The sequence below is a fragment of the Manis javanica genome, chromosome 4 (genome assembly GCF_040802235.1).
Source record: "Manis javanica isolate MJ-LG chromosome 4, MJ_LKY, whole genome shotgun sequence".
In the NCBI taxonomy this organism is placed as follows: Eukaryota; Metazoa; Chordata; class Mammalia; order Pholidota; family Manidae; genus Manis; species Manis javanica.
In genome coordinates, this window is record NC_133159.1 from 70057525 (window position 1) to 70129613 (window position 72089).

General features: G+C 37.8%; 1 long non-coding RNA gene across 1 annotated transcript; it reads left to right on the plus strand.

Annotated features, from left to right (window-relative positions):
- Positions 1-24677: 24677 nt before the first annotated feature.
- LOC140848702 (uncharacterized) lies at positions 24678-48465 on the plus strand. Its single transcript, XR_012129809.1, has 3 exons — positions 24678-24756; positions 46506-46603; positions 48133-48465. It is a non-coding gene; the product is annotated as an uncharacterized lncRNA (long non-coding RNA).
- The last annotated feature ends 23624 nt before the right edge of the window (positions 48466-72089 follow it).

Consider the following 72089-nt stretch of genomic DNA (forward strand, 5'->3'; position numbering starts at 1 on the left):
GAATATTATTCAGCAGTAAGAAGGAATGAAGTGCTGGTATATATTACTACATATGAGTCTTGAAAACACTATGCTAAGAGAAAGAAGCCAGTCACTAAAAACCACATACTACATTATTTAATTTATATAAAATGCCCAGAATAGGCAAGTCTAGAGGTTGCCTAAAACTGCAGTAGCTTGGGGAATAACTGCTAATGAGTTCAGTGATTTCTTGTGGGGTAATAATAATGTAAAACTAGACTGTGGTTATGTTTACTCAATTCTGTGAATATGCTAAAACCCATTTAACTCTAAACTTTAAATGAGTAGTTTTTATGGTATGTGAACTATATCTCAACAAAGCTGTTTAAAAAAACATATAAATGAAGCTGACTAAGACATGGAGCTGGAAAGATGGTGGGGTGAGAAGTGAGACAGAGGCCTCCCCTAAAACCACATATAATATGAAAATATAATTTATACAACTAATCCTGAGAGAGCAACAGGAAAGAGGACTGTGCCAGACTGCATACACCTGGAGAAGAAAGCAGACTTCATAGAATAGGGTAACGTAACAAAGCCATGATCCAGTGGGACCCAAGCCCTTCCCCCCACCCAGCTCACCTGCCGGAGGAAGAGAAACAGAGCAAGCAGGGAAGGAGTGGAGGCCTGGGACTGCTAAACACCTAGCTATGGAGATCTGCTCGGGGAGCACAAACCTACATTGCATAGTGCTCTAGTGATTATGTGGGTTAGAAAGTTGACAAGTAGAATACCTGGAGAGACTGAGATTCCAGTTACTCATGGAAAACAGGGTTCCATATCCAGCTGCTCTGGAACAAAAGAAAGGTGGGCAGTCTGAGAGACTTCCTAACAATGAGAGGGCTGCTAAAGGGGCAAGGATTGCACAGAGCTTACTGCTCAGGAGAAAGGACAGGTAGACAAAATTTTCTAGATGCACTCCACCTAGCAGGTGGGGAAATGTTATGATCTTCAGGTGCTCCATCCCCCTGGCTAGGTATGCAGCTCCAAGGCCCCCATCAGTGATATGCACCCTGCTGTGCCTTCCTCCCGGCCAGCCTATACCTGGCTCACAAACCAGCAAACCCTGCTCTGGCATCAGGCCAGCCAGAGGGAAGCCCTGCCTACAGCAGCTACAAACACCAAGCATAGAGGCTGATACTTGTGTGCTCGGCCCACTGGTTCTGGGAGAGGAGACAGGCATAGCAGCCCGGAAGGAGGAAGCAGCTCTTTCCTCTCTCCAGGCAGAACACCCCCTCCCCCTGTGATCTCCAACATTGCTCCAGGGGCTGAATAGCTCCAGAAAGTAGAGCTTCTGGGTACTAGAGGGAGCCACATACAAGTATGAAACATAAAAGGAATCTGGTTTAAAGCAAAATCATACATGTACCAGAGAAAGAGTCAAATGAAAATGATCTCATGAATCTTCCTGAAAGAGATTTCAAAATAAAAATCATAAATATGCTCATGGAGGTACAGAAAAATATACAATCAGATATACAATCATTACAGAACACAGTATCAGAATTGAAACATATAATGGAAGGTTTTAAAGCAGATTAGATATGGTAGAGGAGACTATACATGAAATAGAAATTAGAGAAAAGGACTACAAAGAAGCTGAGGCACAGAGAGAAAAAAGGATCTCTAAGAATGAAAGAATATTGAGAGAACTGTGTGACCAATCCAAATGGAACAATATTTGCATTGTACGGGTACCAGAAGAGGAAGAGAGAGAAAAAGGGATAGAAAGTGTCCTTGAGGACGTAATTGCTGAAAAATTCCCCAATCTGCAGGAGATAGTCTCTCAGGCCATGGAGTGCACAGATCTCCCAACACAAGGGACTCATGGAAGAAAACACCAAGACATAAAATAATTAAAATGGCAAAGATTAAGGATAAGGACAGACTATTAAAAGCAGCCAGAGAGAGAAATAAGATCACATACAAAGGAAAGCCCATCAGGCTATCATCAGACTTCTCAGCAGAAACCTTACAGGGAGTGGCATGATGTATTTAATGCAATGAAGCAAAAAGGCCTCAAACCAAAAATACTTTATCCAGCAAGATTATCATTTAAATCTGAAGGAGGGATTAAACAATTTCCAGATAAGCAAAAGCTGAGAGAATTTACCTCCCACAAACCATCTTTACAGTATATTTTGGAGGGACTGCTACAGATGGAAGAATTCTTAAGGTTTAATAGCTGTCACCAGAGGTAAAAAAAAAAAAACCATAGTAAATAAAGAACAGTTAATTACTAAGCAAATGCAAAATTAAATCAACTGTCCCTGAAGTCAGTCAAGGGATAGACAAAGATTACAGAATATGATACCTAATATATAAAGAATGGAGGAGGAAGAAAAAGGAGGAGAAAAAAAGATCCTTTAGATTTGTTTGTAATAGCATACTAAGTGAGTTAAGTTAAACTCTTAGACAGTAAGGAAGTTAACACTGAACCTTTGGTAACCACGAATTTAAAGCCTGCAATGTCAATAAGTACATACCTATCAAAAATCACCCTAAATGAAAATTGTCTGAATGCACCAATCAAAAAACATACAGTCACTGAATGGATAAAAAAATAAGACCCATCTATATGCTGCCTACAAGAGACTCACTTTAAACCCAAAGATACACAGACTAAAAGTGAAGGGATGGAAAAAGATATTTCATACAACTAATAGGGAGAAAAAAGCATGAGTTGCAGTACTTGTATCAGACAAAATAGACTTCTAAACAAAGAAAGTCACAAGAGACAAAGAAGGATATTACATAATGTTAAAGGTGTCAATCCAGCAAGAACATATAACCATTATAAATATCTATGCACCCAACACAGGAGAACCTACATATGTGAAACAAATACTAACAGAACTAAAGGAGGAAATAGAATGCAATTCATTCATTCTAGGAGAGTTCAACACACCACTCACTCCAAAGGACAGATAAACCACACAGAAAATAAGTAAAGAGACAGAGGCACTGAACAACACATTAGAACAGATGAACCTAACAGACATCTACAGAACTCTACACCCAAAAGCAGCAGAATATACATTCTTCTCAAGTGCACATGGAACATTTTCAAGAATATATCATATAGTAGGCCACAAAAAGAGCCTCAGTAAATTCAAAAAGATTGAAATTGTACCAACTATTTTCTCAGACCACTAAGGTATGAAACTAGAAATAAGTTATGCAAAGAAAATTAAAAACCCTATGAACACATGGAGGCTACACATCATGCTCCTAGATAACCAATGGATCAATGACCAAATAAACACAGAGATAAAGCAATATATGGAGACAAATAACAACAATAATTCGACACCACAAAATCTGTGGGATGCAGCAAAGGCCGTGCTAAGAGGAAAGTCTATTGCAATATAGGCCTACCTCAGGAAAGAAGAACAATCCCATATGAGCAGTTTAAACTCACAATTGACAAAACTAGAAAAAGAAGAACAAATGAGGCCCATAGACAGTAGAAAGAGGGACATAATAAAGATTAGAGCATAAATAAATAAAATCGAGAAGAATAAAACAAAAAAATCAATGAAAGCAATAGCTGGTTCTTCGAGAAAATAAACAAAATAGATAAACCCCTAGCCAGACTTATCAAGAAAAAAAGAGAGTCTACACACATAAACAGAATTAGAAATGAGAATGGGAAAATTACTACAGACACCACAGAAATACAAAGAATTATTAGAGAATACTACAAAAATTTATATGCTAACAAACTGGATAACCTAGAAGAAATGGACAACTTTCTAGAAAAATACAAACTTCCAAAGCTGACCCAGAAAGACACAGAAAATCTGAACAGACCAATTACCAGCAATGAAATTGAATTGGTAATCAAAAACTACCTAAGAACAAAACCCAAGGACCAGATGGCTTCACTGCTGAACTTTTTCAAACATTTAGTGAAGACCTAATACCCATCCTACTTAAAGTTTTCCAAAAAATAGAAGAAGGAATACTTTCAAACTCATTCTATGAGGCCAGCATCATTCTAATACCAAAACCAGGCAATGGCACCACAAAAAAGAAAATTACAAACCAATATCCCTAATGAACAAAGATGCAAAAATACTCAGCAAAGTATTAGGAAACCAATTTCAAAAATATATAAAAAATATCACCCACCATGATCAAGTAGGATTTATTCCAGGGATGCAAGGATTGTACAATATTAGAAAATCCAACAACATCATCCATCACATCAACAAAAAGGAGGACAAAAACACATAGATGCCAAAAAAGCATTAGACAAAATTCAACATCAAGAATATCACATAATGTTAAAGGTGTCACTCCAGCAAGAACGTTCATGATAAAAACGTTCAACAAAATGTGTAGAGAGGGCAAATACCTCAACATAATAAAGGCCATATATGACAAACCCACAGCCAAAATGATACTTAACATTGAGAAACTGAAAGCCTTTCCTTTAAGATCGGGAACAAGACAAGGATGCCCACTCTCCCTGCTTTGATTCAACATAGTTCTGGAGGTCCTTGCCACAGCAATTAGACAACACAAAGAAATAAAGGACATTCAGATTGGTAAGGAAGAATTTAACTGTCACTGTTTGCAGATGACATGATATTGTACATAAAAAACCCTAAAGAATCCACTCCAAAACTACTAGATCTAATATCTGAATTCAGCAAGGTTGCAAGATACAAAATAAATACACAGAAATCTGTTGCATTCCTATACACTAATGATCAACTAGCAGAAAGAGAAATCAGAAAAACAACCCCATTCACCATTGCATCAAAAAGAATAAAATATCTAGGAAAAAACCTAACCAAGGAAGTGAAAGACCTATACTTTGAAAACCATAAGACATTCATGAGAGAAATTAAAGAAAATACCAATAAATGGAAACACATACTATACTCATGGCTAGGAAAAATTAATATTGTTAAAATGGCCATCCTCCCTGAAGCAATCTACAGATTTAGTGCAATTCCTATAAAAATACCAACAGCATTCTTCAATGAACTAGAGAAAATTGTCCTAAAATTCATTGGAATCACAAAAGACCCGGAATAGCCAAAGCAATCCTGAGAAGGAAGAATAAAACTGGGGAGATTATGCTCCCCAACTGCAAGCTCTACTACAAAGCAACAGTAATCAAGACCATTTGGTACTGGCACAAGAACAGAACCATTGACCACTGGAACAGACTAGAGAGCACAGATATAAACCCAACCATATATGGTCAATTAATATATGGTAAAGGAGCTATGAACATACAATGGGGAAAAGATAGCCTCTTCAACAACTGGTGTTCGCAAAACTGGACAGCTACATGCAAGAGAATGACTCTCGATTATTGTTTAACTGCATACACAAAAGTAAACTTGAAATGGATCAAAGACCTGAATCTAAGTCATGAAACCATAAAACTCTTAGAAGATAACAGGCAAAAATCTCCTGAATATAAACATGAGAACTTCTTCCTGAACGCATCTCCTCAAGCAAGGGAAACAAAAGCACAAATGAACACATGGGACTACATCAAACTAAAAAGCTTCTGTATGGTGAAAGACACCATCAACACAACAAAAAAGCATCGTGCAGTATGGGAAAATATATTTGTAAACAACATACCTGACAATGGGTTAACATCCAAAATATATAAAGAACTCACATGCCTCAACATCCAAAAAGCAAATAGCCCGATAAAAAATGGGTGAAGGATATTAACAGACAATTCTCCAAAGAAGAAATTCAGATGGCCAACAGACACATAAAAAGATGCCCCACATCAATAATCATCAGGGAAATGAAAATTAAAATCACAATGAGGTATCACCTCACACCAGTAAGGATGACCAGCATTGAAACGACTAAGAACAACAAATGCTGGCGAGGATGTAGAGAAAGGGGAACCCTCCTACACTGCTGGTAGGAATGTAAGCTAGTTCAGACATTGTGGAAAGCAATATGGAGGTTCCTCAAAAAACTAAAAATAGAAATAACATTTTACCTGGGAATCCCACTCCTTGGAATATACCCAAAGAATACAACTTCTCAGATTCAAAAAGACATATGCACCCCTATGTTTATCACTCTCAGATTTAAAAAGACATATGCACCCCTATGTTTATAGCAGCACTATTTACAATAGCCAAGATATGGAAGCAACCTAAGTGTCCATCAGTAGATGAATGGATGAAGAAGACGTCATACATATACACAATGGAATACTATTCAGCCATAAGAAATAAACAAATCCTACCATTTGCAACAACATGGATGGAGCTGGAGGATATTATGCTCAGTGAAATCAGCCAGACAGAGAATACAAGTGCCAAATGATTTCCCTCATTTGTGGAGTATAACAACGAAGCGAAACTGAAGGAACAAAATAGCAGCAGACTCACAGCCTCCAAGATGGCACTGGGGGTTACCAAAGGGGAGGGGTGTGAAAGGGTGGGTGGGGAGGGAGGGAGAAGGGGATTGAGGGATATTATGTTTAGTACACGTGGTGTGAGGGGTCACGCGGAAGACAGAGTAGCACAGAGAAGGCAAATAGTGAATCTGTGGCATCTTACCACACTGATGGACAGTGACTGCAATGGAGTATGATTGGGGATATGATAATATGGGTGATATGGGTGATAATATGGATATGATAATATGATAATATGGGGATAATAGTAACCACATTGTTTTTTCATGTGAAACTTCATAAGAGTATATATCAATAATACCTTAATAAAAAAAAACATAAATTTTTATCCTATCTCTTGCCAAAGCATGGCTTGGTCTTTATCTTAGCCTCTTTTTCTAACACTCTCAAATCCCAGAACCTTGGTTCGTTCTTTATTTATATCATAGAAATGTGGTATTGATCAGAAGCGCTTTATAGCCAAGATAAAACACAATCTGTAGTATCGTTTCTTCAGAACCAGATGCTGATTGACTACATTTGGCACATTTAAAAAATGAAATAATGGAGAATTTGTGACATTCAGTACTAGATACTGATTTTCAGAGCTCTCCAGCTCTTCCTGTCCTTTTATACTGTTTTCTGAAACACTCACTCACGATCTGCTTGCTCTTATACTGATCTGTAAAAGAAAAGGACACCACTTGTCATTTCTTGGGGTTTGTACATGGAGGACAACTTCAGTGTGTAAACTGCGGTCAAGTCAGACACGCTCAGAGAGGCTCCTAACTTGATGTTCTCTGCCTCTCTTCAAGCAGCAGGTTTGTGGTTTGACTTGCTTGCTCTTGAAGCTGAGTAAATGCACAGTTTACAACATGGTCACTTGTCCTGCTCCCTGTGTCACTCCTGCCCACCTGGGAGCCTGTCACACTGCCCCTGTGCCACACCTCCATTCAGGCCCTCTTTATTTTTGTCTCAATTACCAATTTTTCCAGGATGGTTCACTTGCCTCTGGTTTTTCACTCCTCCGACTCACTCTCCTCAGTGTCCCCAGAGTGATGGTGTGATGGCGATATCCTGACCGTTTCACACCTTTACACAAAAAATTTCATTGGCTTCCTTTGGCGCCAGATAAAAGTCAGATTTTCTCAATGTAATTTGTAGGGCCTTTTGATATTCAATAGTCACATGAACTCTTGCCAGCCCTCCCTTCTGACGTAGTAAACTATGTGCTGTTCTCTCTCTTGCCTTTCAGTAAATGCTTCCTTGTTTTTGTGGGTACTGCATGGGGAGAAACTCAAATTGGAAACTGGAAAAAGATAAATACACTGGGGAACAGGTGGAAGGAGGAGTTGCTCTTCAATGGGTGTAAATTTTCAGTCATGCAAGATGAAAGTTCTAGAGATCTGTGATGCAGCGTTGTGCTTATGGTTAACTGTACTTCAACATTTGTTAAAGGGGTCGATCTCATGTTATGCACCTTTTACCACAATATAGAATAGACAAATACATCAATGGGTATATAGACAAAGATGATGCTTCTTTAGGTCACATAATGAGCCCCATTCACCCTCCTTTCCTGCTCCTGCTGCCTCTGCTGGGTGGCTTCTCCCAAACCTATTTGGGCTAAGTGCCCCCTCTGTGTTGCTAGCAGTCCTCTGTGCACATACTACACAGCATAGTACTTTCTAGGGTTCTCCCCCAAAACCCAAACTCAATTCACAGCAAAATACTATGAGACTTACGTAATGTCTTTCTTTTGTCACCATCATTCATTCATTTGTTCCCTTATCTTCATTTCTTCCTGCCACTTCCTCCCCCCCATAGGCATCTGCTGTAATGTGTTCTTTGGATCCATAAGTATGGATCCTTGATTCTCGATTCTTGATTTGGATAAGTCTTTATGAAAGACGTGTGTTGTCTTGGTTGTGTGTATTTTTCACTCAGCTGCCTGTTCCACCAGTCTGTCTCTGCCACTGGAACATAAGCTATTTGAAGGTAGGAAAACAGCCTCTTTCTAACCTCAACATCTTGCACAGTATCTGGTACACAGTAAGAACTCAATAGCATTTATTAAATCCATTCATAAGATAGTAAATTAATGAATTTCAAAAGGTCTAGATTTTAGTTGACCTTCCAGTGACCTTTGTTAGACTTCTCAAGTTTCATATCTCTAGATATGAACCTCAGAAATCCAACCATGAGAACTTGCAGTAAGAGCTAAAATCTTAAAGTATGAAACTACTGACTCAGCCTCTGTTACTATCCATTTCTTCATTCTCCAAGGTGTTGCTCAAGCACCCTCTTCCCACTGATGTTAATAGATATTCTAGACCATCTTGTGGACAGTGGCTAAAATTTTTAGCAGATTTCTACCTCTTTCTAGAATGATTGCTGATTAATAACTAATGTGATCAACCCCAGAGGTAACATGATGTTTCCAACCAACCCCAAGCCAGTTTCTCCATTCCTACTACCTACTAGAGGACTACAAAGATTCTTCCTTTGACTTTGAACCATCACTTGGTTTTATAGTCTGCTTGCCTGTGGTTTAGAAACCGCTCATGTCAGCACTACTTTTTACCGCCTCAGTGTAGCAGCAAATGTGTTTTGTTCTCTCCTTTCAAAAGTGAAGATTGTATTTTAAAATCACTCTCTCCCCTAGGGAACCACTCACTCCTAACTCTCTGACAGGCCATGAGGACCTCAAAATTAAGAAAGATGTCAAGAAATGTGAGTTTGTACAGAAAGGACCAGAAAACCACCCAGACACGTAATGACTCAGTTACGTGCCTGGCTTTTGTCAGGAGAAATGTGTGTCTGAATTTTCAGGCTCATAATAGACATGTGCAGCTAACTGACTTTTATCTTGCCTCTGTCATATTGATCTATCAGTGAATCTATAATAGAAGATGGGAGCCTGGAACAGTAAAAAGTAATAACCATTGAGATGGATAGCCTGAGCGTAAATGTAGTTTCATGGGGACACTTAGTGCCAAGAACTGTAGATTCATGTCAAGGGGGCACAAGTATCCCCTTCAAAGCCAACTGTTAAAAACACCTCATGCACAGATGACCTGCCTTCAGAATATGATATGTTTCTGTATTGATTTTCAGAGTTTCAAAACAACAGGAAATAGCCAAGTGAAAGTTTCTTTGCAGAGCACTAAAAGTAATTTACCTTCTTCCTTTGATTTCAGCTTCAGATTTTGTTTTATGGTTCAAAGTACAAGTGCTTATTTTAAAAAATTCATTTCTAACTTACGGTAGGAAGCAGCACTGGAGAGACCAAGGCAGTGTGGAGCAAGAAATGAGCCACGAAATGAAACAAAACAAAGCCCCCAAATTGCATTAATAGAGTGAGTGATAAGTCATTACACTGGGAAACTTGGCTTTAAGCATAGGCCCATTGATGGGAAGGCAGGATTTTGTTCTTATCAGAGTGTTCTAGAAAAGAGATAGAAGAGCCTCTGTAATGACCAATACTATGGCTTTGAGGTCATCTGGAGTTGGCTTCCGCTATTGCATCTTTTGTAAATCTCTCTGCATGAAAATAGTGCGCATTAAAAAAATAATAAAACTAGCCTTCCAGGACAGAAGAAAAATGGCTTAGTTTTTCAGGGCAAATTGGAGCAACTTGCATGTTGTTAATGTACAGCAAATGCTAGACATGGTATCATACCAATAATTTAAAATTCCTAACTAGACCTTTTTTTTTTCAGAGATTGTATACTTCATATTCATATATATTTGCTGTCTGTGATTTAGTGAAATGCAGGGGAAAAAATAAGTTGATTCAATGCCCAAATTTGTTATTTATTCTCACTGTTTTCATCACTTTTGGCTCTAGGAAATTGTATCAGACAGAGTTCTGGCAAGAAACAGATGGCACGTTCAAGAGAAATGATTAAAGAGAACTCTAATGAAGACACAAAGGGTGGGCCGGGCAAGGGAAACCAGCCGAGGAGGGTGAGGTAGGCATTCCTGAGCCTCCCAACCACCCCCAGGGCTGACACAACAAGAGGAAGGGATGCTTGGAGTGGGATGAGGCCTGTGCGTGAAAGGAGGGAGGTCTGGCTAGTAGAGGAGGGATTTGACACTTCCAGCCCCCCGGCCAGTGGGGGGGAGCCCAGGGAACGCGTCCAGCTTGCCTTTCCTGTGTCCTCCAGTTTCCCACCAGGCACTGCTGTTGGCTGAGCCCCGCAGAAAGCCAGGGGTAAAGAAACTGACTGTCACAGTCCCTTCAGATAAGCCTCCTGGGACACAGAACAAGAAGAGAAACCTGAAGAATGATATGGAGGAATAAGTGGAAAAAAGCCCACTACAGGGATACAGAAAATCATATTTTACTTTAGATATATGCTGTGGGCTTATAGAATTGGTAATGTAATTGTAGCTCTTCAGCTGTGGCAGAAATGGAAAATGCAACCCTTTTACTGCACATTGGACATACCCTGACCAAGTCAGGAAGGATATTTGGCTTTGGGAGTTATGAGTATGAAATAAGAATATATATAAACATGGGAGAAACTGTTAAGATCTTGAGGAATAGAAGTTAACAAAATTAAACAAAGGAAGTACAAAGGAGATGGGAATCTGTTCACCTCTGCCTTCGACTTTTTAGCAAATACTGTATTACAAGTACAAATACTGTGAAAATGTTCCCAGGAGCCATGGGAATGACTAACCTCCTCCTCACCTCACCCCCAACCCCCTATAAAAAAAGAAAAAAAAACCTTGTAATTCAGATTATGGAAATATTCCCCTAGTTTGTAAGAAAAACAATAGGAAGATGAAATTGACTTTAAAGGCATTCAATTGTAGACTATATTTTAAAATAATGTTTTGTACCCTTAAAGGGAGAAATATCAAGGTCATATGTTTGTCTGAACAAGGATAAAATGTATATGAACTCTAGTCTATTTTTTCTAAATCACACTCTTGTAAGGAGCCCATTTACTGTAAATATTTGAATCTGTTAGGTATTAGATATGAGCGAGGTTATTTTTGTTTTGTGTATTTATTTACTTTTTCATTCTTAGATGTTTTCATTGTGCCTTCTGCCATCAAATGGCCTCAGTTGGAAGATTGGAATAACACAGGATCTCACTTAAAACACACAAATTTATCTACGTTCATTATCAAACTGACATTCTGGGCCAAAAAATTTACATTCTATACGGACTCCAGGTCTTCTGCTACACATATTGAAAGACAAGTATAGCAGTTACTTCCCTATACAGATAAGTTATCTATCTACCCATTATCCATGTATCTGTGAATCTAAATTTATACTAATTCAAATGTAAAATGTAGCCTACTTGTAGAATTCTCTCTACAACTCTCCAGTCACTGAAGAAATATTTACTGTTCTTAGTCCATTAGAATGGCTGGTCCTCACTTAGGATAAAATGGTAACTGTCTGCTGCTGAAATTCACTTTGTTTTTTTTTTGGCTTGTACTTTATCTCATCAAAGACAATTTGTAAAGCTTCAATATTTTACAGACAGCCTCTAATGGTTTGAATTGTTCTGTCTTCTAGGGACAGATAACAAAGTGAAAATATAGCTAAGCCTTTTCTCATAGTTGACAGTTCTAGTCCTTTAGAACAGGAACATAATGTGTATCCACATGTGAGTTGTAAAAAAAAAAGTACCATCTCTTGAGTGGTAAAAACACGAAGTACTCATTGCATCATGTGACTATACACACACTCTGGGCTGGGAGAGGACTGTGTGATAAAAAAAAGATTTGGAATCAGAAAATCTGTATAATCAGATCCTGACTCCACCCTTCCTAATTTTGATCCAAAACTCTCCAACCCCTTTCTCCACCAACTACTTCTCTAGTCACTCCTCAAACCCTGTGTTCTCATCCCCAGCTTATGTATTTATAATCTCCTGAATTCTTTCTGGCCATTTGCCATCATTCATGTGCTTCCTGAGCATCGTTACCCTTACTGCACCTGTCATTCAGTTTGGTAACAGGTCCCTTCTTTCAGGAATATAATGTGTATCCACATGTGAGTTGTACAAAGACTCAGCTTCATTCTCACTTTCTCTGGGATCCCATCCTGAATTCCTACAAACTGAGTTGGGTGACCCCCACCTCTGTCCTCCTTTAGCCACTATACACACACCACAGTGCATGTCCCACTGTCTTGTGATTTTCTGTTCCCTTGACTGTCTTCCCCATGGGAGCAAATCTCCTTGGAGGACATGGATAGCATCTTGTTTATCTTTGTACTTCTAATGTCTTAAAGTATGTGGCACACAGCAGAATTTCAAGGAGAGTTTGGCAAATGAATGGATCTTGAGCTCATTCAGTTTAACTCTTGACTCTGAGTCTCACCAAACCACAAAGGCTGGTTATTCCCTAAACAAATGAGGGAAAATAAAGCTTCAACTGTCTCAGTAATGTGCCAAAGTAAATGAGAGGAAGGGTAAAGCAGAAATTGAACACCATGCTGACTCCACAGACCATCCCTTTCGTACTGAGTCCTGTTCCCTCTCCAGGGAACTTTCCACACCTATTCCTCAGAGAAATGGGGCAAAGAAAACTGTGCATTCCATAAGGTTGATAAAAGGAACAAAAGAAATCATGTCAGCTAATAATATGAAACAGAGTAACAGAAAAGTCTAGTGCCTATACCTTCAGGGAGAAAAATATCTCCAAATAGCACAGAGAATAAGTGAATTCCAAGGGATTACCTGCTCTTGCCACCTTTTTCCACCCCACACTGAAGATTTTCTTAAGAACCAGACAAGCTCTATCCAGTTACCTTGAATTAGTCTCCTTTTGCATGTGTAATAAGCACAGTTACACTCCTAGAGTTTCTATATAACAACACTGACAAGAAAATGTGGAGTAGCTGCAGCATAATGAAAAGAGTATGCAGCCCAGGAAGGCCGCTCATTCCATTAGCCTGCAAAATGCCATCAGCCTACAGTTAAAGAGAGAAAGACACAGGGAGAGTAAAGTTCAATTGCCCTCTAATTAGCCCTAATTAGCAGACAGAAAGCTGTTTGTATATAACAAAAGATACCTATTTTTGTGGTTCAGCAGTTGAAATGAATAGTCCAAGTGGATAGTAGCTACTGGACCAGAAAGCAATTTGGGGACAAGTATGCACAGTTTCAGCCCTGTTTTATGGGACAAATAATGAGTTTAGAAAACTTTTTACCAACTGAATAATAAGAAGAATTCAACAAATGGATTACTCACAGCTACTGAAAAGTAATAAAATCCAAGACCTATAGAAATTAGCACAACCAGCAGTTTTGCAAAAATCAATTTATGAATCAATTGTATTTTCCAGAGCCCTGTTGAAAGAAGGCATTTTAGGAACCCAAAATGCAGTATTTCACAGGAGTAATGTCACATGTAGTTATAGTCGGCTCTGACTGGAGTCTAAACACGATTTTCTAACAAGAATACCTGGGGGGCTTGCAGTCATCCTAAACTGGGGTATGTCAGAAGCAAGTTTCCCTGCATGCTGAAGCAGAATATCCTCTTCCCTCCTCCTTCCCCACGCCTCTCGTCTGTAACTTAGAGGGACAAAATGGAATTTTCAGGGATGGGCTGCTTGGACTCAAGGCAGGGACTTGAGATAGGGGTCTGAAATGAGGAGAAATAGAAAGCAAGTTGGAGGGTGAACAAAGAGGGTCAGGAGCTGTGTGCTTCCTTGAACATTATATAGCCATCAGTAGTTTTCACCTGATACTCAGTCATTTTCTATCTCATAACTAAAGCCAATTCACAACTGACTGGCCTTGAATATCACTTTCTCTACTAAATTCTTTCTTTCCTAACCAACATTTTGTGGTTGAACAGATGAATCCCAGATGTGAGAATAGTTCGCATTCACAGTGAATGAAGTCCTGGCTCATTAAAGGAAAGATACTATTCCTTCCTGGCTCAGAATGCCATGATAGCATTTCCTTGAGCTGGAAAGGAATTGGCAAGTTTAACAAAAGCCATAAGGAAAACTTCCCGGGTCACCAGCAAAGTTATGACAAGAGATACCATTTACTAGGCTGCCTGGTTCCAAGTGCTTCCTTTAGGGCTTTGCCCTCCTTGCCGTCTCCCACATCCCCCATTTTGAGACTCTTGGTCAGACCTGGTGTTGGCACCCATGTACCTCTTTATGTAGTTCCAAAAGGCCAGCACAGAAAAAGCAGTACGAGAACCTCTGCCTCATCAGTGAGTGTTGGCTGAGAGGGAATGAGGCTTTAGAGGAAGAAGTGGGTGCCCAGCTAAACCTTCACTCAGGACATGGTTAAGGTACTCAAAGGGGAGAAGATGAACCCTGGTCACTTGAGGAAGAAACTGTTGCCATGTGCTGCAGCCATTATCAACTTTGTAAAGGCTAAGAATGCTCTGAGGGTGTTCCTCCAATTACAAACAATGGATTCACAGCTCAGGAAATCTCAGGAGCTTGCTGGCTGCTCTGTTGCCACTTACAGCCAGTCTTGCTCAGAGCATTTCTAGAAGTGCTGACTTCTCACTTGCTGGCAAAGAGAGCATCCTCAATGGAGTGTCTTGGGGAAAGACTTTATTTCCTCTTTGCCTTGCATTTTTTAATAAAATCCAATTATTTGAAATGAGAAGAGAGTTGACTAAAGACAGGCTAAAAAGGAATCACTGTAAAAGACATGTTTTTAACTGAACAACAAGCTTCACTTGACTCCTCGGTTTTCTGGAATGTAGACTTTCTCATCAAACAACCTGCCCAGTGAGAGGAAATGGTAAACTTTCCAACATCACAGCAAGCCCTGTACCACAGCATTCCCAAGATGAAAATGTGTGAGGGAAGGAATTCACATGTGCGGCATAACCGGACTGGAGCTTGACACAGTTTCCCAAATAAAAGTCTGGTGACCAACTAATCCTTTGCTCTGTGATTAAAAGCAAATGCTTGAAAAATATTTTATATGACTCATTACTATTTTTTCTTGTATGCTTAAGTCCATTGTCTCATTTATATATCATTTGTTTACTCAGGAGAATTTCCTTGGAAGGGGGTTGCCAGATAAATCTAAGCTATGACCAAAGTCATAACATCCAAATATATATGAACTCTGTTGACTGTATGAAACCATGAGAGCATTCAAAACCCTTGTTCCTTGAGGTCGGGTAATGTCCACTATCACAGAAGAAGGGCTAAAAAGATCAGAGATTTGATAGAACATGATCAAGCTCACAAATGTGTCTATCCCCGCATCCTTTTTTAATGCTTCAGTTAAGTTCAGTTGGGTTTCTGAGTTAACCAATGACTTGTTTTAATACTTCATTTCACTTACGCAGGCCTAGTCATGAGTTATTTTTTCCTACTTGAGAATCCACTGGATTGCTGTGAAAGAAAACTGATGCTCAAAACAACAATAACAGAAACCAAAATTTTATGCTTTGTTCTTTTACAGGCCTTGTCAAACCCCCAGGAACAGGTGCTTTAAATTAGGCTGCCAAAGGCCAGCAGGGCCTGCCTTTATTATACTTTGGTAAATAACAGTCACTGTTGTCACTGGAGTTTTCCACACTTCTAGAAAATGTCAGTAGCCACATGTCAGCAGGGTTCTTTGTCTAATTTCTACCGCTAAGGTGGCAAGAAGGTTATTAGAAGTAATAGCAAATTTAAGGTTTTATTAGCAGTAAACTGCAAAAGCTAATGGGGATGCCAACACTAGATAAAATCATTGTCACAGTTAATTCTGAACTCCTTATTTCAAGCTTAATAATAGGAAACTCAATGGAAAGGATATTACACGCCCCATATCACTCATGAGTGCCGCAGGCCTGAGTAACTTGTTATTTTGCTCATGAGTGAAATAAAATGCAGATTATACTGCCTGCTATCAGGGGCATTGTTTTAATTGAGGGTGTATGCCTGGTGACAAGGGGGGCTCTGAGTAGGTACTCATTTTTGTAAATGCTGTAAGAAGGCTCTGCTCATTTATAACTGTGACTTGGCACATCACCTTTCTATTTTTTTTCTTTCTTCTTCTTTTTTTTTTTTTTTGCCTGTGCTTTTAAAGTTATCTTTTTGTTTCAGTTCCAGAAAAATGAAAGCAAGCTGGGGAGAAGGGGAAGATAGCATTTGGTGCTTCTCTCCAGCATTTCCATAAAAGTGCTTCTCCAGCAATCTAGTCCCTTTGTCTCTAGCCCCTCCGTCTACAGGGCCAAACAATGGAATGTTTGTGTTGCTCTGTTTGTCTCATTCCAACCCTGTATGCCAGTACAAAAAGGCCCTTCCCCTCTGACATACACATCCCCGCCAGGAATAAATAATACAAGAGGCAATCCTCCATGCGTTATTTACATTTACTAAGAAAATAGGTGTTTCCAAGAATCAAGATCACATGGGATTTTGTGTTCTTTTGAACTTTTGTGAGCTAAAGTATGTTGCTCTTTCCTTTCGAAGTGATTTCTGATCCTGTGCCACGGGATCATCCAAACGTGCCGCCTAGTGAGCAGCACGTGATTCCTGGTTTGGGGGAGCCTCGCACGACTTGTCAGAGACTGTCAGTGATTATTCCAGTCTAACTTCCGGCCGCAGTGTGTGTGCAGATGTCTATTTTTAAGCAGGTCCTATTCCCTTTGACTGAAGTTGAAATCCTAAGATGTCCACATCCAAAATCATTTGTGCTTCTCTAAGTTCCAGCTTTCCCTTTGAAATATTTGTCTGATGATACAGAACTGCCGATAGTTCAGTTTCTGAGCAATTATCACCCCATGGCAATTTGACTTTATCTCGCAGTGGAGGGCTAAAATATTTACGGCTGCAGCCAGCCTGCCTACCAAAGCTGTTATCTAGCTTAAGGATGCAGATAGGGACAGGGAAAATCAGTTGAATCTTTGCTTTTAGCATTTAAGTTTGTAAAACACAAAATCTGGATTCAAAACCTTAGCAGTGAGTGGTGAGTGACTTACTCATTAGCAGGTAAAATTGGCCCCCAAATTGCAATCTTGATTGGTTCGATAATGCTGTTGAACAGTGGTGGGATGTGTTTCATTTTCAATAATTTCCTTACTGCTGTTTCTCTGCATCATATTTCAGTTTGCAGGCTCTGTCCTTTAAATGGCATTTCCTTTTTGCCAAAGCACCAAGCTGTGAATTTATTGAGAAATGTTTGTGTTCACAATAAGATGATGCCATTCCTAATAAGTCCCATTAGTAACAGGAAAAATGAAACACTGTATTTCTAAGTAGTAAACAGTCTTAAATTCCAGAGGTTACTACTACCAGGAATGCAATGTGCAGGACCAAGAGAATTTGTAAATATGCACAACTTCACAAATTTCACATGAGCAATGCTTATACTGTGCTCATCTCCACTTATTTTCTATTCATATACACCACTCTCATGTTTGAAATACATACGGTATTGTGACACTGGAAATCCTTTTTTTATTAAAAAAAAGCGGGATATCAGCCAGTTAAATATGATATTAGAATTTCATCATTTTGTTTGTTTTACAGCCTCAAATTTAAGAGAACCATTAGTTCTCCCCCAAAAATACTTTTAATGAATTATCATACCTAATTTTGCATAGATGCCATGATGTCTGGACTGCAAACTAGAATCCCCTGGGACCTATATAGATATGTTTTTAATGGTCGTGAGAAATTGTCTTATACTGTGGATTATAGAATTGTCTTCTATGATAACCAGCTATCTACTCTATTTAAAACAGATTTGGCTCTGAAGATGTCTTCCATCATTTTGGGGTGTTTTTGATGATTTAGCACATTGAATTCTGCTGGCAACAACATGTTAACATAACTAGCAAACATCTTAAAATTAAATATTTCACAGGAAGACTTTTTTGTGACTTTTTTGATTGTTTGAACAGTATATCTTTAAACTCTTTAATGACTTTCAGCATAAGTCTTGATCTTTGAGTCATTTTATGACTCTCAACTGTACATGATTTGTTTCACAGCCAAGTCCACATGGAGTCCTCACTACGCCTCATGATGCATTTTCAACTATTGAATGTTTACTATGAATGCTTCTTAGTGTGCTCAAATTAGTAACTTTTCTGTAAAATTATAGTTTAACCATGGAGAAACAGCAGTGACCAAAACTGACCGAATATCTGCCCCAGGGGAGCCTACCTTGTAGTAGGGAGATACAGTACAGCATTGTAGTATATAGGCTGATGATAAGTATTGTGGAGAAATATAAAGTGGAAAAGAAGGAGTGATCAAGGAGATCTCTGAAAAGGTGGCATATGAACAAAGGGTCCTGAAGGAATGAGGAAGCAAGCCCTGAAGCCAGTGGCGAGGAGAGAATGTTCTGGACAGAGGGAAAAGCAAGCGCACAAGCTCCCAGACAGGAGCCTCCCCAGAGTATTTGAAGAACAGTGGATAGGTCAGTGTGGCCAATGAGCAAGGAATGGCCTTGCAGTTGATGAGGTCAGAGCTGGTGATTGTATAGGGTGTGTGTGTGTGTGTGTGTGTGTGTGTGTGTGTGTGTGTGGCGTGAGAGTGGTGAGGATCTACTGAATGGCTTTTACCCTGATTCAGATGAGAAGCCACCAGCAGATGTTAAGCATAAGAGGGACATGATCTGCTTCATGAATTAAAAAGGAGCATATAAACTACCTTGAGAATAGACTATTGGGAGTAAGGATGGATGCAAAGACATTAATTAAGAAGCTATTGAAATAATCAAGTAAGAAATGATGCAGGCTTGTATCATCATCAGTGGAGATAGAATGAAGAAGTTGGATTCTGGATAATTTAGAAGTTGGAGAATTTGTTGGTAAATTGGATGAAAAATGTGAGAGAAAGAAAATCAAGGATGATCCCAGGTTTTTAACCTGAACAAATGGAGGAATGGAATTGCCATCTCCTTAGTGGTGGACAATTAGGAAGAGGCAGGTTTGGTGGGGGCAGGTGAATCAGGAGTTTGGACACTAAACATCCAGGATGAGAAGTTGAGAAGCTTTCGTATATAGGATTCAACTGTAGATCAGACAAGTGCCCACTAGAGGCATCTTAAACCTTGAGACTGTGAGGTCATCAATGCAACCAGAAAGGAGGAGTCCAAAGACTCAGTTCTTGGGTGCTCATGACTTAGGGTTCAAGCAGATAAAGAGAATCCAACCAGTGGGACTGAGAGGCAGTCAGTTGGGAAGGAAAGAGTCCAGGAGAATGCAGTATCCTAGAAGACAAATGAAGAAAGTGATTAAAGAAATGAAGGGTGATGATAAAAAGTATGTATTTACTTCTAAAAATATCATTTATTCATTCCCAAATAACATGATATTTAATATGTCAATGAATATATTTTAATGTGTTTAAACCAAAAATTCTATTTTGAAATCTAAAGTATCAGAGATGTACAATCATTGACTAAAAACACTTGAAGAAATGATAGGGAAATCTCCTTTTTATTTAGAATAGTGTCTTGAGCATTGAAAAGCTTGTCCCAATTCTGTGGAGATATAAAAAATCCAGTTTCAAGTTCCTTTAACCTTTTCATAGTGTTCTATCTATGTTACATCAGTGAAATATAAGCACATATATCTATGCTTATTTCGCAGGACTCAGATACAGTTTTTAATACTGACACTATGAAGTCTCCATTTTAGAACTCCTGTTAATTGTTTGCTTATTTTTTGTTCTTGGTTTAGATTATTTCATGCTGAAGACTTCATATTTGAGTTCCTCTGTCTGGCATGGTTTACAGGAGTCTGAATCCTGCAATATTTAAGCCACAAGAAACATTTTGTGATTTTTGGCTTTATTTATTGCCTCTAATTTTATGTGCCAATTTTAGAGTTGTATCAGTACCCTTAAACTTGAAGTACCATCAAATAGGAAACCAATTTTATCTGAGAGAGTGTTTGCTTCTTTTTATCTGGTTTTAGTTTTAGTAGAGTCATAGAAGTGGGTAGGAAGATAAACTAGAAGGAAATAATGTAGCAACTATCTTACTAGTTTAATTCCAGGTTAACTCCAACTGCATAACTCAGAACCCAAGTTGGGTCTCTGAGCAGCCCACTTTAAGGGGCTCCTGGGCTCTCCCATTATAGAAGTCCTCTGCTGAACTTCCTCTCTAGGTTCTGAATGGGCATGTTGTCTTGTGAAACTATGTCTTCTTCCAGTTTGAATCTCTCCCTTCTTCTAATTTTCAGTAGCAGACTTTAAGTGGCAGGATAGGTGGACAAATGAGGAACACAGCACAACAGAAATTCATAGAACTTCCCATGCCCAGCTGGCCTCTCTGTTACTAGCTCCTCTGACCCCTGAATTCCTACTTTGCCACAACTACTACATGCAATTACATCCCAGTACATGACACTCATTAAGCACACTTAGTTACTTGCTGATGCAAGGAGTGAAAAGTCCAATCTACCTTGGTAAAAAGTGTCAGGAAAAATTTTGCAGAGAACGATGACAAGGTATGAATATCTTCCAAGTCACAATCATGACAATTTTTACAACTCTATAAAATTAAACATTAGCTGGCAAATAAATTAATGAATGGATCTCATATAGTCTAGCAGTAAAATTCACAGTGCTGAGCAGAAGTGAAATCATCAAATGCAAAGTGAACAGATATTTGAGTAGCCAAAAGTGTGGAACAGCAAGTAGCTTTGTAACAGATCACAAAATCAGTTGCTCTTGAAGTCTCAAATAATTTATACATGTTCTGATGAGAACCACCTTATTCACCTTTATCTTATTTTTTCCAATAATGGTGACTCACATCTTCACAGCCTGAGTAAAAAGAATAACATTAAACATGATTCCACAAAGGGTCTTCCTGCTAGTAATAAAACATGATAGAGTCAAGAGCTCCACGAGTTTTACAGGCTCCTTTAAAGAAAAGACATCATTAGGGTAGGAACCTCTAAGTAATCATGATGTAAGTTTTCCTTGCAGTACAATGTTTTAGGCTAACAGATGACAGATCTCCAGACACTGAAAGGTGACACAGGATGAGAAATGGAGGCAAATGATGTGTTGTGACATATGCATAGGTGTGAGAGTCCCATTCCCAGAAGGTTCTCAGCACTCCAGTGCTTTTCATTGCTACCTGTTTAGCCAAAGTCTTTAGCAGACTGTGTATCCATGAGCGCTACGCTAGAGGAAGAGATGGAAGCCAATGAGGGAATTAAGAAATGAAACGTAAACAATTTAGATAGATGATAGACAGACTGATAGACAACAGGCTTATTCCTCCTAGACACTACATTCTCTTGATACTTTGCAAGACCACAGAAGGTCAGCATTATTAGCCCAATTTACAAATGAGAACCCAGAGGTGCTATGTTGCCATATAAACTAAATGCCTCTATTCCATTTGGCTCAGTTGCCTCTATTAACTTACTTCCTAATACTTTCTTCCTCATTCATCCTGCTCTGGTCACACTGGCCACCTGCTGCTCCTCAGATGTGCCAGGCAAACTTCCACGGGGCCTTTATACTTAGAGTTCCATCTGTCTTCAATGTTCTTCCACTGAATATCCACATGCTTTACTCTTTTCCCTTAGGTCTCTCCTCATATGTCACCAATTCCTCTCTTCCTCTTGACACTCCTACTCCTATGCTCCATTCCCTACTTGACTTTTCTTTAAAATTCTTCTCACTATCATTTCCTACATCACCAGACCCGCAGAAAAAAAGAGCTGAGTCAGGAGCTTACAGGTAGACAATATATTTTTGGAAGTAACGCAAGAAACAGAAATGGGAAAATAGAAGAATGAAGTGGGAAAGAAAGGAAAGCTAACGTAGCAGTTCATTGTCAAGTTGGTGACCAATGTGGTAATTAGGGCTCAATATCATTAGGGACCCTGGGGAGCCTTGGATAATACATTTCAGAATTGTTCATAGGCTTTTATCCCCATTGTTCAAGTCTCATCCCATGGAGAGAAGTTAGTAAATCCCAGCAGTCTTCCACATAAAATAACCCTGTGGCAAAAGCTGGGACCAGGTGCTAGCTGTTAGAGTTGCAATCAGCTAATTGCTGTATCAATGGGTGGAATAAAAAGACTGAATGAGAGGATTGTGCCATGGCACCTGAGAGGTTTCTGATAAAGCCACCTCTTGTATTCCTCAGACCTCTCAAAGAGCCTTCAACATAGTGGCTGGCTGCAATTTCTGCCATAGACACAATATAGAAAAGTTACTGGAAAAAGCTTGAGTTCCTACTTCTGCAACTGGTCTTGAGGCCATTACTCTTAACCATCTTTTCCCTGCACCCATCTATATTCAGTGTTCTTAGTCACCACTCCCATTGGTCTAAATTAAATTGATGCAAAAGCAGTAGAACCAGGCCTAACAATAAGTTTGGATTCTGGAAGCTCCTGGGTCTCTTTTCCTTCAAACATTACATGCTTTGGAGTCTTTCTTTACATTTTCAAATGAGAAAGAAATGGAAAATCATTCTAAGGTTTGTTTTAGCATCTCTCTCTAAGGGCTTCTCACAAAGAATTCACATGTTGCAGCTATACCTCAAATTAGAGATTTTAAGTTTTCCTGCCTGGTCAATTAGAAGGTCTGGTGGAATGACCCAGACCTTCATCTCCAAGAGGTCAGAGTCCTTAATTACTATACCCTGACCAGACCATTGTCTTTATAATGGTCCACATTCTGTTATCACCAGGACAGCTTCAGTGAAGTGCCTGGTTCTAAACAGCTCTTCCATGGCATCATTGTAAGCATCCACCATAGTTGCTCACTGTATTTAAGTTCAATTATCTCCTCCAACATAATGACTGCCTTCTGCACCTTTAGGGCCACTTACATGAGAAACCCCAAGCGGCCAAACAGCAGTCATAGTTTCAAGGCTGAAGTGCCCTGCTGTCCCTGTGGAAATCAGATGCCTAAGCCAGCAGAGCCTAAACTGTGGGTGGGGGAAGCAAAAACTCCCCAAGTGAGTCACTCTGAGTGATGACAAAGGGGCCTGGATCCAGGTATTTTGGCTTTTGGGGGTCACAATGCCATACAAAGACCACTAATCCAGGAGGAGAGCATTCTAACCCTACAGGATGAAATCGGGCATTAGCTGAGGTTTTAATATGGCTTCCCATCATTCTCTGAGGCAGCCACACTATCGGAGGGCAAGAACTGTGCCTCTTCACCAGGGTTCTCCCGGAACACAGATGAGGACCCGGCACGTATTAGGCATGGAATACATATCTCTGAATAAATGAATGAATGAACAAATCAATCAACTTCTTTTATATTGTCTGGGAACATTCAAAACCACAAAACAAAGAGAGTGAAATTCTTTATAAATTAATACCTCACATGATTAAAATGTGAGGAATGATCTCTTAGATACACATAGGTAGTACATATGATGTAAAAAAATAAAATTAGGAAAACTGAACAATTCACACTTGTGTAATATATGTAGAATTAATCTATCAGTATAAACACCATATTTATTTACTTTAGTATAACAAAAATCATAAATTTGACAATACAGTAGTACAAATTCACTTATTTTTCTTTGTCCTAAATGCTAATGAATTTCATGTATGAAAATCTCATTAAGAAACATTACATTCAAGAATAAATTGTCAAAGCCCTACTCTACCAGATTAAATGTATGATAAAATATTTAAAAAGACATTTATTGCATCAATTTTTTTAAATAAAGCCAGAGAACACTGTTAATATAACTTAATAGCCTCAAACCTTGTTCTCTTTACTTTTCTAGCATACTTCTCCAAAAATATATTTTGACTGCTACTGCTAAAATACTGGAAAATAATACCTCCAGAACTAAAATGAAGTTTTGCAGAATTAAAGGGGAAGCTGTAAATGTGTAATGTTTGATATGAATTTAAGTTTAGCACATGATATATCTTACTGAGCTTCCTGCCAGAGGGATTGCAAGTATTTGGGAAAATAAAGTCAGTGTAATTCCATTTTTGATGGGTGTCACTTTACTACTAATCATTGGACTGTTAAAGAGCTCTGATAGCTCTAATTGTTCACAAAAAACAGAGTAGATCCATTTTTCCCCCAATTATATACTATAAATTGGTGGTAAGGAACAATGTAATCTATTTACCTAGCCTAATGTTAATGCTTCATTTTAGCTAAAAGGTGGACATATATTAGTCACAGTATATATTTCACCAGCATCCGAAAAAATCTTTTTATGAAATCTTAGAACCTTGGAAGAGAAAGACCTAAGGATTTATATGTAATTGCAAAAACTAGGTATCATAAAACATACCTATCACAAATATAAGACATTCCTAAAACTTGTTTTAATTTTGCTACTTTCTTTCAGATCAAAATACAATTCTCCTGTTCAAGTGAGCGTGGGTTCCAGCTAGTTAGTTCATGTGAAGCTCTTCCCTTCTCTCTGGTCAGTTTTTCAACTTTGAAATCAGTTATCTTAGAGTGCTGTCTTCCCAGTGAATGAAGTTACATACACAGTTTTCAAACTGTGACTTCAGTTTGACTGAGTGTCTAAGAGTTTGTTAATATTATTGAAAAGACAAGAATAATTTGAAACAGTAGTAACAAAAAATAATAATTTAGGACACTAACACTCCCTTTCTGGAACAGGTGGAGGTACAAAACCTGGTGCTTTAGAATAACTCAGGGTCACCCTAATCCCAAGAAAATGGCAAGATCCATCTTTCTTGGGTCTTACAAGGTACTAGTGTTATTGTGCGTACCTCACAATGAAAGATAGCCAAGTTTTAATCTAGACCAGTTCACAGCAGTCAATGAATATAGGAAACTAGAAAGAATGGAGAAATTCTGATGTCCAGCATATACATTAAGCTCAATAATATTTCTTTGCATGATCACAGTAACTTTGCAGTCCTCAAACAGACTATTGGCTCAAAAAAAACCAAAGAATTTTTAAAAGCTGTGAAGGATAACTCCCATTTTCTCGTTTCCCCCTTCAGTTTCAAATGAGCATGCATTTCGAACTTCACTCATTAAGAAATGTTTGTGCTTTGAAAAGTTCATGTTGTTCCCAAAAATAGTGATATGGGAAAGCTCTGAGAAGGATATTGCTATGAAGTTAATAATTCATCTTCACTTACCAGCTGCCTTTAACTCTCTCACAAGAATTCCAAAGGATTCCTTTGTTAGTGTCACAGCGTACTTGATGCAAAATTTATAGAATCAGGCCTAGCAGAGTAACTTTGGATTCAGGAAGCTCCTGAGTCCTTTTTCCTTCAAACATTTACATTTTCAAATGACAAAGAAATGGAAAATCATTCTAAGGTTGACTTTAGCACCTCTCTCTCTTAAGGGCTTCTTGCAAAGAATTCACATGTTGCAGTTATACCTCAAATTAGAGATTTTAAGTTTCCCTGCCTGGTCAATTAGAAGACCCTTGGCCTTACCACAGAACACACGCTTTTGACTTTGCAAAGGTCTGAGTCAACAGCTTGTTGGGCTTTGAAGAACCTCGCTCTTTTCTGCAGCTGGGGCTTTTTCTCCTTTAGCGTGTTTCAGGACCACTGCTGGTTTTCATTCATCTCCATTCAGCGGGTTTCATGTGACATTTTGGGGCTGGAAACGTAATGTGTCAGAAGATAGCTGTAGCTTCCTACTGTGTTAGTTATTGTTTCCTTTGTCAGGAGGTGAGTGAGCACAAACATTTTCCAATTGCTCTGATTTTCAGACAGGTTTAGATCTACTGAGCCATCACTGATGCACACGCCTATACCATTTAGAAACACTTGATACAGATTTCAGAGGCGATTTCTTAAGTTCAGTCCTATACAAATAAAGGTACTCTCATTTATCCTTTTTCCAGAAGAGGAATAGATTTCACATCCTCCCCTTGGTTTACTCCTGCTCACTATAAAAGGAGTAGATGTGGTGCTTCTAAAAATGCTTCACATTTTGGTTCAAACCAGCACCTCACCTTTTTGATAAAGGCAAAACATTACCATGATCAACAGAATCTGTCCCTTAGGATTCAGTTCTGTAGTTCTTTCTTGGGTAAAATTCCCATCAGAATTAAGTCCTTAGTGAAAACTTAAATTACATTATAATATTCAGTTTCATAATTTCCACCAAGGCTTTGCCAAAGGCATTGAATGATTTATGATAAACTTGAAAACCTCAGTTCCCTCTTCCCAGGGTGTCTTCAATTATTTCTTTGATGAACTCCGCTCTTGATTCCTTGTTGGATTGAAGTAATAAGGGGTTAAGGGCCTTTATATTTTTCCTGAAACTTTTTCTTTTTAACTTTAGAATATCTTCAAGTGAAATAGCATTGAATGGATCTTTTAAAATGTACCTTTTATAAAATTATGGTTAAATAGTACCTTATTTCTACAGAATTTGTATGACTTACAAAGGTAAATTCCCTACAACATTTTAGTCATAATAATTGTATTATTAGAAGTTGCTCAAATTCATTATACTTCAACCTGAAGAATTGACTCAATTAGTTAGAAAATAAGGTTTTTTGTTGTTGTTTTTTGTTTTTGTCTTGGAAAGCCAATTGTTTTTTTTTCCAACAGAAAGTAAGTTCTGACAAAAATCTCATATTGGTTTCTATTTGATTCCCTTGTCACTGAGGGTGCAAAAGCAGCCCATGGACCACAGTGAGAATCGTATGTATGAGTATTGATAGATTGTAGAATTTTAAATTTTGGTTTGCCTCTTCATGAAATGAAAAAACTGAGTCCTGGGAAAATTGAGGGATCTATCCAGTCACACATTTCATTAAAAGCAGTATGGGTCCTGCTTTCTATTATGTAGTGTGAGTCAGAGAATTGTGACTTTTAAAGATTGCATGCACTGCTTAGTAGCCATGCTTTGTGTGAGTTAAAGTACATATCACTTACCTAGGCCATGAGTAGGTCACTGAGCTTCAAATTCTTAACCAGTAAAAATGGAGATATTTATCTTCTAAGATGGTCGAAGAGATGAAAAATTAGGTATGTACAAATTCTGGCCCAAAATAGGCATTCAATGAAATGGCACAGATCATAATTATTAATGGTTTCATGCAACTAACTTCCTAAATTATCTTTCTGTCCTTTTCTCTCCGATTCATTCTTTCCGAAGCTTTCAGAATATTTCTCTAAAACATAGGTCCTTCTTATCAGTCAAAATAAGTTAAAATTTCTACCCCTAACATGCAAGGCCCCCACATCAAGCCATGGCCCACCTCCCCAAAAATCATTTCAACTGCCTTTCTATACTCACAGTACTTTCAAGTCTAGTTAAATTGCTTTCTATTCCATAGACATTTTCTAAAGTGTCTTAACCAAAATGCCATCTTGTCCACAAGGGCTTTATTTATTCTTCCAACCAAATGCACCATTTCCCACCACAGTGGGGAAGAGAAAGGAGTCAGCATCTCTTGAACTCAGACCGTGGCACTTTAAATATGTTACTTCACTAGCACTTTTCTTATGGAATATACCATATTCTACTTTGTGTTATAGTCATTTTTGTCCTTCTTTCATTTTACCTTAGATTGTTGTTCATTTAGGGCAGGGATTATATCTTAATCTCTAGCATAGTTTTCCTTTACAAGTAGAAGGCATTGAGGAAGAAATGCTAATTGTGCACCTTAAAATATAATAAGCAAAAACATCAACCAAAATAAGGAGTTGAGGGGCACCCTGGAAAACCATGATACTTACGTGGTCATGAAGAGCCTCTTTAATTCACCTTAAATCATCATTAGATTTATGCTTTTTGATCAAATGGAGTTGGATTACAAAATGCTGCAACTGCACGAGGTCATTGATCTTCTCTTCTCCTCCTCCAGTCTAATCAGTTATAGTTACATGAAGAAAAAAGAAAACCAAAGCAGAAACAACACACCAAACCAGCCCTGGAAACACAGATGACTTGCATCATCATAGTGTGGTGATGTCAAAAGTTCAAAAGATAGAAAACCATTTTCTAAGCACATTTATTTGGATGCAATGTAAGCATTTTACAACATATTTCAGAAAATGGGAGATGCAGCGAGTTGAAAAAATGATTTACTGATGGAATTTGACTGGATATCAGCCCTATGTGTGTTTTTATAGCCACCAGCTGCCACTTAAAAATATACATCCATTTATAGACTATTATTCATATCATATAAGTTGAACATAAATGTTAATGTACAAGTGGATGTAACCAAAACAACGTGAGCAAAATGCACTTTAATTTTAGGGAAAAAGTTCCTTAACACTGGTCCTTAGACTGTCTAAAATTATAGAACAATCATTCCCAACCTTCCATCCCACTACACAGTGTAATCTCCAGGGTGAAAAGCATGGTTGTTTTGCTCAACAAAAGTAGACTCCCAGCAAGCAGGTCTTTTAAATAAATCAAACTGGGTTTCAAAATGAAGAAAAATCTTCATGAAGCCTTAATAACCTTGACAATGGAAACTTACAAACCCATGGTAAAAACAGTAAAAGTTCACATTAGGGCAGGATAAACAGGCCCAAAACTGAAGCAGAGGCCTAGTGAGGAGATGAAAAGTAAGATGGAAGGGAAAACAAAAGGGATGGAAAAACAAAAGAAAAAGAAGAGGGCAAAAAAAAAGAATTCATTGCCTGAATGGAGGAAAATGAATTTTGTGTTTTCAAGAGGTGGATAATCAACTGACCATTTTGAAGAGAGGTCCCCATCTTTCAGTGACCTCCCCCACCACACACACCCACCCCCCCACCCCCACCCCCCCCCACACACACATACACACACAAACACACAATGGAAGAGTTACTGCATGCAGTCATTCAAAGAAATGATGAGTTTAGGCCTCTTCTTCATCACCTATTAGCTTTCTGTCTATTGCACTAGGGTATCTCTCACCCTGGGAGAAGCTGGGCATTACCTCTTCCAGCTCATTTTGGTGCCAGTTAGGAAATTACTGCAGGGCTTTAGCCTACCAGTCAGCTACTGGGAGAATCTGGATCAATGTGTTTTATGCCTCTGACATTTGGGGAGCAAAAGAAGAATGTTTTTGCTATAATGATGTGAAGTCCACATTTCTCATCATTTTTTCTGTAGAAACAGAAGGGTCCTTTTTCTGAACCCAAAATGGGCAATTCAATTACAAAATCATTGGACCCCATGGTAGGGCAATTCAGGAGGAGTTCCTGTTTTCATAAAAGAGTTTTCTGTGTTCATTCAACATAAATTCTGGCCTCTTGCACTCAGCTTACAAGGTTTCTAATTAAGCTCCAGAGAGAATTATGTAGTCCACTGAACTGAGTCACTATGCTACAACTGAGAAAGAAGAGGCACTCCTATTATATCAGAAAAATAAACACTTTAGTTTCATTTCCTCTGCCACACATGTTATCTCTTTGTCCTGTCACAACATTTTTATAGGTTTTTATTTCCAAGGATTACCTTGAGATTGCTGTCAACACAAGCCAGAGGGAAGTCCCCACACGGAATACAGTAGGTGGTTTTGCCTTCTGAAAAATCCAACTCCAGACTATATAATATCATATAATTTCACTGAAAGGACCTCCCATAATTTAAGAACAAAGAGACAGTTTTCAGTGGTACTTTGGTCCAAAATTTGAGGAAAATAGTTTATTGGTGACAAAAGCACAATTACCAGCTTGATTCTTAAATCAATGTTTTGACCTTTTACGTTGTTTGAGAAGCTCCACTGGTTTCTATTGTTCCTTATAACATCTGTAGGCAAAATGCAACATGCTGGGTCACAATCTTAGGTTGGCAAAAAATGTTGCTTAAGTACATAAAGGTCGTTTCCTTTCTTATGCAAGGAGAAAACACTTTAGTTATTCAACTCAAATAAATGTTCCATAACCATCAAATTAAATGTATCTTAGAGTTCATTCCTAAGCTTTCTGGGTTGAATTAAGTTTTTCTCAGAACTATACTTCATGTCACCCACATGTCTTAAGAACTGGTGCCTTCTGCTCAGCTGTGCATTTTTTTCCAGACATGCCGGATGTGTATGCAGTAAGCACTCTGAAAGTTCAAAGAGACACAGCACATTCTGTGCTTTCTCTTCCCATTCCACATAAACACCATTAATAACCAGACCACTCTTATGCCAAAAGCCTCTGATGGCTTGACTTTACTCTGTTATTGTTCACACTCACTCTCTGTCTTTGTTATGCTCATAACCATCTACCTGGGGCCAAAAGCCAGCCATTTACCATTGCATGTGCTTCTATGAGCACAAATACTGACCAGAGCCTAGAAGAAACGTTCTTGTCACCCGTAGCTCTTACTCCATCCACACTGCCACAAACCCCACATCCCGTCAGAGTACTCTCATTCGGAATTAAACATGTCTTTAGAGTCTGCCATTTATCAGGCCTTGGAGTTGATGTCAGGCAATGGTCAGTGAACAAAAAGAAAGACAAAAATGCATGCTTCCAAGGCATGTACACCCTCAGGAGGACAAAAAAAGAGATAAATAAGTAAAATAAACAAGATTATTTTGGATAAGACAGTAGTCCTATCCAAGGTTTCACTTCCACAGTTTGTTACCAGTTGTCAGCTGGTTCCAGAAGCATATGATCCTGCTTCTGACATATGGTCAGAAGGTCAATAGTCACAAGGCCTCTGTGTTACCTGGCATTTTATAATCTCACATCATCGTGAGAAGGGTAAGTATAGCACAATAAGAAATTCTGAGAGAAGCAGAGACCATATTTGTGTGACTTTTATTACAGTATATTGTTCTAATTATTCTATTTTATTGTAAATTATTATTGTTAATCTCTTACTGGGCCTTATTGATAAATTAAACTTTATCATAGGTACATGTTTGTATAGGAAAAAACACAGTATGTACAGGGTTTGGTACAATCTGCAATTTCAGGCATCCATCAGGGGTCTTTGATTGTATCCCTGTGGATTGTGGGGGGCTACTGTAGTAAGCTATGCAAAAGAGACCCCAGGATAATGTGATAGAGAGTGACTTGGGCCCAGGCAACACCCAGATGGGGGCTTGTGGAAAGCCTTTCTGAGAAAATACCATTTGAGCTGAAACCTGGAGGAAAAGAAGAGTTTGGACAGCCTTACCACCAGATAAAAGGTTAAAAAACAGGAAACAAGAGCAAAGCCTTAAGAAGTGTTGGAGCAACCAAGAGATGCCTAGGAGAATGGAGGTGTAAAAACCCTCATAGTCTGAAGAAAATTGTGAAGCAGAAACAGTTGTAAGCCTGTGAAAGTTCCTTAATTATTCTTCCATATTTGAAACATATTAATGACAAGTTCTTTGTAATATTTCCCCACCAAGTGTGGTATCTTAGGTGCAAACTTAATTTTTCAACTAATTTGAAAAGTTGCTTTATTTCCCTTTTATTATCTCCACAAAAATAAAAACCGCCATCCTTCAGGGCTCTTATAAAGACTACTATGTATGGCAGGTCTACATATTTCCTACTTAAGATCCAGTCTCCCCTTCTTTCTATCAGAATCCATTTGTGGCACAATGTGTTCCTTTTAAAAATATATGTATGCATGCATGAATACATGCACACCTACATACCTACATACATAGAACTCACTTTCCAGCCTCCCTGGCAGCTAAGGGACTGACCAGTATGTTCTATGATACAAGCTGAAGGTGAGATCTTTAAGAAAGGAAGATATTTAAAATATTTTCTGAAGGGGCAGATCTGACCCACATAGTGTACTCTCATTACTATTCCTTCTACTCATGCCTGGAAGGGACATGTGATGCTGGAAATGAAGCAGCCATCTTGTGACTTTAAGATAGCATGAGAATAGAGCCACCTATTTAGGGTAATTGAGTGGCAAGCATATAGGAGCCTGATTTACTAATGCCATTATAGAGACACTATAGAGCTTGGACTATATCCTGACTTCTTGAGAAAAAGAAACCCTTATATGATTAAACCATTGTTAAGTTTTCTTCAAAGCTACATGCTTGCATGTAGCCAAATACAGAATTATTATATGTAAACGGTCACAAATCAGATATAAAGAGTAATAATGCCTTCATTGTCATCTGTATGACTTGAGTGCTTTAATGAATCTGTATTTATTTACATTAGAGGACATGTGTAGGGAGGATATTTCAAAGTTAAGTTGTAAAGGAATTTGAAGAGTACTGGACATAAAGTACTTCTTCATTCTTTTTAGAACAGATCCAGTAGTTATTTACTTCCATAATCATGATATTATGTTGCCATGCCAAAATACCTGGAGTTCTAAGAGGGCACAATTAAACAGCATTTTTTTGTTGATCTAGTATCTTGACAGAAGAAGAGAACAGGAAGAGAGATTCTGCTTTTGTTTTTTTCTTGTTTTTTTCCCTACCAATGACAGTGGCATATTGCATTTTTCCTACTTTAATGTAAATAATAAGAAACACCTTTGCAAATATCTAAACATTTGGATATTCTCTTAAGGATTTGACAAGACCAAGTAGGTTGGCCTGACCTGCAAAGATAAGAAATGGCGAGCTGCTCGTGGACTAAGGTTGGAGCAGGGCAAGTCCGAGAGGGCACTGCCATGGGCAGAGTCTCCCGCAAAAACAAAAGCCTCCTGCTCAGGAGCCGATGTCAGAGTTTCAACCCCCCTGGAAACCTCCCAGACCTTTAGTGATTAACTAGACTACCAAGAATACATAGTTGCAATATATTAACGACCTATTAAGTCACCAAGTTTATAGTATTGAAATAATAATAAGCAGTTGCTTTTCATGAAGCACCCATGAGTCTAGCATCATGCTATACTATGTGCATACATTATATTCAATCTTCATACTGCTTCATAATTGTTAGTAATTTTGAAAATAGGTGGAATTTGTTGAAATTATGACATATAAAGAGAAATTCAAATGCATTTTAAAATGTCTTTTATATAACATTGAACTTGATAGCTATGTAACCAAATTGTTCTTAAGCTCTACCGACATAGACTTCCTGATGAATGTGTATACATGTTTTGTCTCTACAATACCTGTTTTTTCAGGCTGTTTACCCATTTTTATAGAAATTTTGAAGACTAATTTTTCAAGAAATACAAAGCTTCATGAGAATAAGATCTATCAGATACCCTCAATACAATCAAATAAAGTGGGATGTACTCATCTGGGGTCTACCCACTCTTTGTAATACTGCTTCATGCAGGTGCCTAATATTATTAGAATATTAGAAAACTGATAAGTTCTATTTTACATAATTCCCATAAAATATGTAAATACTGGGAATATAACTATATATACTTCAGGTGTATTCTTAATAGGAGAGAAACTCCAATTTGACTAGCTATTTACAAAAGCTTAATTCCAATCAGCCCCTAATATTTTATATGTATTACATTTATTAGAATTTCCCAAAGACTAGCTTCTAGCTCCACATATTTCAAACAGTTTTTTTTGCCACTACTCAAATATTTTCAGTTGCTGAGCCCTGTAGTTCATGTTCATATTACATGATCTCCACCTCAGCACCTTTATGTCAGAATACCAGATATGTCAGCCTAGTGGGCAGCAGGAAGGTTCCTGGAAGGCATTCAAACCCAGACCAACAATAAGTTAATTATTCTTGAAAGTGACTAAAAAAATCAAACTGTCTCCAATTCAACTTTCTCTTAGTACAATGCAAAGAGGGAAGACAAAAGAAAGAAGGAATGTAGGAAGGAAGAAAAACTGTTGTCACTACCCAACATGAATAGAAGCCTGACAGAGGGGAGGGCAGAGTGGGAAGAGACAGTGGTTTTACCCAATTATGGGTAAAATGTTCTACTTCTACAAATTTTACAGCGAACTATGATCTGGTAAATGCATTACTAAGGGCCCTTCCAAGAACCTTGAAAAAAGGCCAGTGCAAGTGAGGAGATCTAAAGCTTGGGCTTCTTTATAGCAAATCTGCTTCAACCCTTGAATTGCCTATGTGTTAAATACAGAGAATTGAGGAGCTGCAATATTTATCTCACCAGGGAAGCAATGCTTCTGGTCACATCTCCCCAGTTGCACTCACAAGGTAAAATGAAGGGTGCCCACTTTTGATAGGGGGGTACATCAGAATACATATCCAAGACCTAGTAATGATTGAAGTCTGTTGAGAGTACCCAGGAAAGTAAGAGCTCTTAATGTCCCACATCAAGAGACCATTTTAATTCCAGGATTTTTGGTGGCAGGGAAGGTGGTGCCCAGGAGGGAAATAGGAATTATTACTATGACTCTTTAACAAATAACAAATGTGAGTAACAGCAGTTACCATTCATTGAGCATTTCCCCTGTATTGGTATTGACACTTTATTTAATTCATGAAACAACTATTTGAAGTAAGTGCTTTATTATGTACATTTTAAAAAGTCAGATTTATTAAAGTGTAATTTATTTACTCTTTTAGTAAATAAAACCTTGAAATCAGGTAGTGTGAGTCCACCAACTTCATACTTCTTTCTGAAATTCATTTGACTAGTCTTGGCACTTTGCTTTTCCATAGAAAATCTTAAATCAGCTTGACAATTTCTACTAAAAAAGTCTTTTGAGACTTTGAATGGGATTTTATTGAATCTTATAAATGAATTTGGGGAAAATTGACATTTTTAAAAATACTGAGTCTTCTGGACCAAGAACGCTGCATATATCTCCATTTATTTGGTACTTCTTGAATTTCTCTCAGCAACATCTTAACATTTTTAGCATGCAAATCTTATAGATATATTATTAAGTGTGTCCCTAAGTATTTCATATTTCTGAAGGACAGGTAAGCTGGGAGCTACCTGGCATTTTTCTGGAAGTTATGACTCTTACTTCATTTGAGAGACATGTACAGGTGCACAACTGAGGAGAGTTCACTTAGTTCTCCTCTATTCTGAATATTTCTTGTGGGCACCAGTGGGAGACTGTGAAAAACACTTTGAGAAAGTTTGAACTCCACTTGTTTCTGGAACTCCTGGGGATTTTACTTTATCATACTAAATCATACTTGACTTTTAAAACTGTTAAAATTTTAGCTATTTTCTCCTTACCTGCTGTTATTGTCATTCACCTCTTTCTTCCATGTTCTTCTAAAGGTATAAGTTTATTTATTTATTTTTTGTCTCTCTTTAGAGGAGGCTCTCCCCCTTTGGAAATCAGTTCATGTAATTAGGAGTTTCACCTCCTTCATAGTCTTGAGAAGAATAATGCTTTCACAGATTTTTTTCTTATTTTTATGTTAGAACGATATTCTCTTGAATCTTTCTACATTCTAAACAAAAGGATAGCCAACCAGACCACTTTATATGAGAAACTGAGACTTGGAAAGGCTAAGTAACATGCCCTATATCATAGATGTATTAAATATCATGGCCAATACTCGCACTCAACTGTTTCGGAAATAAAATCTATTGTGTTAAACGTCACACTAAAAAACAAAAGATCAAATTTTAGCTGTCTCCATGATTCTAATCAGACCCAAATACTTTCTTTTTTTATTTCAGTGGGGCCCTGGAAACAATGCTACAATTATCCAAGGAGCCATTAAGACCCCTACCCGATGTGAGTCTAGAGTGCAAGAATTTCCTTAGTGACTATGTCTAGAAAATGCCTACCCTTCTAGGCATTCAGCCCTTCTGCCATTATTAAATAGGGTTGGATAATTCTAAATATGTTTACTATCAGTTGCCTTTTATTGGATAATTCTAAAAATGTTTACTATCAGTTGCCTTTTAGAAGCCCCATGAATACATCATGTAACCCCAGAAGCTCCAACTTGAAAGGAGGGAACTACTCCAGGGTGGAAGGATTCTGCATGCAGCTGGGAAAGGCAGTGGAGAGACAACTTAGGGTTGGTTGATTATAGGAATGTTGCTTAGGAAGATCCAGTATTGTTACCAGAGAAAGTACCGAACTGCAAGGTAGAAGCAAAGATAGAAGGTAGAACACATACCACAAGGTCAGGAAAGGTGATGAAATTGGGCTTTGAAAGAAATGGAAAGGTAATTTAGAAGAGAACTGTAAGTAGCGAATATATATTTGAGCTCCTTTGTAGTCGTCTGTAAGCTATTCGAATAGCTTAGGAACCTGTGGGAGCCTGACATGCAGTCAAATGGCACTCACATCTTGGCCAGACATGTATTTGTAGAGTATTTTACCTCATAAACCACTTACTTATATTATCTTACTTGAAATTCATGGCAATTCTATGTAACAGGAAGGCAAGGTAATTCTAGTTCCGTTTTGCAGATGGAAACCCCTGAGACAGAATGTTAAGAATATATTAGATTTTTTCAATCAGACCCGCACTCATATATCCTGATACAGTTAGCAGTGCTATGTTTTATGTCATTTGAACATGCATATGTTTGTGTGTATATTTGCTTCTATGTGTACATTCAGTTATATACACTCTCTAAATGTTGCTATTTATAAATATGTTGACTCAAAAAAATCACAAGAAAACCATTAATGAATCATTCATTTCACAAATCGCAGTATGATAAAAGGGAAGAAATCAAGAGTGGAAGAATCATGTCCAAAGTTCAAGGTACAGATTTTAATGTGATGTTGGGAAAAGCAAAAGTGTTATAGCTTTTAGAAGCACAAATCAAAACCTTCCCACCAACACTTGCCACCATTTTGAGGTTTTAAGGTAAAAAGTATCTGCAAACTCATCACTTGAACTTTATATAAAAGAGGAATGTGTTAAGTGGAAGTCAGTGATGAATGTTTGAGGCATTCTTTCCTTGAGAACTTCTAGGAAGCATTTGTGTTTATCACCATTAAACTGCATTAGTGTGTTTATGAGTCTGTTTTCCCTAGCAAATTATGATTTTCTTGAAGGCAGGGACTGGAAAAGTTTCACTTTTTGTATTCTTAGTGCCTAGAAGAGTGCCTAGATATAGTAAATATTCAATAATATATGGTGAATAAGGGAATGGTGTGAGTATATAACATATATACATGTATATAATATATGTATGTACATATGCACTCACATAATAACAACTCCCATACAACTCCACATATGCCTATATGATACCATGTGCATGTATCTCATATATATGTGTATACACAATGCATATTTCCATATATGTTATGGAATATATAGTTATATATAATATGGTGTGATTTGAGTGTTGCTATTATGTGAGTATATGTGTGTGTGCTCATACATAAGTATATTTTGTGTGTGTAGGTGTAGCTATTTCAACCTTTGAATTTTTCACTCGTTTTTAATCTCATATAAGCTTTAGAGTCAGAGTGAGTTATAAAAGTGAGAATAACTGATGTCAGTCCTAGATGATGACAGTAACAATTTAAAAGTAAATTGGACACTAATCATATCAAATCTAATACCAATAACTTTGCAAGTGCCTGCTACTTTGCATGGCCCAATCACTTATGGAATAACAGGTGATTGAAATCACTAGAAACTTATAAAGCTATGCATTCCTATAACTACAGGGACTCCAACCAAACATTGGCTAAAACCACTTTCTGGTATAATCTGCAGTGACCCCAGGAGCTGTCCAGCTCTCCCTGCTTCTCTGCAGACTGATAGCACCCTAGAGACAATTTACCTGTGTCATCTTATGTAGTCTGCAGCTTGACTGAGGTCTTGTTCAGATTCACAGAGGAGTTTTGAACCAAATCTGTCTGGATTAAATTTGTGGATGCATTCAGGAAAATTTCACTCTCATTCATTCATTTATTTACTCATTCTCAAACATTAAGCATCTGAACTTGACAGATACTGCATTAAGCACTGGGGGTACAAAGGTGAATAAAACACAGTTCCTGTCCTACCAATGCTGAGGTTTCCATGGTGACACTTTTTTGATCCCCAAGTTGTATAGGGTGTTTTCAGGGGGGTTGTACATGTTCCAAAAAGATGTATAATGACCTAAAACACAATTATTTTGACCATCAAAAATCCAGTTTGTATATCAAACTGTAAAGCTCTGTGCAGCAAAGGAAACCATCAACAAAATGAAAGGGCAACATAGTGAATGGGAGAAAATGTTTGCATATCATGTAGCTGATAAGGGGTTAACATACAACATATATTTTAAAAACTCATACAACTGAACAGCAAAAAAACACAACCTGATTGAAAAATCAGATCTGTATAGACATTTTGTCAGCCAAGACATACAGATGGCCAACAAGTACCTAAAAAGGTGCTCAACATCATTAATCATCAGGAAAATAAAAATCAAAAACCAGGATGAGATATCATTTCACACCTGTTAGAATAGCTAGCTTCAAAAATATAAGAAATAACATGTGTTGGAAAGAGTGTGGAGAAGAGAGAACCCTTGTACACTGTTGATGGGAATGTACATTTTTGGTGCAGCCACTATGGAAGACAATGGAGGTTCCTCAAAACTTGAAAAAAGAACTAGCACATGATCCAGGAATTCCATTTCTGGGTATTTATCTGAAGGAAGTGAACACACTAACTTGAAAATCTGTATGTACTCCCATGTTCATTGCAGCCCTATTTATGAAAAGCCAAGACATGGAAGTAATCCAAATGTCCACTGATGGAAGAATGGATAAAGAAAATGTGACATATATAATGGAATATTATTTAGCCATAGGAAAAAAAAAGAAATCTTGCCATTTGCAACAGCATGACAGCATGGATGGACCGAGAGGATATTATGCTGAGTGAAATAAGTAAGACAGAGAAAAATACCAAATGATGTCATTTATATGTGGAATCTAAAAGCAACTCCTCCCAAAATAAACAAACTCCCTGGTGGTCTCCAGAAGCAGGGGTATGGAGTGGGTAAAATGCATGAAGGGGGTCAAAGGTGCAATCTTCCAGTTATAAGATATGTAAGTCATGGGGATATAATATAGAGCATGGTGACTGTAGTAAATAATACTGTATTATATACTTGAAAGTTGTTAAGAGTAGATCTCAAAAGTTCTCATCACAAGAGAAAAAACTTGTAATTATGTGTGGGAATGTATGTTAATTAGACTTATTGTGGTGACCATTCCCTGATATATACATATATGGAATCCTTATGTTGTACACATGAAACTAATATAATGGTATGTGTCAAATATATCTTTGAAAAAACCCAGTTTGAAAAATGAACCAGAATACAAATGCATGGCATTTGATGACAAGGAAATAATAAGTGCATAAAAAATTTTAAGGAAATATATCATCCTCTGAAGAACACTCAGAGGAGTTTGAGTTCAGCAGTGAGTGAGCATACTTCAACCATGATTATACACATCAGAATCTGTAACACAGCCCCATACTGACTAGAGAAGATTTTATTTCTCTTACATTTAAGCTAAGAAAGACCACAACTCAAAGACCGAGGCTTGACACAGGTACACTATAAATGAAGTGTTAATGAAGTGGAAATTCTCCACATTGCTTTTGAGTCTCATTGCATCAATGTGAACACGCCTAAAATATCTAAGAGCTGAGAATCATTTGGAATGATGCCAGCCTCTTGAGTCTGAAAATCTAGCTGGGAATTCCTTTCCAACAGTCTTGTAGGGTAATTTGGCACTTTGGTTTACAATACTAGCTGGACCCCATCTGAGGTTCTAAAGCCCATAAAATCGGGATGAATGGTCAATGTAAATAAACTAACCCTGAGAAATTTCAGACCTGCTCAGCTGAATGTTTCTGTTAATCTACCTTTTCTATACTCGTTTAGCCCTTTCTGGCTGGAACTGCCTTTCTGTTATAACTCTCCTTCTCAAATAAGAAACTTTCTTCTCATAATGCAGGAGATCTTTCTCTCCAAAGGCAGTGTGCATTGTACTGTATTGAAATACAGTTTGGGGAATATGTTTTGTGCCTGAATACTGATAAAATTGTGACATAAACTTGCATTATCCTTAATCAAAGGTTACTTTTATTTGTAGATTTTAAGGACAACTAAAATTTTTATTTGACATGTTCCAGCCATTCTAGTTTAGCATACCTGCACATTTTATTGTATCTTGGAGTCAGGCATAAATCAAGCTATTTCTCACAGACAAATAAAAGTGGTGGAGTAATATAGTTTTTGGAATTTAACACTTCACGGTCAGGAGGTCACATATGCTAAGTTGCTTATTTATACACCTCTTAAAGTTAAAATCTGTGGGCAGGAGACATGAAGCAATGTGACTTACCATATCAGTGAAGAATGCATTGTTCTTTTTCTCCAGAGGATAAAATTAGTGGTGTTGAAACAGCCGATCATACAAGAATGTCATCGGGACACAGCATTTACCATGTTTTTGAAATGTTCTTGTTTTATGATTCTGTTTTTCATTACAATCATCAAGTTTTAAACAGTGAAACTCACTGAACTTTGTTTAATGTGTGAAAGAGTAACTTAGTGTATATCAATTACTGACATGCCTGCTGACACCTCCCAGCCTAACCTTGCAGTTAGGTTAGGACCAAGGAAGCCTGAGTGGAGGTAAAGTGTGTCACTTCTGGGCTGAGTCAACTAGGAGCCCATGTGCCTCCTCCAGTCCTCTCACTGTCAAAAGTGACCTGGGAGGCCACATGCTTCAGATGGTGATTGTGAAATGGAGATAGCCATTTGACCCACATTTAACTATGGGACAAGAGATGGACACTTTCACAACTTACTACATAAAGGACTATAATGAGACCAAAGATAGGTGTGCAAACAAAGCTTTATGGGATAACAAATTCATTTATGCAACACAAATATCCTGAGTTCCTAGCATGTAACTAGTGCTCTGGACTTTTTTCTGCATTACCTCCTCTTCACATGTTTACCCATTTAAATTTCACCATTTTCTTCAGGTCATGATATGAAGGCTCAGAAAAGTTGTGACTTGCTCAAAACATATAGCTAGAAAGAAAATGGTTTAGGATTTGGATCCAGGCCTCCTGATTTAGCATCTAGACTACTTCTCCGAAGAGTGCCTTAGAAGCCTGATACTATTATCCTCCACTAAACCACAAATCATGTTTATCCCAAGTCTCTAATTTCTCTCCTTAGGAAGAGTTTATCTGGAATTATCTGGAATTTACAGATAAAACACTGGCAAATTAATAAAGGAAGTAACATCAGTGCCCTGAGAAGCACAGGACCAGGGTCGTGGTAGGAACTACATGGAAGCATGAAAACCCCTGCTGCTTCATCGTAACCTGTACACAGCATTTAAAGCCTTTAACAGTTGTCCTTACCTGGTGGCCTCACTGGCACCACAAATAATGAAGGAGGCAGAAGGAGGTGCTTCTCTCCTCTCCATGCTGAGAAGGCCAGCTGCATTACCAGGATTTCCTGGAAGCAAACTGGGGAATTGAGGCTCTTTCTGTTACTCTATTCAGAGAGATGTGGAACTTTCTGAGAACTGGCATCATGCAGTCACGTGCCTTGTTTCTGCATTCAGAATATTGTCTTTTCATAGTCCTTCAGAATATGTTAATGAAGGCTCACTGTACATCACAAATCATGGTTTAAATTTCAAAGCATTTGATAAAAATGACCTTATACTACATTTGTAGATGTCAGTCTCAAGCCATCCCAATGTAGTTTCCATGGGAACTAATGTATATCAAAGGAGAAAGAGACAGAAAGAGACTGTAAGACCAAATTTTCAATTGCTGCCTCCTCTTTCTTTCAGAACACCAAAATGAGCTCCATGTTAAATGCTGATGAAATTAAATTCTGCACCTTATTCCCAAAGTGATTTCCCCCTTTTCCCCTTAAGAATCTAATTGTTAGTACTATGTGCATGGTTATGCAAAATTTTTCCAAAGATTCCATCCGTATGATTTGTAAATTGTATTCAGAGTCTCAGAAGGTGCATGTACCTACTTAGGAGCACGGTCATCATCATCCATGATTGTTGTTGTTATGAAAGTATTTTCAGAATTATTATTATTATATAGATTTACCATTTCTTGAGAATCCACTTTACACCTGCCACTCAAAAGGACTCATAAATAAAAATTTGCAGTCACTATCAATGTCAGAACACATATCGAGATTGTATTCTATCTGTGTATGTGTAGTGTCACTCAGAGTGATGCAGGGCGATGTGATGTGGGCAGCTCCTGCTAATTTCTCTCAAATAAGAAAAGCTACCAAACAGCATTGGTAAGGGAGGAAGTGACAGCTATGATCCCAAAACCCAATACCACACCTCAAGGCAAGGCCACCAGGATTTAATTCTGCCTCCAAGGGCTCACCTGGCTCAGGAAATAAATTCAACACTTTAATTTTGGGGTGTTTGGAGAGAGGCAATCATATATATTCCCAATTGTAATTGAGGATAAGGATATAAAATATATCTATAGCCCACAGAAAATTAAGTAGAAAAATAGTTAAAAAGAAAAGAAAAATCCATGGCTACTAATGCTGAGAGAATATTTGATCATGTGATACAAAACTACAGTTTTACTAAGAGCTCCAACCACAAGATTGTTTTCAGACTGAACGTTATTCTAATCTTACCAAAAAGCTAAGGAATAATTTCATCATCATCATATCACTGTCATTCAACACATGTTTATTGATAAATAATTCAGGCAGGCATTTGGCTTCGGTGCAAGAGATACAGCAGTGAACCAGACAGATGAAACACTAATTCCTATGCCACTAAATGAAAATGGGAAGAAAACACCAGGGGGCAAGGGGCCTTTGATAGCAGAATACCGAGAAGTCTTCTTCAGGTAGCATGAGCTAATAGACCCAAAAAGAGAGAGAATCTAGAGAAGGAAAAACTGGTCCTAGAAACATGACAATGGATACTTTGTTCTTACATGAAAACTGAGCAAATGACCTAGTCAGAGAATTTTCTGCATGGAATTGATATGATAGGAACTCCATGGAGTAGAGGATTTTATGAAACACAGGTTAAGAATCAATAAATAATATGGAGCTGAATGATGAAAGAGGATTCAAGAGAAAAACATTTCCTTTAGCCACAAGGGCCAAGGTTTTCCCAACTTATTATGATTAGATACAGGCTAAAAGAATCACACTGGATATTACCTGTGGTCTGTTGTATATCTTTTAATGCATTTCCAGGTACCTACTAACACACTATATAGGATGTAGGAGTGATTATTTTTAAGCAATACTTTCTGTCATCATTATAAAAATCCAAATTTAAAATTAGAAGAAGTAAAATCCCTCACATAGACCTTATTAATGCTTTAGGTGAGGGAAGGGGACAGACCATCATAGACAACTTTGGAGTCAGTGTATGCTTTTCTATTGCTGTTAGGTTACTTTGGTAATGTAATTAACTTTTAGAGACACAGATTCTTCATCTTTAAAATGAGGATGATAACTGCACCTATGTCACATATTTATTTTAAAGATTAGAGATAATAAACAAGATATATGAAGAGGTCTGTTATTTAGGGAAGGGGGGTTATTTATCCTCTCCCTTTCCTTGTCCTTCCATGTTGAATAGGTCCTGGAGTCCCTCTCTTCACTCTCACTCACACATTGTGAAAGTGGTAGGGAAGAGCACAAGGGGATAGAGGGAAGTGATATATCTGACTGGAGAGTTTGGAAGGACTTAGGTATACATGACTTTCTTCTTTGGGTCCTGGATGTCTCCAGGGGCGCTCATGCTTTCAGCTACGTCTGGAACTGGGTGGAAAGGTTCATGTTGAGCTTGAGTATAGGGAGGTCCTTTATTGCCAAATTCTAAGCCATGTACTCCAACGATTTTATCAGTAATACACCTGAAAGTTAAACTGTTGTCTATATGGTCACTGCATTCATATTTGATTCTGATCCGTTGCAGGAAAAAAGGGCTATGTACTAACCTTACACATTATATAATTCTGGTTCAACAAGTTAACAACTAATAATAGTAATAATAATGATAGTCATTATAAACACAATAGCCAATAAATATTGACCATTTAATTTGTATCAGTCACTGCTGTAAGGATTTTTCAAATTGTATCTTCACAACTGATATTCTCATTTAACAGACGAAGACACTGAAAGACAAGAAGGGCTAAGTCAAAGACTCAAAATCACACATATTCTAATTGAAGTACATTGGTTCCAAAATCTGCCTTCTTAGCTACTATGCTAAAAATATCTGAATAAGATATTTATATCAACAAATTACTGTCAAGTTCTGGAACTTGTGAACAGCATAAAGATTTGCAATATTAATTACCAAATAGTTTATTCCTTTCTAGAATAGTTTATTCAATGTCATTTAGTTACCGATAATAGGTAGTAGGCATTGGGAAATTGAGGATGAATAGCATAATGGCACAGTGTGACAAATCCTATAGTAGCAACATAAACAAAGGGTTACAGAAAAACCTGCCTTGTATTGATTCATTTGAAGGAGGGAATTGGCCTTGGGTGAGCAAAAGCAAGAAAATATACACAGGCTTGAATGTTCTAACACTCAGAGTGAGAGGCCTGTGGTGTCTGTGGTGGAGAGGAAAAGCAAACATGCTTGAAAGGGATATGGAACCAAAAATGAGAAGAACCTGAAATGCAGTTCTAAAGATTTCATCTGAAAGATGTGGAGAGTGGGCAGATTTTTCTGTAATTCAAGTATATATCATCTGATATGTGTTTTAGAAAGCTACCTGAATGGTACAAAGAGGATGGATTAGAGAAAGGAAACACTGGTGACAAGGAGACCCACTGGGGGTTAGACTCTTTTGGGTTGAATTCTGTCCTCCTAAAAGATACGATGAAGCCCTAGCCTCTAATACTTGTGAATGTTATCTTATGTGGAAGTAGGGTCTTTGCAGATGAAATTAAGATGAGGTCATTAGGGTGGTTCTTAATCCAATATGACTATTACCTTTAGGAGAAAAGGAGGAGATACAGATACAGGCAGATGGACGCCATGTAACAACAGAGGCAGAGACTGGAGTTACGTAGCTGTAGACCAAGGATTGTTGTCCGCACCAGAACCAAGAGAAAAGCATGGAACATATTCTCCCTTGGAGCCTGGAGAGGAAGCATGGCACTACCACCTTGATTTCTGACTTCTAGCCCGCAAACTATGAGAACAAATTTCTGTGGTTTTAAGCAACCCACCTTATGGTGCTTTTTAAATGACAGCCCTAAGAAATTAATACAAGTGACAGAATACTTCAGATAAGAAATAACAAGTGTTTAAATGAAGGCAGTGGCAATAGAGGTAGAGAGGAGGAGCTGCGTGATGGGCCATGGTCGGGCTTGCTATGGACTAAAGGGACTGTGAGAAACAGGACTAGGTGGTGGAGCCACACGGGTTCCCTTAAAGGTAACAGGGGGCTCCTTGAATCTTAATGAGCCCCCTTCTTCAACCCTCTAAAACTGCTTTCAAGTCCCATAGGGAAGGGGCTGTTAAAAAGGAAGCACCTTGGGAGCACCAGTTCACCCACCAACCAGTCCAGCCCTCAGAGCTCTCAAGATCTGGCCAATCTTGGAGGTAGTTTAAGGGGGCTGGCAGGGCCTGGGACTCTGGCCACCACACAGAGCAGGGGGCCTACATGCCAAGATTGGCATTGGTCTGATTTTTCCATCTTCCCATATTTTCCCCCAATTTTAGTAAAACATGTTGAAGGAGTTATTGGAAATATCAGAAACAGTATATCTAATCTACTCATTTTAGAAATTGGGAGATAATAGAAGATAGAGAAATGGGAAGTTGCTCAAGTGCCAGGCCAGTGAATCAGACCAAAAAGGCCCAAAGCAACAGAACAAAGTGTCCACAAAGAGACACTGTTACTGGGAGATGTGGCCTTGTGTCCTTGGTTCTCTCACTAGTCAGAGGATGGGGAGAAACCCAAGCCTGAGACCACAAATCTGCTAAGTGCCCTTAAGAAGGTATGCTGGGGTCAGCAACAAAGGCAGCCCACTAAAGAGGAAAAGAAATACATAGTGGAGTGGAAAGGAGAAATGAGAATGGTGGAAAAATAATTTTTTAAGCCAAAAGAATCAGAGAAGAGCATAAATGCCTCTAGTAGTAAGCATAGCAGGTCGTCAGGGAGAAAGGGCTGCAAACGTCTTTGGAGCTCTGACTACACTGGAAGGACTTGCAAGGCAGTCCTCGCTTTCACAGGCAGGTACAGAAACGTTCCTGTCTATCGTTCTTCTGGATTATAAACCACTGACCTCTTTACACTTTCTAAAGGGAAAATGGCTTCAACCTTCTTAAAAGAGTTCCCCCAAAGCATTCTCTGTTCTCAAAATGGTATAACCTAGGTTTATCTTTGTGCATTTTATCTACAGTGACTTGAAATCTTCCTTCATCCTCTTCCTTTCTCTAATGATTGAATAAGGGTCATCAGCAACAAGCATCAGTGGAAGAGGGGTAGATCCAGAATAAGGTGAGAGCATTTAAACCATCATATTATGCCTGCTATGACGTGGAGAGTCCTTACAACCTTCTAATGATAAACATAAATGTATATCCTCTTCAGATTATCCAATTTCTTGTGCTATCTGAATATTTTGTCTAAATGGGGGCATTATAAACTGAATGGACATAAAAAGAATAGTTTAAATAATTAATTCAACAAACGTGTGGTGAGTTCTTACCATAACAACCACCTCATAACATAACTGAGTAATTATCACACATCAGCTCCTATTTCAAGTGCTTTGCATGGCTTATGTCATTTAAACCTCATCACAAATAACTATGAGATAGGTGCTTTTCTAATGTCCACATTATAGATGGAGAAACTGAGGCCCAAGTTCCCATAGCTAGGATGAGGAGGATCTAAGTTTCAGACTCACATAACAAGTCAAGAGGCTGTGTGCTTAATCTCTTTATAACATAACCCTGCATCATGTACTGTGTTAGACAAGAGGATTCAGGAGACTAGGGCTTCAGAGAAGAGAAAGGTTGATAAGGATGGGTATAGTCAAGGCATGCTTCATGTGAGAGATGATCCAGGATCTTGGCCAGGGGATAGGTAGATCTGAATCAGGAGAGTGAGGAACAGAGGATTCCCAGGTGAGGAATGGATGGAAAGCACATGAATGTTGTGAAAAGTCAGCATAGGAAGGGGTTATCGTATGGTAATGAGAGAGTAGGCTAGAATGGAGGCTCTGTGAGAACAATGAATCCGTCAAAACAGAGCTAGATTAAAGAAGGCCTTGGCTGTCAGGCAGGAGTGTCTGACATGGGGGGAAGTAGGAAGCTTCTGCCTGTGTCCAAGCAAAGTGCTGAAGGCGCCAACAAGAGGATGCAGGAGAAATTGCCCCTAGGCAAAAGCCTAGAGCCCAAAGATTTTTAAGGGAAAGTGGTATGAAAAGTGTTTTGAAGGAAAAGTGATAGGACTCACTGACTGTAATAATATTGAAACGCATGATACAATAACCAACATTAACTGAGTATATACCATGCGCTCTAACAGTTTGCAGGTCATTGTGTGTTAATTCTCATAAAAGAACCATGATTTAGAATTAAACCCAGGCCTGTTCTAATCTTAGAAGTTCTGTGATTATTGAAGTCAACAAAGACACTAATTATTCAAATAGAATTATGGGGTATTGTGATACCATTAACAAGGTGAGGGAGTATGGAGGTGTGGGGGCAGGGAATGGCAGCTTTGATTAGAGGCAGCTACACTATTCAAGTGTAATGTAACCTATTTGATAACAATAGTAATAATAATAAAGCATAGAGTGCTTATTATATGCCAAATAATATACTATTTATATTCTCCAACTCAGTTAAGATAGAAATAATTATAGTGCTCATGATTAAAATAAGAGTAGAACTTACATGTACAGTGTTTATAATAAGCCAGGCACTGAGATAGTTTTTAAAGGTACTAAGTGAGTACCTTTATTTAATCCTCAATAAACCACATGAGGTAAATATTAGCATTTTATCTTCCCCTTACAGATGAGGAAACTCTGGTCCAGGGAAGTTCTACAAGCAGCCCCACGTCACAGAACTTACGAGTAGCAGAGTCCAGATCTGAATCCAGTCTTTCTAGGTCTAGACTTTACGCCTTTAACAAGAGCTCCACTATATCATGACCTTTGGGGTCACCCAGGCTGGATTTAAATCTCAGCCTTGAAACCTACAATTTGTGAGACCCCGAGTGTGGTGTTTTGTTTTGTTTTTCTTTTTGTCTCTAAGCCTCAGTTTTTCCATAAGCAAAAATAGAAAGAACAATAATAATACAATGATAACTACCAGGATTCAGCTGCATTACCCTTCTCTGTGGTTAGCACAGCCCTTTAACATAGGAAGTATTCCCTACTTGTTTTATGAACGAAGGAATAAATGAATAAAATACATCATACATGCTGCCTAATTAGCATTTTGTTGTAGATTACTTATATTGTTTAATTTTTCTGCAAATGTACTTTTGTTGTCAATCCAGCTAGACTGTCTATATCCTGAGAGCAAACCACATGCTTTTTATCCTTAATTTATCCCATTGTTCTTAACAGTGATATGCACATAATAAGCTGCTTAATAATAAGAACCTCCATGAATGAAGCAATCAGCATGGGCCAGACACTGCCTTTATTTAACTCTCACAGTAATCGTATAAAGGAAGGACTGATGAATTCCAGTTTATATAATAGGACTATGCCTTACAGAGATAAAGTGGTTCTCCATGGTCACATAATAGCCTATGCAGAATCAGGAATCAAATCCAGCTCTGTTTGTACCACAACCCTTGAGCTTAACTATTATGTCATGCTGCTTCTCTAAAGCCTTGACCAATGAGTTCAGAGCCCATCGTCATTTGTCTTTGGAGAGAAGCTCTCTGTCTGTAGTTCTGGTCTTTTGGCAGACTTGGCTCAGCTGAATTCCAAATTTACAGCTTTTCTGTAGATCCCTCCTCTTAGCACCTCAGGCACAGCCCACAGAACCAAGAGAGACAGAAGATGCAGAAAATGGTTGCTGTTTGTTAGTGGCCTGCCAGGACATGGAGATAGCAACACTCATGAGTTCCCTCTGTTCTCAGTATATTATAAGTTCAGCATTCTCTGTGCTTAGCGTCCTTTAGCAGATCCACTGGGACAATTCAGTGCTCCACAGTCCTCAAAATTTCCGATTTTGTCCCTGTGGTGAATTGGCCCTCTAGCTGATCAAAGAGAGAATCTTTAAAGCTCACAGTGGAAAAAGCATGGCTCCTAACCTTCTGCAGAATTGTTTTTAATACTTCCTGCAAGCTGTTATTGGTGCCTTTATTTAGGCTGTATTTCTTCATTTCAGTGTCTATGTTTAGCAGATATATAAAGGAGCAAATGGGTTTAATGGCCTAAAGTGGCAAAGCAATGATATGTGAGCCTCCTTAGAGCAACAAAAGATCAAAGGACGGAGAGAGAGACTTCCTGTTTCCTAGTGACTGGGAGTCAAATTACTCTTACCTGTCTGTGAGGCAATGGTAAATTCATGACCACCCTGTATGCTTTAAGTTCTTTTGTAAGTCTCTTCTTGCAAGTAGTGTATGACAGAGTGGGGATGGGGAAGGTTCTTTAAAGAGCCATGCTGACTGTCCTGTCATTCACAGATTTTGTCTCTTGTGGGCACAGACTCATACTCCTTCCCTTTAGGGGCAATGGAAAGTTTTACTCAAACTCAATAAATAGACACTAGATCTGAGCTTATACACAATCTAGGAACTGTGGGTTCCTCTAAGCCTCTGCACCTGACACCCCAAGTTGTACCCTGGGTGCCATTAGATCCACTCACAATCACTCCCCTCTGCTTTCACTAGACTTGTTCCTTTCTCACTCCTGCCTCAGTGCTGCCACCACACAGGGTATGAGTCCTGAGCCAGGCAGCTCTGGCTCTGATTCCATGTTCTCCCTCTTACTGACTATGTGATCTCAAGTAAGAGACTTGACTTTCCAAGTTTTACAACTTCATCTGAAATAGAGACACTGATAGTAACAATCTTATGAAGAGTAAAAGAACTAAGTTTACAAATTCCTTTGGACATTTTCTGTGCACACACTAAGACCCCAATGAATGGGTGTTATTAGTACAGGTAGCTGGAGCACATTTCCCCAAACTGATCAGTTCTGCATTCCTGCTTACAGGCAGCTTGAATAGACTCTCAGAAGCAATTCTCAGCTTATTCAGTGTAGAATCAAAATAATCATGGGAAAGAAAGATTATTCATAAATTCTATAAGTTTCCCCTGTCCATCCTGAATCACTTATGAGCACCAAGCCCACCTTCCCTCATTGTCTTATTTTTACCGTTTTTTATTAAATGAGAACAAAAACTTCATACTTCTCCAACAGTTGTATCATATGATTTAATAATTTCTTAAGTCTGATTCTCTTCTCAACCCTTCTATTCACTTTATAAACAATACATCTCTCTAAGCACAGAGCAAAGAAACTTCCTTTTGATTCAGCTTTACAACCTCCTATGTACACCTTGTTTGTGTAGGAAGTCGTCTAAAGCCAGCCAATATATGAGGATCTACCAACTCTGCTGGACTGTCACCAACCCCTACTGTCCTAAACTGTCCGGAACTATGTGACTCTCTGTCAGTGAGGTGGTACTGGGACTCATGACCATTTACCGTTGCTCTACATTATTGAACCAGCTTGTGTGTGTGTGTCGTATCCTTTCAATCATTATAGTAATTTTTGAGTATTTATTTAAACACAAAGTTGTCCATTCTCACTTCTGTCCTACTTCTAAGCAGAACCCTAGTCACTAAGGAGAGAAGTTCAGGTATTCACAAGTATATCTGTAAATTTTTGAATACGAAAATAATCCAATGTGTTTTGGATTCACAGGTGCATCAAATTGTCATCCAGGTTTGGTATCAACCCTTTACATGGTACTCAGAAACATGAAAAGCCATTCCTTGTCTTCACCATGACTATGGCAGAGTGCTACTGGCATTTTTGGTTGGGGATAAGGGATGCCGAATACCATGCAAAGAGAACATTAAGACACAATAAAAACTGTCATGCCCCAACACCAACACTTCCTTGTTGAGAAAACTGCAAATATTTGTTCCTTCTCTTTTTAATATTAGAGAAATTAGCCAACTCTCAGTATCTCAATGAGCATCTTCTTCAAACTCAAACTCAAATTCAAGTCTTGACTAATGAACACCTAAATTTGTTACACACTTTCTCACTCAATACCTTGTTAATCTCCTAAAAGAGTGCTTGCAAGCTTCTTCTTACCTCCTTACTGATAGGGAAACTAAAGGTTGGAGAAAGCAAGTAAATCAGACCCATATTGTAATACTGAGTCCAGCAAATTCCACCACCTTATACTGCTTCTACGATATTAATTTTATAGCCTTATCAGGATTACTGAAAATGTTCAAGGTGGAGTCTCCCAAAGGAAAGGGGACAATATAAAGGAAAATGGAGTAAAAAAAAGTCAGTAAAATACAATAATAAAAGCAATAGTCTGTTATATATAAAAGAACCTTTCAAAGATATCTAGGTAAATTTGTCTGTGTTTGATATCACAAAATAACAACTTGTAATTCAAACTCATTCCTTCTATATATTTTTCTTGTATTTATTTTAACTAAAATGTTTAACTTGAATATCAAACTTTTAAGTCATTCTTACCTGACTCTCTATACTGCTGAGTAATATGACATTGACGAGATTACCATGTGTCCAGTTGCAGGATTTAAGAAGTATTCTCTATAGACAAAGTGTCCTCCGGACTCTTTGAAGCTCAGCCATCTTGTGTTTCAGAGGGCCTTTCCCTCAGCTTTTCAATCCACTTTACAGACATCTCTTTATTCTCCTTTATTGTATAAATCAGGAAATAGATGAAAAAGAAGTTCAGTGGCCAAGAGAGGTCAATAGCAGATTATTTGAAGAACCAGGGAAAGACGTCACCCTGGACTCACGTGTCGTTATCACTCAGATAATCTGACATTGCTTCAGAAGGCTGACACAGCCTATGAATGTAGGAGGCAGATTAAAAAGATTATTTTTCCATGTGGTTTTCTCAAGCAGATTCACAATTAACTTAATTCAGCTGGCACCTCCTTTCTCCCTACCCCAAAATATCCATATTGAAATCAGGTCCACTGTTCATCTTTTCTTCCTATTTGTTACATCTGTTAGGGACCAATGAAGATGAAAATATTTGGATTTTGGGGGTTCAGTGTAAGTTCCTGTATTCAGTTACTTGATACAATGATTTTCTTAGGAAGCAAGTAACCAAAGTATTTTTGCGGTGTTTTTGATAAAGGAGTGTTCTTTACTGGTGCCCATCTCTCCACTACCAACTGACAAAAAGCTCAAGGAAATTACTTACCTTTCAAAATTATTCTTAAAAAATCCTAATGGCATTAGATAAATATCATTGTTGATAAAGATTCACATAACCATTTGACTATTGCAATTCCAGAGTTAAGACTGTTATTTCTCGATCAGGAGTCTACAAACTGGCTTTAGGTCCCAAACCAACTGCTGCCTATTTTTGTAAATAAAGTTTTATTGGAATAGAGCCTCTCACTATTCATTTGCATGTTGTCTATGCTTTCATGCTATAACAGCAGAATTGGACAGATGGGACAGAGGCTCTAAATGGCCTAAAAAGCCTAAAATATTTATAATCCCACCATTTACAGAAAAAGTTGCCAACAACTGTTCTAGATTAAATGATATATCTATCCTGGCAGGTATGAATGGTAACCTTGACTATCTCACAGCACTCATAAAGTTTTATTTCCAAGGTCCCAAGCAAAATTTTCCAAATGTCCTTCCTTAAGACCAAACACTCTGGAATTAGATCCATCAAGTTTTAATTTCTTCTCAGAACAGGGTCACTTTGCAAATGTCTAAACAGTAAAGCAGATGATGACAATTTTGTTGCAAGACCACTCCACATGTGTCAGGGGAAACAAGTTAGTGGAACATATTTGAGGACCTCAATTTTCTATACTTTGCTATAATTACTAGAGTACTGTAGATGCATATCTCTGAGGTCTGAGTTTCTTGGCATGAGTTTGGTAGTACAGTATTACTTTGATTATGGCTTCTTATATCTGGTATAAATATGTTCCCTTCATGCCTATTCTTTTTAGATGCAGTACAAAAAAAAGCATGACTCTTCCTTTTTTTCTCTCTCTAGCCTTTTTCTTTAGAAGCAGCTGTGAAGTCATAATTATGTTCACTTCCCACTGGCAACTGGCAAGCCCTTTATTTTTGTGTATTTGGAACTCACCAAGAATAAAGTCCATTCCCTCCTTGAGGAGCTATTCTGCCATTCCATCTAGGATTTCACAGTTTGCCAATTCCTAAAACATCTATTGTTATAAATAGCTTTGTGCCCTTAAAAAGTGTGCCTTATAAAATGAAGTAAGGGTAAAAATCTCAAAAGAATTTGAAAAGAATCAACATCATCTCATAGATACAGCAACAAATTGGCTAGCTTTTAAAAACTTATAGTTATTGTTGTTGGTTAATTACATAGTACTGACATGCAATTTTCTAAAACAAAGAGCTTTTTATCATGATACATTGTGCTGTAGATTTAGGGACTATTTTATTTTTATATAATGAAGAACAAAGGACAAACATTTTGAAACATGCAAGGATTCAGATAATGAATTGCATCCTAAATTTAGAAAATATATCACACAATACAGAATGATTCATTGTAAGAATTTGTGATCTAGCAAAAGCAAGTTATTGAGACTTTTGTTTATAAATAAGCCAATTTCTCTGGATTCAGATCTGGTTATGGGCCAAAAACATTAATGAACATTTCTTCTGCTTCACACAGACTTTCAAAAAGGTCAGAACCAGGGTACTTGATGTTTTGTGAGCAGATGTATTTAATGTTTGTAAACCCACTTGAAGGATTGATTTTAACAGGCTGATACACACTATTTGTCTTTTAATGTCCATTATAATACCAATCACCTAGAGCCTGTGACATCTTCAACATTTACTTGTTCGTTAGTCTGTTTTTTATTCACAGGTACTATTACTTTCAACCAGAAGTTTTACAAGTCACAGGCTTCTCCTCAGAGGTAACCCCGTTTGGTATGAGAATGTGAACAGACTATGAATTCGAGATTCTGGCTTCACACTTTGTCCTGAAAAGCACCTCTGGATTTGGTATTTAATGTCTTCTTGGCTGCCTGACCTGTGAAGAAACATTTCTGTGGGGAGACGGATGTTTGTCTAGGACTCTATTCTTTAAAGAGCCGAGCTCTCCGTGTGACAGCAGGTATGAAAGTCAGAAAGAAAGACTGGGAGCCCAAAAGGAGGAGTTAGTACTTTGTAGGCACAGACCTCATGCCCCAGCTGGAACAGGACTGAGAGTAGCATTGCAAAGAAACATGTAGCAAAGGAAATTTGGGAATGAACCCAAAAGACACAGGATCTGAGTAAACTAAAAAGAAAGCAAAGGAAGACCTTTAAAGCCCTCTGCATTTAGGAGACTTTCTTTAAAAATGTATTCCTTAAAGAAGAATAGCACACAGAGAAGAACTCATAGAATTTGCATTCAGTAAGTGATGATTTTGACATTTATTTCAAGATTCTGTCAGGGGACATGGCCCAAATGGCTCTCCGAAATTACATTACAATAAAACAGACCTTGGGGTATACAATAGGCATCTACCAGACCTAAAGTCAGTGCCCTGTAGCCTTTCCAACATTTTTAAATCTCAGGTTTTAGGGTGATTTCATATTTTATTTAGTGAACTACAGGCAGTGACCGTTTCAGCAAAAACATAACCTTTGGTCCAGGCGATGCGGACACTGATCCAGAGGATGCTATCCCAGCGACAGCTGCAATCAGCCTCTTGGTGACCAATGCTGCCCCCCTCCCCCATGACCAGCCTTTAGGGCCAGTGGACTGGCCCTGCCACAGTGGAATTCACCTGAAGTCAGTAGCTAAGACCAGGAGACAGAAGAAGAAAGTTTAAGTAAAGACAATGGTAAGTAAAGTCAACAAAATAAATCAGACACTTGTAAATCAAGTAAATAAGTTCACAAAAACAGTGAAAGCAAATGGCAAGAAAGCCTCAGTTTTCTATGCAAATTCACTATTTCATTAGCACTTTGATTGTGATGCTGGTTGGTCAAGTTGGAGCTGCAGTCACAGGTTAAGATTTATGAATAAGAATATCACATGATAAACCACAGGATCACCTTACTTTCCTATCTCTTTGAAGTTCCCTTCAATTTTCCCATTTATTCATCCATTTATTCAACAAGCCTCCATTAAAAATCTTCTATGATTCAGATTTTGAATCCCTCCCCTTAAGAATTGCAAATTATACATGTAAGAGATCAATTTGAAAACAATAATTCTGTTTTTAATTTTTTTAAGTATTTCATTTCTATTAAGAAAAAGAGATATGGGTTTTTCTTCTCTTTTTTTTTTCCAGAGATGGGTGGCTTCTCTGTACATTTTTAACTTTGACAGGTACATTCCAGAAAGTTTTGTGGAAAGACAGAATATCCTCATGTTAACTTGAAAAGGTAAAGTATGTACCTCAATAATCATTTCTTTCCATTATGAATGTGTTAAAAATCCACAAACTTATATAAACTTTCAAATTTCTGGATTTGGTGTGCAAATCCATGTCCACTTTGTTCATAACCTTTCTGATGTGCCAAACACTACCTTTAGCTTTACTTAAATTCCACAAATGTAAGGACCACTACTGACCACCAAAAAGCCAGTTCACAAGGACTTTAACAATTTGTAAAGAATCTTGTTTAAACCTGATAAACTCTCATATTCTTCTTATTTTTGCCATTATTAGTTAAAGAAAAGATCATATTGGATTTTGTCCTCACTTAATGAATCGTCTGTGAAACTTACTGTTTAGTACTTGAAAGAATATTGCAACAAATCAAATTGAATCTTTCCTAAACGGAGGCTAGGCATTGTGACTTTGTGAGCAGAAGCCTGTTAGGACTGAGAGCCCATATGTCAGTGCGTATTCCAGTCAGCTTACATTGGTATATGTATTTCTTGGCTGTGGAAACAGTGTTGCACAAACAATGTTTTTCTTTTTTTCTAGAATACAAATTGTTCAGCTGTCATTTAAAAACAACCTGAGGATTAGAAAAAAAATCTAACAAAATGAGAAGACGAATCTTGGTCTATAAATCTAGGGCAGGGTAAAATTTTGCTATAAAAAAGGGCAAATTTTTACTAAGATACCTGGTTTGATCTCTGCTTAGAAGAGTCCTTGAGAGACATTCAACTGAGACAAGAAAAAGAGGAAGCCAAAGCTTAATTGAACAAATACTGTGAGTCAATTACAAAATGGTGTCCCCCAAATTTACCTTACATAATGTCCCTCAAAATTAAGTATTAGCATCTCCATGAGAAGATTGGACATGAGGAAATAGGCTCAAAAAACCTAAGAACCTTCTCTATAGTAATCTGCAGTAAGAATACACCAGTTATTATTACAGCTAAAATTTCCTATTAATTGTCAAGTATTTGTAATTCAAGCTCTTAGAAGGAATAAGAGAATTGAGGCTAGAGAGACCCTGTCTCCTGCCCAAAGACAGTTCAGATCTTGTAATTTAATCTCTTGGCTATGCTCTTTGCCTCCTGGAACAAGACTAACAGGTTTTTCCCTCTGGTTTGTCCCTGAGCAAGACTATAAAATAATCAGAATGCAGAGCACTTGTTGCCAGCTTCCTTTTCTGTGTTCCTTTCTACCCTGCAATCCCAACTGATTTTCCAGTGACAGGGGGTGTGACTCAGAGAAAATAAAGAAACATTCATTTCCTGCACTCAGTATTTGGGAATAAATACAAATCTGCAGCAGCTGCTTATTGTGCACGTACAATGACTACAAGGGCTCGGGGCCGAGGATGACGAACTCAGCTGATGCTCCCCTGCAAACTGCAATCTCAGGGATGGGACAGACACGATGATGTGAGCCCAATGTGCTGTGCTATAATTTAGCCACATACAACACTCTCTTAGGGCAAAGAGGAAGCAATAATTCCAACAAATGGGAAGGGAATGGATGGGAGGTGCTGAGGCAAACTTCTTGGATCCTGTAGTATTTGAACTGCTCTGGAGGGATGATTCAGAGAAGCAGAGGTGGAGAAAATGCCTGAGCCAATGCAAGAACATTCTTGCATTCTCAGCTTCTTATACTCTCACAGGACATTATCTTCAGCAATGTAAAAATAATTACACAAGGAATACAAGGTACACAGTGACCAAGAGAAAAGGCTCTTGGAATTTACACTGCTTTCAATCACTAATATGTGGCCTGCTTTAAAGGGATTAGTCCTTTTCACCAACTATACAATGAAGATATGAAAAACACTTCCAGTATCTGAGCATTCTGTATAGTTACTTTTATAAGGATGTTAGTGAATAGAAAGCTGAGCCCAATTACTGACACATAGCAAGCACTCAGTAAGTGATTCTGGTTTTTTATCATTATTACTTCTACTAATAATAATGACATAAGTTCATAAAAACAATTATTTCTCCCCCAAATCAAGAAGAGGGCATTTAAATATAAAAAGTTATTAATATATAATATATAATATATAATATATAAATATTAAATATAAAAAGTTTTAACTTAATATACTTATCTTTATGAGTAGAATTTTTAACTCAGTTATCTGATATGAAAAGGATTTAGGAGAAATAACAAAAACACCCTAACATCTTTCAAATCACATGCTGTAGTTGGCCACATATTCCAGAGGTTTACATTCCTTGCTCAGTGGCATTCAGTATTGTCACAGAGAAGCTGTGCTGACTCCAGGGCAATATGCTAGTGTCTAGGACATTCCATCTATATAAGACGAGTCCTGGAGCTTTAAAATCATTATTCTCAGGGAGGGCAATGTGGTACTTTGGGTTACTAACTAAAGCACAAAATAAGAACAACAAACACACTCTCATATTCGCTAAATAAAAAATCAGTATCCTTTAAGAACTATTAAATCAAACTCCACCGTGATGTATTTTTGAAAGATGTGTTAGGTCTTTCCTTTCATTTGCTAAATAGGAATAGGGGGAATCTGAGAAGTTTTCAAGCAAATGCTGAGCCCCTGTGGGGTGCTGCCAAGCCTCTTCTCTGTTCTGCAGTTCCCAGAGTGGGTCCAGCGGGAGGAATTTAGAGAAGGCAGGCACACTGAGCTTGCCACACTGGGGGCTTATCTGACTGCTGCACAGACATCAGCATCTAGGACTGGCTTTTGCTCCCAAGTGTCTTGTCATCTCCCCTCCACCAAACTCTCCCATCTGAATGTTATTCAAAGAGAATTCTGCCAGTTGCTCTGATAAAAGCGTCAGGCACACAGTCAGCACACATATTCTCCTGCCTACCCACAGTGATTCTGGGAGTACCAGCATCTCTTCAGCACCAATAACTCTTTACTTGATAATTTGGTCAATCCGCATTTTAGTTTGCACATACAGACTCTTACTTGTACCCAATAATATTTATTTACATAGCAAACTTAAAATAGCTCCTATGTCTTCAAACTCTATCTAGGAAAATTTCCCCTTAACCACAGACCATTTTAGCACATTTATTTACAATATACTGGAAATACAATCATGTTCTTCAACTGGCAATTTTTAATTGTGATAAGAAGGCACAGAGTCCCTAAGTTTATTTTGTTACAATTGTGTTTGCCATGTTTTTAAAAGAAATAGCTGCTCAGAAAATGTGGAAGAAGTAATCTATCTCAAGCCCTTGGTGTTCTTAACTATTCTAAAACTCTTGAAATAAAATATAATATGGACTCCGTGTTCTGTATGTGAAGACTGGCTCACTGGGGAGACTTCAGACCCAGAAAACAGGCTCAGAATAATTAGACATGAACAAAATTACTTTAGCTACTTCTTTTTCCATCTAATAAGGGAAGTGATTATTATAAGAGGGGATAGGAGTGCCCAGGCAGCAGGTATAGATTCTTTATAAAATTAATTCAGAAAATAATCAGTATCTTACCCTTAAATCCTATCCCTGTGCCCTCCTTTTGCCCCCTCTCCCTGGCTCCATATTTTTGCATGAAGCATAGTGTTCGAAGGAAAAATGAATGTAATCAATGGTAGTTTAATAATGCATTTACCTGAGTTATCAAATTATTCACAAATAGCTTATTAAAGACAATAAAACCCTATGGAGAATGATCCTAATATGGGGATGTGTGCAAGTCTCTGATATTTCAGGGAAGATTTTCCTGCTAATCACATATGAAAGATATGCCACTTAAGAAGTACAACTGTCCAGTTCTCCTAAGAAACAACTCAGGGGCACTTCAGTAGGTTTGCATGGGACCAAGGATAATAAATCCATGAACAAAAATGAGATTTTCAATATGGAAGAAAAGCTGAAAGCTTTTAAACAGAAGCGACCATCACCAAGGAAATTGTGGCTGCATAACAATATTTTAAGAAGATATCAACCCAAGGACATTGTAGTAAATCAGCTTAACTTGGAAATATGTTTTGATGTTCATCTGCATTTTTCTGTATGCCAGAAAACTATGTTTGTATAGCCCTCCTAGGAATGAAGTGATTCATTCCCCAAGTCCTTCGCAGATGCACAAAAGTACTGACTGATCTATTCATTACATTTTTTTTTAAGAACTGCAGAAGCTTAGTGGGTTATGAAACTGCTACTCATCCCTTAGCTGTGAAGAATTAATAATGGATCATTTCCCTTGTCCTGGGTACCATCTTTAAATTTTTTTAAGACTTTATTTTTTTAGAGTAATTTAAGGTTCACAGCAAAATTGAGGGGAAGGTAGAGATTTTCCAAATATCCCCAGCCATAGGCTCTCCCATTGTCGACATCATGTACCAGAATGGCACATTTGTTACAACTGAGGAACCTACATGGACACACAATCTGCTAAAGTGCATAGTTCACATTATGGTCCACTCCTGGTACATTCCATGGGTTTGGGCAAACGTGTAAATGACATGTATCCATCATCATGATACCGTTCAGCGTATTTTCACTGCCCTAAAAATCCTCTGTGCTCTGCCTATCCAGCCCTCCTCCACTCCTTACCCCCAACAGAGGCTGGCAACCACGAATTGTTTCACCATAAGATCACAGTGGGTTTTTTTGTCATTGTTTTAACCTTAAGATCTCCACAGTTTTGCCTTCTACAGAATGTCTTATGTTGGAATCATATAGTATGCTACCTTTTCAGATTGGCTTCTTTCACTTAGCAATATGCATTTAATGAGTGAATCAATTAGTAAGTCTTTTCACAGCTTAATGGCTCATTTCCTTTCAGCACTTATGAATATTCCATTGTGTAGATGTACCACACTTTATTGATCTAGTCACCTACCGAAGAACATCTTGGTTGCTTCCAAGTTTGGGCAGTTTTGAATAAAGCTTCTGTATATAAAGAGCCATGGGCAGGCTTTTGTGTGTTCGGCTCCTTCAGGCAGCTGCCAAGGAGGGTGGTAGGAGTATGGTAAGAGCAGGTTTAGTCTTGTAAGAAACTACCAAACACTCTCCCGAAGTGGTTGTGCTCTCCACACCAACTTCATCGTTCCCTGGACACAGGCAGCACTCGTCCTAGGCTAATAATGCCAGCCATATGGATAGTGACCCAACATCTTTCTCTCAGCATCCTCTCTCTGTTCAGTTAGGGTGTTATGCATAGACGTTCTGCTTTTTTCTCTTTCATTACTTAAAACTTTATTGATTTCACCTCACACCTATATTTAACTATTTTTTCCATTTCCTCTTCCATTTAACTTTCCCCATTTACCTGACTAAAATTTGTTTCACTTCTCTGTTTCTTTTCCTATAGATTCCAGGAATGGCCCTGATTTTAACATAAAATACAAAAATAATGCAAATAAAAAGAAAGCCATCTTTTTGAAGGTATTATATACAGTTTTAAAAAACCAGTGCCTTCATGCTCAAATATTCCTAAAAATATCCTGAATTCTATTTCAGAAGTTATGTAAAATACCTCAACTGTATTGTCCTTCTTCTTTAAGTGAACAAGGTTTTGATTCAGCTGTATATATTCAAAATAAAAAACAATGTTTTCTCCAACTGGGACATTCATGTTGCCATACTATTGCCTTTTTCTTCATTACATATAGGGCCTTATATTATGTGTTAATTACACTTTGGAAGCTAGTCTAAAAATCTAACCACAGTGGTCAAATAAATAATTCACTAGAAAACTTTTAGAAATTAACTAATTTCCAAGTTGGGAACTTATCATATAACTGTATGAAATAACATGTCTCAAATCTAGTTTGTACACTACTTGACTTCAGTATCAAGATACTTCATATTTTTGCTAAGCTATTCTCCAAGTTCAAGTCATCTCTAATGACTATATCAAAATAGAACACATCTAAGAGAAAAACAAAAATTGAACCCCAGATGTGAAACAGGTAGCAAACAAAATACCTATGAGCATTGCCTTATAATTCTAAAGTAAATGTAAAAATATATTTCCACAGAAATAATGCTTGTACAATTAAATCAGCTACAAAAAATAAGGGAACAATTTGAAAGGAACATTAATGATAATAATGGAAAAATTTCACTCTCACTTTATCTCGAGATGCCATTTAGCATCTATTTATTATGTAGCATAATCAGTTAGACTGAAGTTCATTGTGGTTGCTATGTTTTTATTTCATTCTGGTCAAAAGGACTGAAGTGAAATATAAAAAGCAGATGACCAAATGAAGTCCAAATGAATAAAGTATATAGTCCCTGGTATAACTCAGTTAATATAAATGGAATGCCTTCTCTGTGTAAAAAAAATTTCCCCATAGAGATAGGCCCCAACTCACATTCATCATGTGTTTGCAAGAATGAGTCACTTCCAGAATGCATCCCAATAGTGAGACAATTGACCTTTGGTACCCAACTCAGATTTTCTACAGCAGGGTTGAGAAGCAGGTTTCAACTGTGGTGCAAAGTCCTACCAATTGTCTTTGGAGAACAAGAGAATTGTGTTAAGGATTCTGAGGTCACTTCTGTGATGAATGACCAAGAATGCTGTGAACACGCTTAGAGAATAGCCCATCCAGGACTCCTCTAATATCAAAATCCCCAATAGCCAATCAATGACACTTAAGTTAGTTATACCATCTTCTTTGCCCATGGCAGGTAGCAGGTATAGTCACTGCCATGGCAGAGAAGGAAACAGTGTAACGAAGTACCATTTCTTTGCTATCATTGACCCAGAGATTATCTGAAAGCTGCTTTCTGCTACTCAAAAATGCAGAGGTTCTTTCCTTATGGGGCACCATGTTTGTGCTCTCTCCACTGCTTTGTGGAGATTTCTGTTCCAATGTCACTAAGGAAGGTGCTACCACCACTGGTATAGCAGAACATATTTTGTCCCTAGAGTTGGAGTGAAAATCATTTTCTTTTATAAAAAGAAGGCTATGCATGACAATTATATGTAAGTATATCTGTTAAACCAATATTGAGACAATGCACTATAGTTAGGGCTACTATATGCTACATATTAAATATTTTTATGTTGCATATAAATTATATACATATATATAATTTTAGTAATAGGCCTTGTGATAATTTCAGGTTTAATATTAAAACTCTGGATAAAATTCTTCCATGGGAAAAATGTAGAAAACATCATGGAGTTTGATCTTTCCCTCTCTGAGTCTACATGTTTGCAAAATATCAAAGGGTTTTTAACTTCCAAAACTATATGTGACAAATCATATATGGGACAAATCAACTAAGATATTAAAGATGTTATGTAGACTATCAATACGCTATCAAATACAAGGTAGCCCAACGAACATGTTACTTGCCCTTTCTCACTCCTATTTACATTGCTTTGTTATTCTTGATTGTGTTTAAAGCTGTCCAAAGAGTCCAGAGTGATTCCCCAAATGCTCGGCTTCCTGTACAAAACTTTCAAATCAGACTTTTGGGTGTGCATCTTTTCTTCTAAAGACAGGCTCAGGGCAAGACAGAAAGTGATTTAAGTTAACTGGTTGCCTGGGTGACACTTAGCTGTGTATTGATTTCAGGGAGTCATATAGAGAAATATAGAAGACCAGTAATAAAAGTCATCCTGGTTAGGATGCTGGATGTAGCTGAGGAGATTCTGATGAAAGAACTTTTGAGGAATGAGTGAGATCAGAACAGCTCAGAAAATTAAAATTTTAATAAAGGGTCATCATTTTAAAATGAGGGGAGGGATTTATCCTAATTCATGTACTATTAGAATAACACAGAGTAAATGGTTTAAGAGCAAACTTCAATCCTTTGTAGTTTGTAATTTATATTCATTGCCCAAACTGTTACCAAGCCATAAGAGGAACAGTCACAAATACTAAGAACGATATATACGAGGACAATCCAAAATGAGCACTGACTCCGTGGATACAAGAAGTGAGCAATGCAAGTCACAAGAATCATACTTGGGAGAAAGTACTCACTATTAATACAAAGTGGAATAGTTCTAATATCTAGACCAGGGACCAGCAAATGACACACAGGCCAGTCCTGTTTTTGTAAATAAAGTTTTATAGGAACACAGCCATGCCCATTCATTTACTATCATCTAATGCTGCTTTTGCACTACAAGGACAGAGTTTAGGAATTATGACACAGACCATACAGCTTGCAAAGCCTAAAATACTTACTATCTGGCCCTTTAAAAAAAATGTTAGCTGCATCAATCTGGACTATAACTCTTGGAGTGAAAATAATTAAGGATTGAACACACTGGAAGGATAATACAATAATTTCATTGAGATTTCATGCACATCGCCATTATTTCAATCAGCAAATAGCTATGAGGGTTTTAAATGTGCTGGACATAATGGGAGATGCAAAAGCAAATTAGGGCAGGTGTCATGCTGTAGAGGAGAGAGCTTGGTACTATGAAGACCTGAACTTAAAACCCAACTCATGAGCTGTGTGACTTGGGGATAGGTACTTAAAACCTCTTTAAACCTCAATTTTCTGATACCTAAAATGGTAATAATTATGATCATTAAGGTATATCTACTCAACACTCTTTGACTTTTCCTCAGGCCAATCTGGAGATTGTTATAGTCACCAAGCAGGGAGGATGTGCTTTTTAGGGTCTAGATTTAGAATTTCTAAAGAATTCATCTATGTGAATGATGCTTTGCATGGTAGAGCATGATGTACTGAGAGCATCTAAGACCTCTTAGTATTATTATTACTGTTTATTTATATTATCTTTATATACATCTATATTTATATGGTTTCCCAATCAATTTCATCTTCTGTATTTTTATTTTCAATTTTTTTTAAATTTTATGACCTCAAATCAACTCAATCATTTACACAATAGAAATTACGTGGTATTTTCAGAGTTTTGCCATGGAATGGTGATACAAAACAGTCTGACTTCTTTCTGGGGAAGGGGAGGGATTCACCAAATTAATTGAATTAATCATTTGCTTCTGCACCATGTAGACTCAGCCACAGATAAGACAAACTGACTTTTATAAAATCCCTGCAAACCAGTCATTGCAAACATTAACTGGGTCAGTTTTGCTGGGAGGCAGGATTATTTTTTCCCACAGTGCTTTTGTATTTCCCAGATTAATACAGCTTTCTTTTTTGTAAGTGCCACATTAACAATATATTCAAATGTCTAAATGCTTATAAGCTGCTTTGAAAAACACATTCAAAAGTGGAAACAAGGTTTCAGGGATACAAGAGTAGGAAGCATGAATGAGGGTTCACTAATGTAACATGAGACACTTGCTTTAGTGGCAGAAGGGTTAATTCAACAGTAACATTATCAACTACTGTCAGAGAGATGGAGAAAACAGGTAGGGCTGTAACACTGAACAAATGAAAAATCTATTTTCAGTTTAGACTCCAAGCAGGAAGGTACCATTGCTGCCTGCTGAAGGGCTTTGTTTCTTTTCTCTGAAACTTAAGAAACCGTGTTACCCAAGAGTGGGTGAATGTGAGGTGATGTTTCTGTACCTCTTCATGCAACTTGATTGGCATATAAAGATATTGCAATATGTCTCTGGGTACTTCAGTTTCTATTGCCTAAAATATGTTTCCAAAATTAGAAAACATGCTCTCAAGTTTTCTAAAAGCAACAGAAAAGTTTACAACCTCAGAAGACATAGCCCTGTAATTCCGAAATAACTCAAAAACTATTTAAAAATTTCCCCTTCCCCAATCTTCCTTCTTCCAATACAAAGTTTTCCCAAGGGATGACTTGTAAGAGCTTCCCAACAGAGAAAACTCTCAGTAACGGAATGGAAAGTTACAGCTATTATCAATGGAACGTAAAACTCAGGCAAAATATGTAGAAAGGAAAGGGATGCTCTTCTTCTGGATTTATACATTCACATATTTGAGTCCTTCACAATGGTCTACACTGACCCCCTGACATGATGTAACCTCCCCCAGTATTATCATAGTCACATGCTTTCCTGTCTTTACAGCACATTGTCTGACCCAACCAACCTTCAAGTTGTGTTGTTTTTTTATGTGATTACTGACTATTCTTTATTTCCCATTTGAATGTAGCCTATGATATCAGGGCTCCTTCTCTATATAGCTCAGTGTCTGGCACATAGTAGACACTGAATAATATGTATGGACTGAATGAATGAATGGTCTTTAGATAGTGTCTAATACACAGCCCTTTAGATATCAATGGAGAAATTCAAATTAAGTGATTTTTTTTCCAAGGATACAAGCTAGGCTGAGCCTGAGTCAGTATGAAATACCATGTCTCCTAACTCCCAGCCCAGTGCTCATTTTATTTTACCCATGTAGGCACCATCATTTTTTGACAAAGAAATGACGAACTATTGAGTACCTATCATGTTTTCAGGCATTTTGTTAGGTGCTTGTGGTAAGAAATGTATGTTGCTGAACAAACATTTTTTTCTTCCTTACAGGACCCCAAATTTTTCAAGTAAGCAGACCATCATTAGCTCCAAAGTAGGATTCTGTTCAGTCTAAATCAGTTTATGCTTGGCAGGTCTCCTAACAACAGTTATTGATCCAGAACTGGCAATGTGATACAATTTGGTCCAATCAAACTGAAGGCACAGAATGCACCATGCCTGGAGAAGATGGCCCTCTCTCCCTCTTTCTCATTTCTCTTTCCCTCTCCTTGTCCCTCCCTCCACCTGCCCCTCCCACACTCACATTGCTGTTGAAAGCCATTTTGTGGGCATGAAGGGATCCCTCCTCAGGATGAAATTACTGCTGAGGACAGTACTATTACTGTATATATTAAGGGTCAACAAACTTTCTGCAAAAGGCCAGAGAGTAAATACTTTAGCTTTGCTGACCTGACAGGCTACCGTCCCCATGGCAACTATTTAACTCAGCCATTTTAGTGCAAAAGTCTCCAAAATGGTATGACAGTGGGTCAATAAACTTTTATTTTAAAAGACAACCATTAGCCTGTTTATAACATTGTACCACTTTGACATTTTGGAACCACAGATTATATGATTCCTGGAGCTCATCCTACATATTAACTCATAATTATTTGAGATGATCAATTTCCTTTTTATTTAAATTAGTTTTAGTAAAACGGTTTTTAAAAACATTATTATTGAAACCAACTTGTCCTAATTGATTCAAGCCCTTGATACACATCGTTACTTATAACATTCATAAAACTCTATAAAGCTGGTATTCTTTGACACATTTTTAAGATAAAAAACAACCAAAGTTTCTATTAGAGTTATTAAATGTCAAACCAGGATTTGAATCTAAACATGCCTGACCTTCCACTCTATGATGACCCAACCAACCTTCAAGCACCTATTCCTCAGCACTTAAAAGAAGGAAAACAGGTGTAACTTCAGTCATGTTTCAAAACCACCAAAAGCATATAAAGCAGAGAGAGTGATTTCATGCAGGGAAATGTCTGCTTACAAAATTTTGGAAGAACCAGAGGAATGGAAGTACTATTGAACTTCCAGTTTTAAGGTCATACCACTATACATGAAACCCAAATGACAAGCAGCAGCTATGCTACTGATTCCTATCCCTGTAGCCCCCACAGCCTTCTCACCAATGACACTGATGACTAGCCCATGACTATGTTGTGTTGAGCCACTACAGTCCTCACAACTGTCAGAACTTACCTGTCAGATACCACCACAGCAAGAAAATGGCCCTGCCTCACTTTTGCTTTCTGAATCCCATTCAAGTGCACCACATGACAGAACCTAGCTGCAAAGGAGTCAGGAAAGTGTACTTTTTAACCTTCCAGTCACTCAAAATAAAAGGGTCATACAGACAGTAAAGAAAGTGTCTCCTCAGAAGAGTGAGGCTTCTCCTCCAAATGGCTTGCACATATACATTTACATATCCCACTCATGTGAAACAATGAAGACTTCAAGAAAGAAAAAAATGTTTGAAAGGACTATTTCTTCATCCTAGTCCCATTAGCTGAGCCTGAGTAATGACTTCATAGTAATTTTCACTGTACTTTTGAGGGAACATAATGGATTCATTACTGGAATAAAAATGGTCCATATGTATAAATCTCACCCTTAGCAAAATAAATATCAAAACCCATGCCAATGGGAAAGATGGCAGGGCCATGATGCTAACAGCCAAATTCCATAAATTGATAAGGGAAGCAGCTTTCTTTTAACCAAAAGAATTTCTGTTTCATTGCTCAGCATTGGTGAGATACTGATCTCCCAGATGAGACATTGTAGCTACTGTAAATAAATTACATAGGTGTTTAACTGGCCTAAAAATATATCCTCAGTTATTTAATGGTGTGATACTTTATGCAGGAGCACATTCCAGTGATGCTTTGGGAAGGGCAGAACTGCTGTGAAGGACAAAGAGCATCCTGGGAATTCATTCCTAAGCACTTTACTTAGCATAGTGCATGTTTTGGGGTAAGTAACTCTACCTCTCTCACTCTGAATTCCCACATCCCCGAAATTTGGAGATAACAGCATGAGAAGACTAATGAGAAAATGTGTGCAAAATGATTTGCACTTCTTGAAGAGCACTATACCATATATGTAGGAATATTGTTATTTATGATGAGATAGTGCCAGATGCATAAATTTGAGCTCTTTGAATTATTGGCAATACAGGAAAACAGCAAATCTAGGTCAATGGAGACCTTTTTCTCGGACTGCATCTCCTATGAATAAAACACAAAGGGAACTTTTCTAACTTTCTCAAAAACAAGACTGTCAACTTCTATAATTATTTCAATAAATAATCTTCCTCCAGGAGGATGCAGTTGTAAGGTGGGTGCAATATCCTTTTACTAAGAGGTTTTAGGTCTCACTTCCTTACATTTCTAAGCTATCCTCTGAGGATAAGAACTGTATGTATGTAGTATTAAACATGCTTCAGGACTGTGCACAGAACTCACTCCCATGTATATTATTTTAATCTGATTGTACCAAATTTCCCATGAACTGAAAAAAACTCATCCATAAACATCAAATCCAATGAGATTTCCAGTTTCTCTGGGAATTAGAAAGCTGACCTCAATTTCATATATCATCCAGCAGTAAAAAGAAAAAATATCTCACTTCTAACGTGTATTTAAAATACTACATCTGCAACCCAGACAATGACCCAAAAATAATTTTATTTAAATTTCAGTAAAAAATACTTGAGTTAATTATAAAGTAGCTTATTGGCATGCTACACATGGCCTGTTGATCTATACAATGAAACCATTTTAAAATGTATTTTCAAAAAATGCTATTTTTGTATGTTTATGTTCACCAGAGATCTAGGTAATTCTTTCAAGCCATGGATCCAATCTGATAAATTATGGCTAATAGGAGTTTTGGAAATTGACTTATTTGGTATGTCAGGAGAAAATTATTTACTAGCAGGCTTGATTTATAAAAATGATATGGGTTTTGAATCAATGGGTGTTTGGGAGACTGTAAAAACAGCTTTAAAATGTCACCTTTCTTTCCAGAATAGGTTAGATAAAATAACTGCTCCATCCTATAAGGGATTTGAGCTCAAAAAGGAGAGGAATCTGGGCTGTTTTCTCCTCAGAAATGCTTGTGCTCATACTAGAAGAGACATTTACCATGAGCTGACCAGCCACGAGCAATCACATTTGTCAACACTACTTTTTCCACCTGGAAAGGTGGAAAATCAGAGGGGAGCAGGAACTCATGTGTTACCTACAGCAGAACCTTGAGCCATTCTGTTTGTACCCCCTGAAAGCATGGACCATGTTATCTCCTTTATAATATAGACACGAATGGTTGAACAACAGCTCTGTTTTAAGTTCTGTAGGTTTGGGCTGGGTGCAATTGGGATGGGGGGATACAAGGATGTGTTTATTACATGGAAATGCTTAATATCTAGCCAGTGAGCCACCACACAGAATAGTAAAATACTAACATATAACCAGGGCATGGCTCCCTAGAAGGTGTTTCTGCAAATGTGTTCTGTGTGTTGAAGAAAAATATAAATCGCAGGAGACCGGAGGAGGCACTGTGCCTGGGAGCAAAACAACAGGGAGAAGACATCTGAGACAGGGGAGAAAAAGGGCGGAATTATAACACTAAGAGCAAAACACATGACTATTCCACACATCCCTTATAAACTAGGTTTCTGAACATGCGTTCTGCATTTTGAAAGTCAGTGAATGAAGCCAATCTGCTCCTGAAGGCAAAGGTCATAGAGAGGATGGGGACCACCCAATCCAGGACTGGAATGCCACAGACTGTATTCTGGGAGTCAGAAAGCCTGCCTCCATGGAAGGAAGCACAAGTCAGACTTACCCATTTTCACCCACCTTGAACAAAGCCGGTAATTCTCACAAAGCCAGTAATTTCCCAATATGGGCTCGATGGGGCAGTGTAGCTTCTTATTAACAAACACTGAGCTATGTTAATCATCTATTTTTTAACCTAATTGTGTTAATATACTATTTTGTCAACAGTACTTACAAAACATTTGTATGTGGAACAGACATCACTTATCTCAATGAAAGAAATGCTCCTGAATATGACACATTGTAACCAAAGAAGCATATTCATAAAATATTAACCCTGAAACTTCATACCAGTCACACCAGAGAGATTGCTACTTTTTGGTTTTAGGTCTCACTTCCTTACATTTCTAAGCTATCCTCTGAGGATAAGAACTGTATGTATGTAGTATTAAACATGCTTCAGGACTGTGCACAGAACTCACTCCCATGTATATTACTTTAATCTGATTGTACCAAATTTCCCATGAACTGAAAATTCCCGTGAACATCAATATTATAGATCCATTCAGTAAGGATGATAGGAGTTCAGAGAAGAGAGATTCCTGTGCTTGAGAGGTAATAAGGGCTTTGTGGAGAAGGCAAAAAATTAGCTGGTCTTTTCAAAACCAGGCATATAGAAAGAGAAAGAGGAAATCTGAGAGAATGTGGTAGGAAAGGTACCAGTGAATCTTAAAATGAGGAAAGAGCTCAGGCAAAATCTCCTGTGTTCTTCATGATGCTCTGGAGAACGCTTATACATTATTTGCACATATAAAATATTGAATTTGAAAAAAATCTTATATTGAATCCCCCAGTCAATTGTTGAATGCAGTGTGGCACACTAATGTGGCAGAGGGGACATAAAAGAAACAAATAAACAAACACTCCACACAAATACCCAAAGGAGAGGGTGAACAATCTCACAGAACTTTAAAAAGAAAAAAGCTCTCTCCTTTAACATATGCAAACATATATTTTCTGGGTCAACATTACAAATAGGTGGAATGTAAGCTGTGGGAAACAATGGCAACCATTACATTTCCACCATTACTTACTTCCCATGAGCTGCACCAACAGGCAAGCTGAACCAGAGACAACAATTACAATAGTTATTCTTTTGGCTTTAGTGTTTTTTCTCAAACAGCAAATAATCCCAAGAAAAATTATGCACTAAACCTTATGAGGCAATTATGCTTCAAAAAGAATGAATTTATAACAGCTTTTCTTAAGATAGAGTCATATTGGGTCCAAACATGAGAGCATTTAAGATCAAGTGAAGAGATGCTTATAGTAAACTTGTTCATTACTATCAAAAAGGACTTTAAAGGAGTCTAACTATACAACCAGGAGGCAGAAAGGGCCCTTCCTCGATCAAAAATGTTGCTATCTGGCCTTTTACAATAGAAATGTATTTACCTTTTAAAAGTGTACTTTTTGTTATGTAACAATGTATGTAAATATTCCTATTGATGATTAGTTCGCTTCCAATAATTTTCTATATGCAAAATGTTACATTATATCCTCACATTTCTGTGCAATTATTTCTAAATGAAAAGTTATTTAGAACTGCTGAGTCAAAGAGTGTATGTGTGTATAATTTTCATGCATCTTGTCACATTACTCCTTGGAACTTATACCACTGGATAATCCTACCTTTACATATCAGAACCCCTGTGTTCCCACAGTCTTGAAAACATACAGTGTGTTATCAAACTTACTGATCCTTGCCAATCTGATAGGCAAAATTGGTATGTCATCATAGTTTAATAGTCTTTCATACTTGAATGATTGGGGTTTTTTTTGGGTGGAAACGTAAGGGATCACATTCCCTTTTCTTTAGAGGCTAGGGTCATTTCTTCAACTGACTCTAACATTTCATGTTTCTGGGAGCTAATGAGGCTGCCTTGATGTTTTCTCCTAGAAACGACTTCAACATTTGCTTGGTTGAGAAGTCTTACATTATCTTTCAAGTCCAGTAACTATATAATGGACTATTCCTTGTTGTCTAATTTATGTTGATCTTTTTCTGGGATCTAACATGTGCTTTAAGTATGTAACTTTAAGTTTTATTTAAGGTATTTCCTTGGATTGTGTTTTAAAATATATTTTCAATACCATGATTTCAATTATTTTTGTGGAAATATGATATTTATTTATAATTTCCTC